General features: G+C 44.0%; 1 long non-coding RNA gene across 2 annotated transcripts; it reads right to left on the bottom strand.

Annotated features, from left to right (window-relative positions):
• Positions 1-35,392: 35,392 nt before the first annotated feature.
• On the bottom strand, positions 35,393-68,181 carry LOC132810132 (uncharacterized). 2 transcript variants are annotated; one of them, XR_009642737.1, is made up of 6 exons: positions 68,128-68,181; positions 67,394-67,500; positions 64,648-64,730; positions 61,432-61,518; positions 47,671-47,774; positions 35,393-35,860 (listed from the first exon to the last, which is right to left on the bottom strand). It is a non-coding gene; the product is annotated as an uncharacterized LOC132810132 (long non-coding RNA). The 2 variants fall into 2 exon arrangements; XR_009642738.1 differs by lacking the exons at positions 35,393-35,860; positions 47,671-47,774 and adding an exon at positions 57,154-57,194.
• Between the last annotated feature and the right edge of the window lie 3,908 nt (positions 68,182-72,089).

The raw sequence follows: 72,089 nt of genomic DNA, 5'->3' as shown, positions 1-72,089 counted from the left end.
GATGTGCAGGTCAGGTGAATTGGCCATGCTAAATTGCCCGTAGTGTTAGGTAAGGGGTAAATGTAGGGGTATGGGTGGGTTGCGCTTTGGCGGGTCAGTGTGGACTTGTTGGGCCGAAGGGCCTGTTTCCACACTGTAAGTAATCTAATCTAAGTAACAGCACTTTGTTTCTGAGGTACAGATCTCCAGTTCCTGCAGTTTATTGTTTTGTTATAGATCCTATGATTTGACTTGCGATCAACTGGGATAAAACTCCCCAACCATGGGAAAAAAACATAATTCTTTATACTTTGCAAAACACTTCTGTAAATAAGAAATGCAATTCAGCTAAGAAGATATACCATCTGCCGTGTCTCAAACCTGCTACTCATCTTTGAGAACGAATCTGTCAGAATTGTGTTTGTTCACTTCCTTTGAGATTACAGTCCACAAATGTCCCAGTTCCAGTTCCTGGGCCGGGCCCGGTTACCACATTGCAGTGGGGTGGGGAGCTTTGTGTCAGACTGAAGTTTTTGTTAAGAGCAACATTGCAGGTTGAAGTTGACGCTTTTGACTAATATTGCGTCATCAAACTTGGAGGAAATCCTTCCGAATGTATTGATTAACTGGACTGAGTCTGTTTACATGCAGTCCTGTTAGTAGTGCTGTAATTGTCTAAGTTAAGAATCACACAACACCAGGTTATAGTCCAACAGGTTTAATTGGAAGCACACTAGCTATCGGAGCGCCGCTCCTTCATCAGGTGATTGTGGAGGGCACAATTCTAAGGCACAGAATTTATAGCAAAAATTTACAGTGTAATGTACTGAAATTATACATTGAAAAATACCTTGATTGTCTGTTGAGTCTTTTAGCTGTTCGAATACCATGATTGACACATGAAAGAAATGAAACTATCACAAAACCTGGTTGTAAAAGTTGCATTCCTGACAGGGGCCCGCCCAATCACTCATTTTATTAATCACTGCACAGTCTCAACAAAGGAATGAAACTGGATGGACCACATGACATCTACTAATGCACTGGAAAATACAACCACACAATCAGCCCTCTTGACACTGCAACTTCTGCCTCACTGTGGGCCGACAGCAACAGAACTGTACTCCAGCGCAATCTGAAATCTTATGGCCTGGTATATCCCCCACTCCACCAATAACATCAAGCCAGGGGATCAATCCTTGTTCAATGGAGAATTCAGGTGGGCGTGTCAGGAACAGTGCTGAAAATGTGTTGCTGGTTAAAGCACAGCAGGTTAGGCAGCATCCAAGGAACAGGAAACAAGGAATAGTACCAGGCATAGCTAACATTGAAGTGCCAACCTTGTGCAGCTTCCAAACCTACATGCTAAACAGTGCAAGAAACACCAAATAGAACTAAATGATCCAACAACCAATGGATCAGATCTGAGCTCTGCAGTTCTGCCACACCTAGTCAGGAATGGTGATGGAAAATCAAACAACTCACTGCAGGAAGCATCACAGATATCCCCATCCTTACTGATGGAAGGGTCTTACATATTCATGCAACAGACAAGACAACAGCATTTGCAGCAATCTTCAGCGAGCAGTGCCAAATGGATGAGCTTTCTACATTGGTCCCTGACATCACAAATGTGAATCGAATTGTTTGAAAACTTAAATCAGATCAAGAAATGGACAAGTAGTGTAAAGGCTATGGGCCCTGCCAACATCGTGGCAAATAACACTGATGGCTGTGCTACAGAAATTGCTGCCCACCAAGACAAGTACTGCTTCAGCACTGGGATCGATCGACATTGTGGAACATTGCCTATGGATGTTCAACACAAAAAAACAGGGCAGTGCCAACTCAGCCAATTTCCCTCCATGCATTCACACTCGCTCAGCAGTGAAGTGGTGGAAGGTGTCATCAACAATGCTGTCAAGCAGCTGCTCAGCAATAGCCTTCTGTGACGCCCAGTTTGGGTTCTGCCAGGGCCACTCATATCCTGATCTTATTTCAGACATGATTCACAAACTGACAAACAGATGAATTCCGGAGGTGAGGCGAGGGTGATAGCCCAGTCCCATTCCAAGACCACTATCTGACCTCACCACATTCTCAGCTCATTTGCTGAAACTCTCATTCATTCATTTTGTTAACTCTAGATATGAATATCTAAACCCATTCCTGGCCAGCATCCCACATTCACCGTCCCGTTAATCTCAAGAACATTGAGAACTCTACGGCCCAAGTGCTCACTTGTACCAGAACTTGCTGATCCACCAAAAGGCTCCCAATTATAAGCAACAACCATTTACTTTCACACCCTTGATTTAATTCCTGGCTGTAATCATTCCTATCTCCCTGCACACACACCCCCTTTCATATCTTAATAACTCATTTTAGTTCAGATGTGCAACGATGTTTTTATTTTTGAGTTCACCTGTGTGACTGTTTCTATAGCTTCCAAGGCAGTACGGTCTGGAATTCCCACCCTAACCCTCTAAGATCTGCTTTCTCCCTTTAAGGTATTCCTGATAAACGGATTATTTGGCAATGGTTGTGATCACCTGACAGAATATTCTCCATCTCTGGTTCTTATGTCAAAAGTTCTCTAATATTTTTGTGAAATTAAAAACATGTTGATTTGTACAGACTTTTTCTACTCTTCACTATAGCTGAGTGAATAAACTGTTATGTCTCTTACCCAACCACGTTGTGGGAGCACCTTCATCATAAAAACTGCAAACGTACAAGGAAGTCAAACATTACACTCTCCACAGGCACCATGACTTTGGCATTGATCACTGGTGTCCGTGGAAGGAGAAATACACACGATGTTTCAGGGAGTGCAATATGAATTATAGGGAATGAAAATGGTGCAGAATTTGACTGTCAGAAATAGAAGGAAAATACACTCGCTTATTTGGAAAAAAAGAATTCTTGACTGTAAAAGATATTGTGGGAAAAAAAAACTTGATAATGAGCAGGATCTGGTCAGGAGCCGGGCAGCAGTGTACAATTCATTTACAAAAGGGTCTGTGAACGTAATAGTAAATTACTAAACAGAGCAAAAATACATTCATGAGAGACTGAGGAAGCTAGATAATGAACAAGTGGAAATCAAGGAGACCAGAGGGGAATCAGAGCCGTGTTCACTTTTATGATCCCACAGTCAGAGATGACTAGCACCGAAACAGACTCTTCCGTCCAACCGTCCATGCCAAGTGATACTCTAACCGAATCTATTCCCATTTACCAGCACTTGGCCATCCCTCTGAACTCTTCCTATTCAAATCCTATTTAAATATAACTATTTTAGTTGCCCTTTAGTTCCCTTTTGAATTTTCCCCTCTCACGTTAAACCTGTATCTTCTCGTTCTGGGCTCCACCAACTCAAAGTAAACACCTCGTCTATTTACGCTATCCATGCCCCTCCTGATTTTATAAACCTCTATAATATCACACCTCAGCCTATGACACTCCAGGGAAAATGGCCCCAGCTTATTATGCCTCTCCTTGCAACTCAAATCCTCCAACCCTGGCAACATCCTTGAAAATCAATTCTCAAACCTTTCACGTTTCAGTGCCTCCTTCTGATAAGAGGGAGACCAGAATTGCACACAATATTCCAAACGTGGCCTAACCAATGTCCTGTCCAGCTCCTTTACTCTATGCTCTCACCAATAAAGGGAAGCATACCAAATGCCTTCTTCACGTCCTATCTACCTGTGACTCTACTTTCAAGAAACTATGAACCTGCATTCCAACGTCTCTTTGTTCAGCAAGACTCTCCCAGGACTTACAATTTAGTGTCAGTCCTGCTCTGATTTGCTTTTCTAAAATGCAGCACCTCACATTTATCTAAATTAAACCCTATCTGCCACTCCCCAGCCCATTGTATTCTGAGACAACCTTTATCACTGACCACAATATCGACAATTTTGGTGTCACCTGCAAACTTACTAACTGTACCGCCTCTATCCGTATCCAAATCAATTAAATGAATAACGAAACAAATCCAGAAATAAAAAATCCATTTCTCTGGGTGTGAATGTGCTCTGTGTAAATCCTGCCCAATGACTCTCTATAAGGGAGAGCTGCACATACTCCCCTCTGAACTTTGCCTCCTACAAAGCTGGCGGCTGCACGTGTCCAGTGAATCGTTGCCCCGAATAAAGATGGCGGCGCTTACTCGGGTCAATCGCGAGATGAGGCATTTTCCTGTTTACTGCAAAAATGGGACGAAGTTTCAAATTTGTATTTTCCGATATGCACCAAATGTCTGTGAAATCTCTCAGCCCAGACCAGCACCATGTCTCTCCCCCCGCCTCCGGCTGTTTATTTCTTTCCTGACCGACAGCTCTCCGCCCACACATGCCGCACCGACCTCGAGCATGATCACGTCTAATCCCGCCCCTCATTCAGTCTGATTGGTCTGAGGAATAACTGCCCGGCCAGGTCCTCCAGCTCTGTCCCTGCCTTTCCATTGGTCCGCCGCTGACATCAATCCCCGGGGCCCATTGTTGGCTGGAGCATGCGCACTGCTTCGCGGCTTTTGTAGCTGTTCATTAGTTACAAGAGTGAGGGACAAAAGTTATAAATGACACGACACCATCTCAAAACCACCTGGTGAAGAAACAACAAAGCTAGTGCTCCCAGAAAAATGTGTTGACCAATGAGTTGGTGTTCTTGAATTTTAGTTTTGTCCATCCCAATCCAACACCAACACCGCCAAGTCACGAGTGAGGGAGGAATGTATAACATAAGAACTAGGAACAGGAGAAGGCCATCCTGCCCTTTGAGCTTGCGCTACTATTCAATAAGATCATGGCTGACCATTTCGTGGATGCAGAACCATTTACCCATGTTTTCAAATTGTCCCTTAATTAATTATTTATTTTTTTCAAAATCTAACTTAACTTTAAAAGCGTTTCCTGAACTAGCATCAACTACTTCCCTGGGCAATGAATTCCAGAGAGGTCAAGAAGTTCCTTCTCAATTCAGTCTTAAGTTTGCTGCCTCTAGTCTTGTGGTGATGCCCTCTTGTCCTTGCTTCACTTGCCAGTAGAAACAACTCTCTACTTCTATTTTATCCATTCCATTCATTATTTTATATGTTTCCATTCTTCTGAATTCCAACGAATATAATCCCAATCTACTCAGTCTCTGTTAAGCCAACCCCCTCAACTCCGGAATCAACCTGGTTAACCTCCTCTGCACCCCCTCTCGTGCCAGTACATCCTTTCTCAACTAAGGAGATAAAAACTACATGGAGTACTCCAGGCGTGGCCTCACCAGCACCCAAATACAGCTGGAACATAACCTCTGCTTTTAAACACAACCCCTTCAGCAAAGAAGGACAAAATCCATTTGCTTTCTGAATTGATTGTTGTACCTGGTGACCAACCTTCATGCAGAATGATACTCGGGTCCCTCTGTATAGCAAATGATGCAACTTTTTAACATTCAAGCAATTTTTTTTATGTTACTCCAACCAAAGAGTGTAACTTTACATTGGCAAACATTCTATTTCATTTAACAGACCATTACCCACTCACCCAATGTATATATGTTTCTCTGCAAAGTTTCACAGTCCTCCGCACACTGTGTTCTGCTAACCATCTTAGTGCCATATGCAAACTTCCACACCCTACGTATGGTCCCAAATCCAAATCATCTGCATAAATTGTAAATAATTGCAGTCCCAACACCGATCCCTAAGGCACACTACTTGTCACTGATTGCCAGCCAGAATAATATTCAGTTATCTCCACACTTTACTTCCTATTAGTCAACCAATCTACTATCCATGCTAATACTCTACCCCTAATACCATGCACCCTTATATCATGCAACAACCTCTTGTGCAGCATCTTGTTGATGGACTTTTGGAAATCCAGGTACACTGCATCCACTGGGTCCCCATTGTCCACCTTTCTCGAAATGTCTTCATAGAATTCCAAAAGATTTGTCAAGCATGACCTGCCATTCATGAATCCATGCTGTGTCTGTCCAATGGAACAATTTCTATCGAGATTCCCTGCTATTTCTTCCTTGATAATAGGTCCAAGCATCTTTCCCACGACAGGGAATAAAACCCACTTTTTGACCACCTCCTTTTTAAAAGTGTTTTGCTGCTTTCCAATCTGCTGGCACTGCCACAGAGTCCAGTGAATTTTGGAAAATTACTGCCAGTGCATTTGCTATTTTTCCTGGCATCTCTTTTAGTACCCTGAGATGCATTCCATCAGGGTCAGGAGACTTTTCTATCATTAGCTCAATTACCTCCAAACAGTCTTAAACTACCTGTTCCATAATAATGATAGTTTCCAAATCCTCACCTACCTTTGTCCCTTTGTTAATTACTGACAAGATATTAATATCCTCCACTGTGATATCCCATAATTAAATGTTCCTTCTCATTTTCCAGAGGACCAACATTTACTTTAGCCATTTTTTTCTGTTTTTTATATTATATATATATATATATATATAACAAACTTTGAATATTTATATAGACTATTGCTCTCTGTCTTTACAGTCTGTGCTAGTTTATTTTTCTCATGTTGTATCTTACTTTTCTTTATAGCTTTTTGTGACTTTCGGTTGACCTTTTAAAGGTTTTCAGTTCTAGTTTCATGCTGTTTTTGGCCACTTTGTATGCCTTCTCTTTCAATTTGATCACTTTCCTTGGATACCCATTGCTGAGTATGGCTTTTCTTACAGTCCTTCCTTTTCACTGGAATATACCTTTGCTGAGCACTTTATAAAATGTCTTTGAAAATCTTCCACTGCTCATCAACTTCCCACCATAAAGTTTTGTTTCCAGTCTACTTTATCCAGGTTCTCTCTCATTCTATTTTAGTTCCCCGTGTTCAAGCACAAGACCCAGGTATCAGATTTTATCTTCACACTCTCCATATGTATTCTAATTCAACCATACAGTGATCACTTCTTCCAAGAGGATCCCGAACTCTGCGGTGATTAATTATTCCTGTCTCATTGCACAGGGGCCAGATCTTGGATAGCTTGCTCCCTTGTTAGTTTTTATTTGACCAGTATGAAATGGAACTATCATGGATACAAGTAATGAACTCCTCAAGGCTACCCTGACTGAGCTGGTTCGACCAATCTTCATTTAGATTAAAATCACCCACGATAATAAGCGTCCCATTTTTACAGGCATTAATTATTTCTTTGTGTATTGCCCATCCCAATGTGATGTTATTATTTGGTGGCCGACACACTATGCCTATCAGTGACTTCCTTTTTAGAATTTTGAATGCATCATTCCTGTTCTTTTTTCCCTCATATACGGCAATAACAACAACTACTTGCATTATATGGAATCTTTCACAATGGCAAATCTCCTCAGGTGCTTCATGGATGATTAAAACATTGATTAAAGAGAATGATTTTAAAATACATCTTAAAGGAGAATAGAGAAGGTTAGGGAGGCTATTCCACATACTTCTGCTCTTGACAGCTCCAATTGTGGAGTGATGCATGTGGGGTGGGTTGGAAAGTGAACATGCAAAAGGGAAATGGAGGAGCGCAGGCAGTGTATAAGGTCTTAAGGACAGAGGAGGTTCCAGACTGAGTCTGTCTGTCACAGAGAGTATGGCTGTCTCATGGAGTTTGAAGCAATGCAATGGGTCTTTGCATGTCATGTTAGTCGAGGATAGTATAACAGTGGCTGAGAGAACTTTTGATGAGGACTCGTCTCCTAAGGTAGTGTGGGCTGAGGTTAGAAACAGGGGAGGAGAGGTCACATTGCTTGGAGTTTTTTATAGGCCTCCACAGAGTTGCAGGGTAGTGGAAGAGAGGATTAGCAAACTTCTTCTGGGTAGGGTGGTCATTATGGTGGACTTTAACTTCCCCAACATTGACTGGAAATGCTATAACTCTCGTACGTCAGATGGATCAGTTTTCATCCAGTGTGTACAGGAGGGTTTCTGGCCACAGTATGGTGAAGGGCCGACAAGAGGGGAGGCCACATTGGATCTGCTGCTTGGTAATGAACCAGTCCAGGTGTTTGATTTAGTTCTGGTGAGCACTTTGGAGAGAGTGACCATAATTCACATACGTTTAGTTTAGCGATGGAAAGAGATAGGTACATGCCACAGGGCAAGAGTTATCAATGGGCAAGGGAATTATAATGCGATTAGGCAGGAATTAGGATGCATGGAATGGGGTAGCAAAATGCAGGGAATGCAGACAATGGAAATATGGAGCTGGTTTAAGGAACAAATATTGCGTGTCCTTCATAGGTATATCCCTGTCAGGCAGGGAGGAAGTGGTAAGGTAAGGGAACCGGGGTTTACGACAGAAATTGCATCTCTTGTTACGAAGAAGGAGGAGGCTTATGTGTTGATGAGGCAAGATGGTTCAGATGGGGAGGTGGAGAGTTACAGATCAGCTGGGAAGGATTTAAAGAGAGTTAAGAAGAGCAAAGAGAGGACTCGAGCAGTCTTTAGCAAATAGAATCAAGGAGAACCCTATAACTTTCTATAGGTATGTGAGGAATAAAAGGATGATTAGGGTAGGAATAGGTCCAATTAAAGACAGAAGTGGGAAGTTGAGTGTGTACCCTGTGGAGATCAGAGAGGTGCTAAATAAATATTTCTCATCAATTTGCACTCAGGAGAAGGAGAATATTGTAGAAGAGAAGAGTGAGGTACGAGATATTAGACTAGAAAGGATCGAGATTAGTTCAAAACAGGTATTATCAATTCTAGAAGGAGTGAAAGTTTACACGTCCCCTGGGTTGGATGGGATTTATCAGAGGATTCTCTGGGAAGCTAGGGAAGAGATAGCAGAGCCTTTGGCTTTGATATTTGAGTCGTCATTGTCTACAGGTTTGGTTCCGGAGGACTGGAGAATTCCAAATGTTGTGCCTTTGTACAAGAAGGGCAGTAGAGATGACCCAGGTAATTATACACCAGTGAGCCTTACATGTGTTACATGAAAAGGTTTTGGAATGGATTATAAGAGATAAGATTTTTAATCATCTTGCAAACAACAGTTTTATTTTAGATAATCAACATGGTTTCGTCAAGGGCAGGTCGTGTCTCGCAAACCTCACTGAATTTTTTGAGGAGGTAACCAAGCATGTAGATGAGGGTAGGGTGGTTGATGTGGTATACATGGACTTCAGTAAAGCCTTTGATAAGGTTACATATGGTACGCTGTTGGAGAAAATGCAAAGGCATGGACTTGAGGGCGATTTCACAGTTTGGATTAGAAACTGGCTTTGTAAAAGAAGGCAGCGAGTGGTGATTGATGGAAAATATTTAACTGGAGTCCAGTTACTAGTGGTGTGCCACAAAGATCTGTTTTGGGACCACTGCTGTTGGTCATTTTTATAAATGACTTAGACGCATGCATAGGTGGATAGATTAGTAAATTTGCCGACGACACTAAAGTCGGTGGAGTAGAGGACAGTGTGGAAGAATGTTGCAGGTTGCAGGGGGATTTGGATAAATTGCAAAATTGGGCTGAGAAGTGGCAAATGGAGTTCAATGCAGTTAAATGTGAGGTGATGCACTTTGAGAAGAATAACAGAAAGGCAGAGTACTGGGTCAATGGAAAGATTCTCGGCAGCGTGAACGTGCAGAAGGATGTTGGAGTCCATGTACATGGATCCCTGAAAGTTGCCACCCGGGTGGATACAACTGTTAAGAAGGCATACGGCGTGTTAGGTTTTATTTGTAGAGGAATTGAGTTCCGGAGCCACAATATCATGCTGCAACTACACAAAACGCTGGTGCAGCCATACTTGGAATATTGTGTGCAGTTCTGGTGCCCATATTTCGGGAAGGACAGGAGGAATTGGAAAAGGTGAAGAGGAGATTAACCAGGATTTTGCCTAGTCTGGAGGGAAGGTCTTATGAGGAAAGGCTGAGAGACTTGAACTTGTTCTCCTTGGCAAGAAGGCGGCTAAGAGGGTATTTGATAGAAACATACAAGATGATCAGAGCTTAGATAGGGTAGGCAGTGGAAGTCTTTTTCTAGGATGATGACGTCAGAGTGCATGAGGGGGCAAAACTACAAATGTGGAGTGATAGATTCAAGACAGAGGTCAGAGGCAGGTTCTTTACTCAGAGAGTGGTAAGGGCGTGGAATGTACTACCTGCTAATGTAGACAACTCCGCCACATCAGTAAGATTAAAGCAATCCTCAGATAAGAACATGGGTGATTTTAGGATAGTGTAGGGTGACGAGCTGAGAACAGTTCACAGGTCGGTGCGACATCAAGGACTGAAGGGCCTGTTCTGCTCTATATTGTTCTATGACTATTGTGCTACAAGAGATTTCTGCTGTCTTAAACAGAGTGACAGATCTTGTATCGTGGGCATACGAAATGTCACTGATCTCTACCAAACATGTACGATGTAGAGTCAGGGCAATAATAAAATAATGCAACTGGAGGGGAACAGGTAACTCCATACAAAACCCTGCTCCTTCTCACCTATTTTCACCTCCAAATCCGAGGGAGTTCCAGAAAAACACCTCTGTATCCTACCACAACACTTTGCCCCACAATCGTGGTATCTGGCTGTTCACAATTAGAGTGGAACGGTCTGTACTGGGACCCATTGGGGCCCTGAAACACTTGGTAAAGACCAAAATCATCTAAGCATTGAGAGCCCCACCACATTGTATGCATTTTCTATTGTTTTACTCTGTTTCTGACTCCCCTTGTTTTTCCAAATGAACCTGTTCAAAGTTGTTATTTGACACACCTGCACTAGCTGTGAATTGAACCCAAGCCTCCTGCTCCAAGATTCGGGATATTTTCATCGCATCACAAAACATCGACTCTAACTTCCCCTGTCCCTGAATATTTCTGGTGCTTAGCTGCTGAGTCACGCCCGAATCAACTCTGCAAATAGGAGGGGCGGAACTGGAGGACCAAGCAGCAGCCGGTCCTCCAACCAGTGAGTGAGGAGTGGGGCCAAAACATTCTCGGGAGGGAACGCTTCAGGATTGGTCAGAAAGCAAACTGTTTTGCAGGATTCATCGTTCTCACTACATCGTGGAGGATTAAACCTCTCTCATGAATCAATGTGAGATTTTAAGGAATAGTTGAGAAGTAAATCTGATAACGTACATATTTTCAATCGATTTGCACAACTCGAGTAAGAAACTTCTTATCAAACTCCCAGAACGACTGGTAATTTAAATACCTGGCCGGTATGGTTAAGTTGGACTGAACAATCTACTTGCGTGCTAGACATCTATATGTCTCTATCTCGATAGAACAATTGTTAATGATGTGTATGTCACCCATGATTCTGTGCAGTTATGAATATTCTCTATAAACACCGATAACCTCAGACGCACGCGCAGTTTGGTTCCTATGTAGGACATGCGCAGTGTCACACTGATCAGGACAGAGAGAGACACGAAGCTGTTTTCTCCGGCAGCGGCTGCGATCGGCTTCAGAGAGCGGCGCTAGAGCAGGGGTGTGGGAGCCTCGCTGGGAGAACGGAGCGGAGAGAATTCACAAGTCCCGGATACAGGTTAAAAAAAACCCGAAAAAGCCCCTCCAGGCCCGGGGAAGGAGGTGGCGGTCTCTGATCAGGGAAGCGGCCCCGGGTTCATGGACTCCATTTGTTTGAGGGAAGAGGGAGCGCGGGCCTCAGGGCCGCCATTTTGAGAAGGTCAAGGTGCAGGAGGGCGGGGCTATCGGGGTCTGTAGAACAATCAGAGGAAAGGGAAGACCCATTGTTATTGATGAATTCCATGAACACAGCGTCACTGGGCGGTCCCGCAGGAATCTCCTCTCTCAGTCCCTGCTGTGATGTTTCACCCCAATCACAACCAGCAGCTCTCCTCCTCTCTCAGCTCCCCTTCTGTCCTTCCTGCAGCATCTGTCCCCTGGGGCATTGAGCTGCCTGTCCTGTCCCTCCCTCAGCTGTTGTTCTGTAATCCCTGTGATATCCCAGTCCCATCCTAGATTACTTCACTATAGACATGAAACATTTAATTCACATTCAATCATTTGCAATGGTGGGATTTGAACCTGTGTCCAGAGAACCTTTGTTGAGTTTCTGGATAAATTGCCTCACAATAATGCCACTAGGCTCTCACTTCATCTGCTCACAGGTTAGGCATCCCAGTGCAACAAGAATCAAAACCATTTCTTCCTGCAAAATTATTTGATCCTGATCTCTGGTGATATCCCTCTGTATCTCTCCATGTGGGATCCCTCACTGCGTGGGTCTAATTGCTGTCTCTGTCAGCATCTCTCATTCCTGCAGCTACTCCAGATCCTGAGCCAACAAAATTCTCCACTCCAGAGAGATGAGGCAGCACAGGCCAGATCTCTGTGGGCTCAGTGCCATTCTCCATGTGTAACCCTCACAGCATCAGTCTAATTTCCCATTCTGCTTATTTCTGTGTCTTCTGCAGGTACTCAATAGAGTTGCCAACTGCTGGTTGGGAAGATGGTTAGTCAGCCGCAGAAACAAAGGTCAGGGAGGTCGGGAGCCTTCAATAAATCCTGCCACCAGGTAAGATCATTCACAGTGCACAGAGCAGAGAGCAATGAGAGGGCTCCAAACATCAGCTAACAGGACATGACATAGATATAGTGCTGGAGGAGGAGGACAGTACAGTCACACCCCAGGCTCAAGCACCATCTTTACTTTAAGCTTTCTTGTACTGGGGCAGCATAGTGAGTTCCCATTTTTCAATCCAGGCATGTGCTGTCTTAGTGAGCATCAGGACAACAGAGGGAAAGCAGGCCTCCCATGAGAGGGTAGTAATGCTGCCTGGGATCTTTCTGTTCCCTATTCCTTCTCTGAAACTGTATCTATGGCTTGTCTTGTGGACCAGTGTCTTCAATCATTCTAACTTCTACAACAGTTCCTAACTCTGTCATCTCCTCACCTCTCACCAATTACTTCACATATTTGAAACCTCCAGTCCAGATGACCGTCCATATCGCTGTAACGTGCTTCAGTCTCTACAACACGCCTTGTCTCGATAGTCTCCTCCTCCAACAACTGGAGACATAGGGTCTGTTTCTGTGCGGCATGACTCTTCGGCCTAGGTTTACGAATTGGAATGCGTCGCGTTTGCCTGTGTTTGGCCCATATCCCTTCTAATCTTCTCCTCTCCATGTACCTGCCCAAGTGTCTTTTCCATATTGTAATTGTACTCGTTTTCACCATTTCCTCTGGCAGTCCATTCCGTCTATGCACCATCCTTTGTTGAATATATTGTTCTTCAGCTCCCTCTTTAAATTCTTACTCTGTCACCTCATGTTTATGCCTCTAGCTTTGGACTCACCTAGCCTGGGCAATTCACTTACTTAGGCCCTACATTGTTTCATAAACCTTTATAAGGTCACCCCGTGGCCTCCTCTGCCTGAGGGAAATATTGACGACAATGTTACAAATATCTCCAACTCATGTACTCAGTACTCTGGCCACTGAAGACAAGTGTGCCAAATGTTGCTTTCCCCACCCTGTCCCCCTGTGATGCCACTTCCAAAGAACAATGTAACTGCACCCCTTGGTCTCTCTCTGTTCGACAAACTGCCCAGGGCCCTACCATTAACTGTGTTAGTCCTCCGTGGTTTGTCTGAACTAAATTCAATACCCGAATTAAACTCTATCTTTCATTCCTTAACCCTCTGGCCCAGTTGATTACCATCCCCTTCGACAACTATATTCTGTGTACACTCTTCCACTAATCTTGGTATCAACAAACATAATAACAAGGACTCGTATATTTTCACTCAAAACGTTTATGTAAATGATGTACAACAGTGGTCCCAGCACCAATCCTTAACGCTCACTGTTGGTCAGAGGCCTCCAGTCTGAACAACAACCTTCTCCCACCACCCTCTGTCTCCAACTGTCATCCCATTGTGTATCCAGTTGGCTAGCTCTCCCTGATCCCTTGTGAGCCACACATACCAACCAATCTATCATGCTACACCTGACCAAGGGTTTGCTGAAGCCAAAAATGAAAGCAAGTGTGGTAAGCAAGTTTTTTTTATTAACCATCCTGTCTCTCCATGTTGCAAACTTAAAAGGATTATGTACCTGAACCCTGAGTTCTACAACATTCCCGAAGGTCCTACCATTAATTGTATAAGCCCTGCCCGTGTTTGTTGTACCAAATGCATTCCCTCACATTTATTCAGATTGAACTCCATCTACAGTTTTTCAGCCATTCACACATTTCATCAGCATCCCTTTGTAATCTCAGAAAACCTTCTTCACTGTCCACAATGCCACCCTCCGGTCTATCAGCCTGTCACACATAGCTCTCTATGGTACAAATATCTCTGCTAGGGGCCCTACAATGTCTTCACCAGCTTCCCACAATGTCCTGAGGTACATTTGATCAGGTCCTGGGGATTTATCTATCTTTGTGTTTTAAAATCTCCAGCACCTCCTTTTCTATAATGTGGACTCATTTCAAGACATTGGGTCATAGAGATGTATAGCACGGAAACAGATCCTTCAGACCAACTCCTGCATGACGTATCTAGTCACATTTGTCAGAATTTTGACAATATCCCTCTAAACCCTTCCTATTCATACACCCACCCACATGCCTTTTAAATGTATTTCTATCATCCTCCACTATTTCCTCTGACAGCTTATTCCATACACTCTGCAGGAACCAATTGTCCTTTAGGTCCCTTTAAAAAGTTCCTCTCACACTGTAAAGCTATGTCCTGTCGGTTGGGAAACCCTCAGCCTGGGGAAAAGACCTTGTCTATTGACCCTATCAATGATCATCATGATTTTAAAGTGAATTCAGCCCCAGCTTATTCAGCATTTCCCTGGAGCGCAAACCTACCAACTGTGACAACATCCTTAGTCATTTCTTCTGAACCCTTCCGTGTTCCACAACATCCTTCCGATGGCATTGAGACCAGAATGTCACACAGTATTCCAATAGTAGTTGGTCAAAACACTGTTGAATTCCCTGAGCTCCCCAGTGTTTATTCACAGTTAGTTCCAAAGTGAAATATTTGTTTTGGATCTTGTAATTCCACACATCGTTGGCTTCATTGATCATTGAGGATACCGGTTTTGTCCCTTGCTCTTCTTTTGCTCTTAATACACTTGTAGAATCTCTTTCAATTCTCCTTAGCTTTGGCAGAAAAAGTTATCTTATGTCGCCTTTTTGCATTCCTGATTTCAATGCTAAGTGGATTTCTACAGCCCTGATGCTCCTGAAGAGATTCCCTTGAGTCAGCCAGTTATATCTGACATGTGCCCCCTTTTTCCTGACCAGAGCCTCGAAACTCAGCCAGTGTTTTCTAACTCTATCAGCATTGAGCTGCACACTAACAGGAACATGCTGGCGCTGAACGCTCCTTTTATCTCGGTTTTAAGATATTCCGACTTGCGAGACTTCATTTTACCTGCAAGTGGCCTCCCCATATCTACTTTAAAAATTCCTGTCTAATACTATCTTGCTCCATTGTATAACTTGAGCTTGTGGACCAGATCTGTCCTTTTCCATTGCTATTTTCAACTAATACAATTGTGGTGACTTTCCAAAGGGCTCCCCCACTAACACCTCAGTCCCGTTCCCGACCTTGTTTCCCAAGGGGAGGTCAGGTTTAGCCCCATTCTCCAGTTGGGTCATTTACATAATGACGGGAGTTTTCAGAACACACTTAACAAATTCCTTCCATCCAAATGCTTAATTCAGTAGCAATCCCAGTCCAGGTTTGGAAAGGTTAAGATCCCCTATCATTACAACCCTATTATTCTAACAGATATCTGAGATCTCCTGGCATATTTGCTCCTCCATCTCCCATTGCCTATCGCTGTAGTATGACCGCAGTAAACTGATGACCAATTTCTATTTCTCAGTTCCACCAATATCGCTTAACTGGGCGATCCTGCATGAATACTCCCTCTAGGTACTGCTGGGATTTTTCCCACAATCAAAACCACCAGCTCTCCTCCTGTTTTGCCTCCTATTCTATCCTTCCTATAGACTCTGTCGTCTGGAACATTGAGCCGCTTGTCCTGTTGCTCCCTTAGCTGTGTTTCTGTAATATCTACAACATCCCAGTCCCATGTTCCCATCCATGCTCTGGGTCCATCTGCCTTATCTGTCCGGCCATTTGCATTGAAATAAATGCAGTTTAATCCATCAATTTTCCCTCATTGCCTGCTATGTTCTTGCCTGCCTTGTCTATTTATATTGCTCTCTTGAACATCTGTACCAACCTCAAATTTCTTTCTGGCCTTACAACTGTTATGGGTCCCACATTCCTGCCAGATGAGTTTAAATCCTCTCGAGCAGCTCCAGCAACTCTCCCCACCAGGATATGGGTCCCCCTCCTACTCCCAGTTCAGATGTCTTCCCCACCCTGTCTGCTTGTGCTGACACCTTCAGACATTCAGACATCCAGGGTCTTGTCCACTAAGGTCCATGTGTTCCTCAATATTCCAGGAGGACCTACAATTCATGATGGATATCGTTCACTTATTAAACTTCCAACAGTGATCAGAAGTAAACTCCATCTGCCAATATTCTGCTCAGTTTATCATCTGATCGATATCAGACTACAGCCTGAGACCATCCCCCTCACTGTGGACAGCACCCTAACTTTTCATGTCATCTGCAAACCGACTAATGATTCCTTCTCTTTTCACATGCGAGATATTAATGTACATAATAACCAGCAATGGTTCCTGTACAGATCCCTGTGGTATTCCCACTGGGCAAAGGCTTCCAATCGTGAAAGACACCCTCCACCAATTGTGGATCCAATTTTCCAACTTGCCTTGGATCCCATGGGCTCTTCCCTTTGGGACCAGCCTTCCATGTGGGACTTGTCAAAGACATTAATAAACTCCATGTAAACCACATCATCTGCACTGCCCTCATCTATGTCAGAGGACAATCCTCTACCAAATCCATACAGACAATCCCTAATGTATTCCTGTCCTTTGGAATGTTGATTCATTGTGTTCTCAGAATTGTTTCCAATAATTTCCCTTGCCCCTGCTGTTGGACTACCTGCTCTGTAGTTACCTGGCCTATCACTGCTACTCTTGAACAAAGGAACCACATTAGCGATCCTCCAGTCATTCAGCACTTCACATGTGGCCTGCAATCTGCTCCCTTCCCTGCCATTACAGCCTGGGATATACTTTATTGTTACTGGGAATTTCTCCACCTTTTTGCCCGTGAATACATTTAATGCCTCCTTCTCATTGATCTTAATATGTTCCAGAACCTTACCATCCCAACTGAAATCCCCGGCGACAATGTCTCTCCTGTGTGAATACAGCTGGGAAGTATTCATTGAAGACCTCACCTACTTCCTTTGGCTCCATGCACTGATTGTCCCTTTGGTTTCTAACAGGCCCCACTGCTTAGTTGGGGATCCTCTTACTCTAACTGTACTTATTAAATATCTTGTGCCTTACCCTTAACATTATCTGCTAAGGATAATTTGTGACCATTGTTTGCCCGTTCATATTTTTAAGGACCACCCCCCGCCCCCAGCTTTCTATCTAATGCCTTTGTTATCCATTATTGATAGCGTTACCCACCTTTTGTTCACCCTGTAACCACATCTCTCTGGTGTCTACATCACTTTCATCTCTGTGTCACAAATCCAGCTACCTTATTGAAGAGACTTTGTCTATGCAGAAAAGAAAACTTCTGTACTCTTTCCCACAAGTTCCTATCACAAACCAATTCGCTGATGTAGAGTTCCAATTAAACCTAATCCCACCCTGTTCCTTTCTGCTTGTCTTCAGCCACATCCCCATGCTGTTCCAATTTCTATTTGGATTTGGAAAATACTTTGCTGTGGGTATGTCGTGCAGACCAGGTGAGGATGGGCAGATGTCCTTCTCGATAGGACAAGTGTGTGGGTTTGTTGCAGTCAGCAATGGTGTCATACATTTTTATGGATTGTTAATTATAATATTTGATTTTATTGATTTCAAATTCCCCCATTTCAGACGGTGGGATTCAAACCTGTCTCCCCTTAACATTAGCTGAGGTTTTCGATACATGCCCTAGCAATAACACCACTAGGCCATCACTTCGCCTGCTCACAGGTTGCTCATTCCTGACCAGTTATAGCAGTGCATCATGAAGCTAAACCTATCCTCTTGTCACAATTGTTTGATCCTGACACCTTCCTGCACTCTGGTGCTATCACTCAGTATCTCTCCATGTGGTATCCCTTACTGTGTGGGTCTAATTGCTGCCTCTGTCAGCGTCTCTCACTCTTGCAGCTACTCCAGATCCTGAGCAAACAGAATTCTCCACTCCAGACAGCACAGGCCAGGGATGGAGACTGGGATTTTCCAGATCTCTGTAGGACTCAGTGCCATTCTACACATGTAACCTTCACTACATCAGTGTAACTTTCCATTCTGTCTATTTTTCTGTCTTCTGTAGGTACTCAGGAAGTTCCTGACTCGATAGACTTCCCAACTGCTGGGTGTCTGGTCCGTCACCACATTGAAGACGGTTGGTCAGCCAGAGAGACAAAGGGCAGGGAGATCTGGAGCCTTCAATAAATCCTGCAGTGAGGTAAGATCACTCACAGTGCACAGAGCAGGGAGCAATGGGAGGGCTGCAAACATCAGCTAACAGAACATGACACAGATACAGTGCTGGAGGGGAACACAGTACAGGCACACCTCTATCTCAATCACCACGCCTACTTTAACTTACATTGCACTGAGACAGCATAGAGAGTTCACAGTTATCAATCCAGGCCTGTGCTGTCTTAGTGAGCATCGGTACAACAGAGGGGAAAGCAGGCCTCCCGTGAGAGGGTGGGAATGCTGCCTGGGATCTTTCTGTTCTGTGTTCTCTCCAACACTGTACCTATGGTATGTCTTGTGGATCAGTGTCTTCAATAATTTTTAACTCCTATAACAGTTCCTATCTCTGTAACCTCCTTCTTTCCATATAGGCCCTCCACATATTTTATACGTACCGCATTCCAGCCTATCTCCCTAAGGCTATAGCTTGCTTCAGTGTCTACAACATGCCTTATCTCAGTATTCTCCTCCTCTTTAACTGTGTACAGGGCCATGCGGCATGAAAACAGGACCTTCCGTCCAAGTCATCAATGCTGACCATTTTTCCAAAACTGAACGAGTCACATTTGCCTGTGTTTGGCCCATGTCCCTTCAGACCTTCCCCTCTCCATGTACCTGCCTCAATTTCGTTTCCATTTTGCAATTGTTCTTGTGTCGTCCATGTGGCCCTGGCAGTGCATTCCGTCAATGCACCATCCTCTGTGGATAATGTTGCTCCTCAGCTCCTTCTTTAAATCTTTGCTCTCTCACGTCACGTTTATACCCTCCAGTTTTAGACTCATTTACCATTGGCTATTCACCATTCTTACTCCCTGCATGGTTTAATAAACCTTTATAAGGTCACCCCTTATAAGCCTCCTGTGTCCAAGGGAAATATTGAAGACAATGTTACAAATATCTGTAACTCATGTATCAAAGCGCTGGCCAATGATGGTAAGTGTACCAAATGCTGCTTTCCCCACCCTGTCCACCTATGATGCCACTTCCCAGGAACAATGTAACTGCACCCCTTGGTCTGTCTCTGTTTGACAACACTACCCAGGGCTGTACCATTAACTGTGTCAGTCCAAAACTCAATACCTGAATTAAAGTCCATATTTCATGCCTTGTTCCACTGACCCAGTTGGTCGATATCACCTTTGATAACCGTATTCACTGCCCACTATGCATTGACCAATAAATATAAGCATACCAAACCCCACCTTCACTAGTCTGCCTATCTATGACTGTACTTTCAAGAAACAATGAACCTGCACTCCATGGTCTCTATGTTCAGCAACATTCTCAAGGACTTTACCATTAAGTGTATAAGTCCTGCCCTGATTTGCCTTTCCAAACTCCAACAGCTTACATTTGTCTAAATTGAACCCAGTCTGCCATTCCTCGCCCCAATGGCCCATCTGGTCAAGATCCTGTTGTATTCTGAACTAACCTTCTTCATTGTCCACTACACCTCCAATTTTGGTGTCTTCTGTAAACCTACTGACCATATCTCATATTCACATCCAAGTCAATTATTTAAGGACCCAATATCCATTCCTGCAACACGCTGCTGCTCACAGGCCTCCAGTCCACAAATCAACCCTCTGCACCACCCTCTGCCTCCTACCTTCAAGCCAGTTTTGTATCCAAATGGCTAGTTCTCTCAACATTTCATGTTATCTAACCTTGCTAACCAGTCTGCTTTGTGGAACATCGTTCAGTGTCCATATAGACAACATTCACAATCTGCCTTCATCAATCATCTTTGTCACATCTTCAAAAAAAAACTCATTCAAGTTAGAGAGAGAATTTCCCACACACAAAGCCATGCTATCTATCCCTAACCATTCCTCGTCTTTCCAAATACATGTAAATTCTGTCCCTCAGAATCCATTCCAACAACTTGCCTGCCACTGACCTCAGGCTCACTGTTCTCTTGTTCCCTGGCCTTTCCTTACCACCTTTTTAAATAATGGCACATGCCTTCCAGCACCTCACCTGTCACCAATGACAATATAAATATCTCAGGGAGGGGCACTGCTATCACATTCCTAGCTTTCCACAAATGTCTGGGATACACCTTAACAGGTCCCAGGGATTTATCCACCTCGATATGATTCAACACATCCAGTACTACGTTCTCTGTAATATGGTCAGGAGCCAGGCAGCAGTGGACAATTCATTTACTGAAAGGTCTGTGAACATAATAGTAAAATACTAAACAGAGCAAAAATACACTCAGAGACTGAGGAAGCTAGATAGTGAACAAGTGGACATCAAGGTGCTCAGAGGCGAATCGGAGCAGTTTTATGATCCCACAGTCAGAGATGTCTAGCACCGAAACAGACTCTTCAGTACAACCCATCTATGCCAACCAAATATTCGAACCTAATCTATTCCCATTTGCCAGCACTTGGCCGGCATCCCTCTGAACCCTTCCTATTCAACTGCCTTTGAAATGTTACAATTTTTGTTGCCCTTTAGGTCCCTGTTGAATTTTCCCCTCTCACCCTTAACCTATATCCTCTAGTTCTGGGATCTACCACCCCAGTGTAAACACCTTGTCTATTTACGCTATCCATGCCCCTCACGATTATATAAATCTCTTCAAAATTACACCTCAGCCTATGACACTCCAGGGAAAATGGCCCCAGTCTATTGTGCCTCTCCCTGCAACTCAAATCCTCCAACCCTGGCAACATCCTTGAAAAATCAATTGTCAAACCTTTCAAGTTTCAGTGCCTCCTTCTGATAATAGGGAGACCAGAATTGCACACAATATTCCAAAAGTGGCCTAACCAATGTCCTGTTCAGCTCCTGTACTCAACGCTCTGACCAACAAAGGGAAGCATACCAAATGTCTTCTTCACTGTCTTATCGACCTGTGACTCTACTTTCAAGGAACTGTGAACCTGCATTCCAAGGTCTCTTTGTTCAGCAAGACTCTCCAAGACCTTACAATTCAGTGTGTGAGTCCTGCTCAGATTTGCTTTTCTAAAATGCAGCACCTCACATTTATCTAAATTAAACCCTATCTGCCACTCCCCAGCCCATTGGCCCATCTGATCAATATCCCATTGTATTCTGAGACAACCTTTATCACTGACCACAATACCAACAATTTTGGTGTCACCAGCAATCTTACTAACGGTACCGCCTCTATTCACATCCAAATCATTTAAACGAATGACGAAACAAATCCAGAGAAAAAAAATCCATTTCCCTGGGTGTGAATGTGCTCTGTGTAAACCCTGCCCAATGACTCTCTATCAGGGAGAGCTGCACATACTCCCCTCTGAACTTTGCCCCCTACAAAGATGGCGGCTGCACGTGTCCAGTGAATCGTTGCCCCGAATAAAGATGGCGGCACTGACTCGAGTCAATCGCGAAATGAGGCATTTTCCGGTTTACTGCAAAAACGAGACTGTAAGTTTCAAATTAGTATTTTCCGATGTGCACCAAATGTTCGCAAAATCTCTCAGCCCAGACCAACACCATTTCCCTCCCGTTTCCTGCTGTTTATTTCTTTCCCTCCCGACAGCTCTCCGCCCGCACAGCCGCGATGGTCACGTGGTATAATCAAGTTCCGCCTCTCATTCACTCTGATTGGTCGGAGGGCCAACCGCCTCGCCAGGTCCTCCAGCCCCGCCCCTGTACTTCCATTGGTCCACCGCTGACATCAATCATCCTGTGACCATTGTTGGCTGGAGCATGCGCACTGCTTCCTGGCTTTTGTTGCTTCTGCATAAGTTACAAGCGTGAGGGACAAAGTTAAAAACACACAACCACCTGATGAAGCAGCAGCAGCGCTAGTGCCTCCAAATAAACCTGTTGGACTATAACCTGGTGTTCTGTGAATTTTAATTTTGTCCATCCTAATCCAATACCAGCACCTCCAAGTCACCAGTGAGGGAGGAATGTATAACATAAGAACTAGGAACAGGAGAAGGCCATCCTGCCCTTTGAGCTTGCTCTGCCATTCAATAAGATCATGGCAGATCACTTCGTGGACACTGAACCATTTACACATGTTCTCACCGTATTCTTTAATTAATTATTTCTGTTTTGAAACAAAGCTACCTTAGCTTTAAAAACGTTTACTGAACAAACATCAACTACTTCCCTGGGCAATGAATTCCATTGAGGTTAAGAAGTTCCTTCTCAATTCAGTCCTAAATTTGCTGCCTCCAATCTTGAGGTGATGCCATCTTGTCCTAGATTCACCTGCCAGTGGAAACATCCTCTCTACTTCTATTTTATCCATTTCATTCATTATTTTGTATGTTTCCATTCTTCTGAATTCCAATGAATATAATCCCAATCTACTCCGTCTCTGTTAAGCCAACCCCCTCAACTCTGGAATCAACCTAGTTAATCTCCTCTGCACCCCCTCTCGTGCCAGTACATCCTTTCTCAACTAAGGAGATAACAACTACATGGAGTACTCCAGGTGTGGCCTCACCAGCACCCAATACAGCTGGAACATAACATCTGCTTTTAAGCACAATCCCTTCAGCATAGAAGGATAAAATTGCATTTGCCTTCAGAATTGATTGTTATACCTGGTGACCAACCTCATGCAGTAGGATACTCAGGTGCCTCTGCTTAGCAAAAATGCAACTTTTTAAAATTCAATTAATAATCTCTTTTTAATGTTACTCCAACCAAACAGTATGACATTACATTTATGAACATTATATTCCATATGACCGACCATTGCCCACTCACTCAATGTATCTATGTTCCTCTGCAAAGTTCCACAGTCCTGCGCACACTTTGTCCTGCTACTCATCATCGTGTCATAAGCAAACTTTAACACCCTAAATGTGGTCCCCAACTCCAAATCATCTGTATCAATTCTAAATAATCGCAGTCCCAACACTGATCCCTGAGGCACACAACCAGTCACTGATTGCCAGCCAGGATAATATGCATTTATCCCCACACTTTGCTTCCTGTTAGTCAACCAATCTTCTATCCATGCTAATACTATACCCCTAATGCCATATACCTTTATATTATGCAACAGCCTCTTGCACAGCACCTTTTTGAAGGCCTTTTGGAAATCCAGGTACACTGCATCCACTGGGTCCACATTGTCCAACTTCCTTGAAATGTCTTCATAGAATTCCAAAAGATTTTTCAAGCATGACCTGCCCTTCATGAACCCATGCTGTACCTGGCAATGGGACAATTTCTATCAAGTCCCTGCTATTTCTTCCTTGATAATAGATCAAAGCATCATTCCCACTATAGAGAAGACGCTGTCTGGGGTATAATTACCCATCTTTTGTCCACCTCCTTTTTAAAACAGTGGCGTCACTTTTGCTGCTTTCCAAACTGCTGGGACTGCCATGAAGTCCAGTGAATTTTGGAAAAATACTGTCAGTGCATTTGCTATTTCTCCTGGGATACATTCTGTCAGGGAAAAGAGAATTTTCTATTATTAGCTCAATTACCTCCAACAGTCCAACACTAGGTGTTCTGTAATAATGATAACTTCCATATCCTCACCTACCTTTGTGTCTTTGTTAATTACTGGCAAGATATTAGTATCCCCCACTGTGATGTCCCGGAACTAAATGCTCCTTCTCTTTTTCCAAAAGACCAACGTTTACTTTTGCCACTCTTTTCTCATTATTTATGTTTATAGAAACATTTGCTATCTGTCTTTATAGTCTGTGCTAGTTTATTTTTCTCATGTTCGAGCTTACATTTCTTTGTAACTCTTCTGTGGCTTTCTGTTGACCTTTAAAGTTTTCCCAGTTCTAGTTTCATGCTGGTTTTGGCCACTTTGTATGCCTTTCAATTTGATCACTTTCCTTAGATACCCATCGCAGAGAACACCTTTTCTTACAGTCCTTCCATTTCACTGGAATATACCTTTGCTGAGGACTTTGGAAAATGTCTTTGAAAATCTTCCACTGCTCATCAACTGTCCCACCATAAAATCTTTGTTTCCAGTCTACGTTATCAAGGTTCTCCCTCATTCTATTGTAGTTCCCCATGTCCAAGCACAGGACCCAGAAATTATATTTTATCTTCACACTCTCCATATGTATTAAATTCAACCATACAGTGATCACTTCTTCCGAGAGGATCCCTAACTCTGAGGTCACTAATTATTCCTGTCTCATTTCAGAGGGTCAGATCTTGGATAGCTTGCTCCCTTGTAGATCCACTTCATACTGTTCAAGTAAAATATCACAGATACACTTAATGAACTCCTCATAGCTACCCTGACTAAGCTGGTTTGACCAAAATACATGTACATTAAAATCACCCATGATCATAACCGTACCATTTTTACAGGCATTAGTTATTTCTTTGTTTATTGCCCATCCCAATATGATATTATTATTTGGTGGCCTATACACTGCGCCTATCAATGACTTTCTTGGTTGAATTTTGAATGCATCATTCCTGTTTTTCCTAATGTATGGCAAAAACAACAACTACTCGCATTGTATGGAATCTTTCACAATGGCAAATCTCCTCAGGTACTTCATGGATGATCAAAACATTGATTAAGCAGAATGATTTCCAAAAAAATCTTAAAGGAGGATAGAATAGGTTAGGGAGACGATTTGACAGACTTCTGCCCTTGACACTTCCAATTGTGGAGTGATGCAGATGGGGCAGGTTGGAAAGGGAACATGCAAAGGGAAAACGGAGGAGTGCAGGCAGTGTATAAGGTCTTAAGGACAGAGGAGGTTCCAGACTGAGTCTGTCTGTGATAGAGAGTATGGCTGCCTCATGGAGTTTGAAGCTCTGCAATGGGTGCATGCAAGTCATGTTAGTCGAGGATAGTATAACGGTGGCTGAGATAGCTTTTCATGAGGACTTGTCTCCTGAGGTAGTGTGGGCTGAGGTTAGAAACAGAAGGGGAGAGGTCACACTGCTTGGAGATTTTTTTATAGGCCTCCACAGAGTTCTAGGGAAGTGGAAGAGAGGATTAGCAAAATTATTCTGGGTAAGAGCAAAAGTACCAGGGTGGGCATTGTCTATAAACCTCAGGCACATGCGCAGTTTGGTTCCTATGTAGCGCATGCGCAGTCACATTGATCAGGACAGGGAGAGACATGGAGCTGCTTTCTCCAGCAGCGGCTGCGATCGGCTTCAGAGAGCGGCGTTCAGAGGCGGGGTGTGGGAGCCTCGCTGGGAGAAAGGAGCGGAGAGAATTCACAAGTGCGGGATACAGGTTTAAAAAAAACAAAAAAGCCCCTCCAGGCCCGGGGAAGGAGGTGGCGGTCTCTGATCAGGGAAGCGGCCCAGGGTCACGGCAGCCATTTGTTTGAGGGAAGAGGGAGCGCGGGCCTCAGGGTCGCCATTTTGAGAAGGTCAAGGTGCAGGAGGGCGGGGCTCTCGGGGTCTGTAGAACAATCAGAGGAAAGGGAAGCCCCATTGTTATTGATGAATTCCATGAACACAGCGTCACTGGGCGGTCCCGCAGGAATCTCCTCTCTCAGTCCCTGCTGTGATGTTTCACCCCAATCAGAACCAGCAGCTCTCCTCCTCTCTCAGCTCCCCTTCTGTCCTTCCTGCAGCATCTGTCCCCTGGGGCATTGAGCTGCCTGTCCTGTCCCTCCCTCAGCTGCTGTTCTGTAATCCCTGTGATATCCCAGCCCCATCTTAGGTTACTTCACTAAAGACATGAAACATTTAATTCACATTCAATCATTTACAATGGTGAGATTTGAACCTGTGTCCAGAGAACATTTGCTGAGTTTCCGGATAAATTGTCTCACAATAATGCCACTAGGCCATCACTTCACCTTCTCACAAGTTGGGCATCCCAGCACAAGTGTTTGATCCTGTACTCTGGTGATATCACTCAGTGTCGCTCCATGGGCATGGATAGGATAAGTAGGCAAAGTCTTTTCCCTGGCGCTGGGGAGTCCAGAACTAGAGGGCATAGATTTAGGGTGAGAGGGGAAAGGTATAAAAGAGACCCAAGGGGCAGAGAGTGGTATGTGTATGGAATAAGCTGCCAGATGATGTGGTGGAGGCTGGTACAATTGCAACATTTAAGAGGCATTTGGATGGATATATGAATAGGAAGGGTTTGGAGGGATATGGGGCGGGTGCTGGCAGGTGGGCCTAGATTGAGTAGGAATATCTGGTCGGTATGGACGGGTTGGACCGAAGGGTCAGTTTCCATGCTGTACATCTCTATGACTCTATGTGGTATCCCTCATTGTGTGGTTCTAATTGCTGCCCCTGTCACCATCTCACTCTTGCAGCTACTCCAAATCCTGAGCCAACAGAATTCTCCACTCTAGAGAGATGAGGCAGCACAGGCCAGGATTGGAGACTGGGTTTTTCCAGATCTATGTGGGGCTCAGTGCCATTCTACATGTGTAACCCTCACAGCATCAGTCTAATTTCCCATTCTGCCTATTTCTGTGTCTTCTACAGGTACCCAGGGAGTTCCTGACTCAATAGACTTGACAACTGCTGGTCGGGAAGATGATTGGTCAGCCAGAGAGACAAAGGTCAGGGAGGTCGGGAGCCTTGAATAAATTCTGCCGCCAGATAAGATCACTCGGCGCACAGAGAAGAGAGCAATGAGAGGGCTCTATACATCAGCTAACAGGACATGAGATAGATATAATAGAACATAGAACATAGAAGGATACAGCGCAGTACAGGCCCTTCGGCCCTCGATGTTGCGCCGACCGAGTCCTACCTAACCTATACTAGCCCAATAACTTCCAAATGCCTATCCAATGCCCGCTTAAATGAACATAAAGAAGGAGAGTTCACCACTGATACGGGCAGGGCATTCCATGAACTCACAACCCGCTGTGTGAAGAATCTACCCCTAACATCTGTCCTATACCTACCACCCCTTAATTTAAAGCTATGTCCCCTAGTAACACCTGACTCCATTAGCGGTAAAAGGTTCTTAGTATCTACCCTATCTAAACCCCTAATCATCTTATACACTTCTATCAGATCTCCCCTAAACCTTCTCTTCTCCAATGAGAACAGCCCCAAGTGCCTCAGCCTTTCCTCATACGATCTTCCTACCATTCCAGGCAACATCCTGGTAAACCTACTCTGCACTCGTTCTAAAGCTTCCACATCCTTCCTATAGTATGGCGACCAAAACTGCACACAATACTCCAGATGAGGCCTCACCAGAGTCTTATACAACTGCAACATGACCTCAGGACTCCGGAACTCAATTCCTCTGCCAATAAAGCCCAGTACACCATATGCCTTCCTCACAGCACTATTTACCTGGGTGGCAACTTTCAGAGATCTGTGTACATAGACACCAAGATCCCTCTGCTCATCCACACTACCAAGTAGCCTACCATTAGCCCAGTAATCCATCATCTTGTTATTCCTACCAAAGTGAACGACTTCGCACTTAGCTACATTGAATTCCATTTGCCACATTTCCGCCCAGCTCTGCAACTTATCTATATCCCGCTGTAACCTACCACTTCCTTCCTCACTATCCACAACTCCACCGACTTTCGTGTCATCCGCAAACTTGCTTACCCAGCTTTCAAGTCCTTCCTCTAGATCATTTATAAAGATAACAAAAAGCAATGGTCCCAAAACAGATCCTTGTGGTACACCGCTAGTAACTGCGCTCCAAGATGAACATAATCCATCAACTACTACCCTCTGTCTCCTTCCAGCCAGCCAATTCCTAATCCAAACCTCTAATGTATCCTCAATGCCATACCTCCGAAGTTTTAGCATTAGCCTACCATGGGGAACCTTATCGAACGCCTTACTAAAATCCATATACACAACATCTACTGCTTTACCCTCATCCACTTCCTTAGTCACCTTCTCAAAGAACTCAATAAGGTTTGTGAGGCACGACCTGCCCTTCACAAAACCATGCTGGCTATCCCTGATCACGTTATTCCTACCCAGATGTTCATAAATCTTATCCCTTACCATTCTCTCTAAGACTTTGCCCACCACTGAAGTCAGACTCACTGGCCTATAGTTACTAGGGCTATCCCTACTCCCTTTCTTGAACAATGGGACCACATTCGCTATCCTCCAGTCCTCTGGTACTATTCCCGTTGACAATGACGACATAAAAATCCAGGCCAATGGCTCTGCTATCTCCTCCCTAGCTTCCCATAGGATCCTGGGGTAAATGCCATCAGGCCCAGGAGACTTATCTATATTCATCCTTTCCAATATTCCCAAAACCTCTTCCCTGCATATTTCCAGGGCATCCATTCTAATTATTTGTGATTCCATATTCACATCAGCAACAGTGTCCTGTTCCTGAGTGAATACTGATGAAAAGTACTGATTTAATGTCTCTCCAATCTCCTCCGCCTCCACACACAACTTCCCACTACTATCCTTGACTGGACCGATACCTACCCTAGTCATCCTTTTATTCTTGACATACCTATAGAAAGCCTTTGGGTTTTCCCTAATCATACCAGCTAAAGACTTTTCATGTCCCCTTCTCGCTTTTCTTAGCTCCCTCTTTAGCTCCTTCCTGGCTACCTTATAACTCTCAATCGCCCCTACTGAACCTTCACGCCTCATCTTTACATATGCCGCCTTCTTCCCTTTCACAAGGGACTCCAATTCCTTACTAAACCACGGCTGCCTCACAAGGCCCTTTACACCATGCCTGACTGGTACATACCTATCGAGGACACGCAGTAGCTGCTCCTTGAACAATCCCCACATCTCATTAGTGTTCTTCTCTTGAAGCCTGTTTTTCCAATCCACACAACCTAAGTCATGCCTCACTGCATCATAATTTCCCTGCCCCCAGCTATAGCTCTTGCCCTGCGGCGCACGATTATCCCTCTCCATCACTAAAGTAAAAGTCACCGAGTTGTGGTCACTGTCCCCGAAGTGCTCACCTACCTCCAAGTCTAACACCTGGCCTGGTTCATTACCTAGAACCAAATCCAATATAGCCTCCCCTCTTGTTGGCCTGTCGACATATTGTGTCAGGAAACCCTCCTGCACACATTGTACAAACACCGACCCATCTAATGAACTCGAGCTATAGCTCTCCCAGTCAATATCTGGGAAGTTAAAGTCCCCCATAACAACCACCCTGCTACCTTCACTCTTTTCATGAATCATCCTCGCAATATTATCCTCTACTTCTCTAGGACTATTAGGAGGCCTGTAGAAAACACCTAACAGGGTGACCTCACCTTTCCTATTTCTAACCTCAGCCCAAACTACCTCAGATGGCAAGTCCTCTTCCATCGTCCATTCCACTGCTGTGATACTGTCTTTGACAAGTAATGCCACGCCTCCCCCTTTTTTACCCCCATGTCTGATCCTACTAAAACATTTGAACCCTGGAACGTGCAACAGCCATTCTTGTCCCTGTTCTACCCACGTCTCTGTAATGGCCACAACATCGAAGTCCCAGGTACCAACCCACGCTGCAAGTTCACCTACCTTATTCCTTATACTTCTGGCATTGAAGTATACACACTGCAATCCTCCTTTCTGGTTACAGGCACCCTCCTTAGAGATCGCTGCATTATTCCTAACCTCCCTACACTCAAGGTCCTGTACCCTAAAGCTACAGTCCTGGTTCCCATGCCCCCGCGGAGTTAGTTTAAACCCTCCCAAAGAGCACTAGCAAACCTCCCCCCAAGGACACTGGTGCCCCTCAGGTTCAGGTGTAGCCCATCCTTTTTATAGAGGTCCCACCTTCCCCAGAAAGGACCCCAGTTGTCCAGAAACCGGAATCCCTCCCTCCTGCACCATCCCTGTTGCCACGCATTTAACTGCTCTCTCTCCCTATTCCTTGACTCTCTATCACGTGGCATGGGTAACAAACCAGACTACAACTCTGTTTGTTCTAACTCTGAGCTTCCAACCTAGCTCCCTGTAAGCCTGTCTGACATCCTCACCCTTCTTCCTACCTATATCGTTGGTGCCAACGTGGACCACGATCTGGGGCTGCTCCCCCTCCCCCTTAAGGACCCGGAAAACACGATCAGCGACATCACGTACCCTTGCACCTGGGAGGCAACATACCAAACGTGAGTCCCTGTCGCCCCCACAAAACCGTCTGTCTGTACCCCTCACTATCGAGTCCCCAAGAACTATTGCTCTACCTTTCTCCACCCTACCCTTCTGAGCAACGGGGCCAGGCTCCGTGCCAGAGGCCTGAACCTCGTTGCTTGCCCCTGGTAAGTCATCCCCCCCACAAGTATCCAAAACGGTATACTTGTTCTTGAGGGGAATGACCGCAGGGGGTCCCTGCACTGGCTTCCTCCTCCCACTCCCCCTCACTGTCACCCATCTATCTTGAACTTTCGGAGTAACTACTTGCCTAAAGCTCCGATCTATGACCTCCTCTGCCTCCCGAATGATCCGCAGTTCATCCAACTCCAGCTCCAGTTCCCTAACACGGGTTTGGAGGAGCTGGAGATGGGTGCACTTCTTGCAAGTGTAATCAGCAGGGACGCTAATGGCTTCCCTCACCTCATACATGTTGCAAGAGGAACATTGCCCTCTCTGCACTGCCATCCCTCTAAAAGTAAGCTTTCCTTAAAAAAAACAACAAAAACCAACTAAATCTAAAGAAACAAACAAGGAAAATGCAGCACTTACCCGCTAGTCACAATTGGTCTTATTATTAGGTTAGAGGAGGTGGAAGGGTGGGAGGCACTACTCGTGTAGTGCCTCGGGTGACTCGCCTACGCCTTTAAATAAGGGGAGAAAAAAAAACCTTACCCAGGTAACCTAGCGCGCCTTCCGGGTCTGCTACCGCTTTTTTTTTAAAAGGAAAACTTTAAATTTACAACTATTAAATAAGCGACCAAACTTACCCACCAATCGTCACTTACTTTGTGTAAAATTATTACTTTCAGAGCAATATAATTTCCATGTTAAATTGTTTTACTTTTATTGTGTGCAAGAAAACAATGTAGGTACATCCATTTGTTCTTTAGTTCAACTAACACTAAATTTTAATTTATTGGAAACACTACACTCGGGTGAAAAGAACGATTCTTCAGATCAAATCTCATATTAAATGGCTGTTTCTATTTTTCAAATCCTATGACCTCCAAAACAATATTTATTTAATTTCATAAGAAGAAAAGAAAACTGCTTTTGAAATGTTGAGATAGTTTCTTTTTCTTCCAACATGAGTTGTCAGTGAACAATAATCCCACAATTATCAGTCATTTGGTACAAAATGACTTCTGGGACCAAATGTCATTAACTCGACCTTTCCTTCACAATAATACTCACTTTCCTGGCCTAATTATTTCTTCATAATTCTGACATAAATGTCTAAACATTTATCATCGTAAAAATTGCATTAATTAAATAGACATGACTCTACAAAAAAAATCAACTGTTGCTGAGTGTTTTTTAATGATTAAAGCCGCCTTTTACATTTTACTTTTCAGTTTATATGTATTAATGAATATACAATCAACATCAGAGCAAAGTGCATTCAAAATATTAAGTCAATTTATCTATCAGGATTTTAGAAACAATTATCAATTACAGAAATTACACAACACTTTAGCTTAGAATTTGTAACAAGCATGTGATTGTCGCCTTGCCCATTATGGTTGGGAACGTTATGAAGGAATCTTGTGCAGCTCTGTTACGGTGTCTGCTACCACACCAGTAGGCACAGTTTCAATTCCCACCTTGTACAGAATTCTGATTCGAAAATATCTAAGAATCAATTGAATTGCCTTTCAAATTAATATTATCGATATGCTTCCATCTGTTGTTCATTCCAATAATCACAGTATTTGTTATTTACTTTCTTCAGGTCACTAATAACAGAATGTATCTAATTCCACTCAATCAATATTCCTTGGAAAATATTTGAGAATGTTGCAATCATAAAGATGAAATATACATAGTAATTATATTCATTGATTTTGTTTTGTTCTGAAAAGCTTAGTTCGGACAACACATAGAACTTGATTCTCCAGTGCTACAAATATTAGAAGATAATATTGTTCTTCAGTAAAATAAACAAATGCCACTTGCTATTATTTATCAATTTTTAGTTATTGATCTGTTTGTGAATTGTGTGAAATGTTTAGTTTTCCACTCACCTATTTATGTTGAATGCAAGATTGAAATGCTGTGAAAATATCAGGGTGTGTTCATTTGAAAATTGACTTTACATATTTCTCACTTACCTCATTTATTGCATGATGTCTTAAGTGTGTTTTGCTCAGCAATTCTAGTAAATATTTAAAAATGTCTAATCTTAAAAAAGATCCTTCACACCCAAATATCAGTCTGTTCCTAATTCATGTAAATACATCAATTTTATTGAAATCAATGTGAACACAAAACACTGCACATAAAGCAACACAAAGTTCCTTATCACCACCTGATTACTGAGTAAATACCTTATTGTTCCTGAGACTAATAACAACAGTAAGCATTTGTCTACCAATCCCTGCAGTAAGTGCAATTGATATCTTATATTTCAGTCCAGTCGTCAACGATGATTTATATTGTTTAAACCAATAATTCGACTTTATCCTGGACATTGACTTGAATACAAGAACATTGGGAACAAAAGTTTTGTCATTGTAACAATGTTTAAGCTTTTTGTTGTGTGCAACACACAATTCAAATTATAACCATTTTTGTTGAAAATTCAACAAACGCTTCATTTCAAATTCGTGAAATTCCTACATTTTTGCAAAAAGGTATGTTTCATATTAAAGGACTGTTTTTACAAATCATGTGTGCTACAAAATGATTATTGCTTTCATTTCATTGTAAGAAAAGAACAGCTTTGATCACGTCGATTGTTTTTTGCCGTTTCTATTCCGACATTATTCATCAGTGTACAATAATGACAAAATTATTAAGATTGCTTGATATATCATGTGTTGTTGACTACATTGTTCAATTTCCTGGTTACTTTCATAATCTACTAATTCTCTTCCTAATTTTTACACAAATGTTTAAACATTCATCATAATATTAATCATATAAATCAATGTAACACTTCTCTACAAGGAGTTCAGTGGATGGAAATTCGCAATTCTTGTAGAATGTATATTTTTGTGCTAAAAAAGAAGTTGTTCAATAATCACTGCATGGCTCATTGTTTTCTTCAGTCCATAAAACTAGGTCCTATTCCTCAGGTTACTGATCTTAATAAATATTCAATCAACATCACAGCAAAGTGCTTTTGAAATATTGAATCATTTTAATTCTTCACGTCCAACACTAATTATCAAGACATTGTCATTACAATAATGGCACATTTCTTAAGAAAGCCTTTTGAACAATAATAGTAAGATCCACATTTAAATTTAATCCATTGTTTCTTGGTACTAATACTACAGTGTGAAAATGCATTTATTTTGCAGGTCACCTATCCCACAATAGAACCAATGACTTCCCATCCAACATCATTGCAAATATCTGATGTTTGCTCATTAGAATGATCAGCCTTAATCTCAGCCTTAAAATACAGGAAACTGTAATTACTTTTCACTGAATTAATTCCAGTTCATTTCCAGACATCGCTCAGCCCCATAGCAAAATGAGGTTTCTCGTTATTACTTAATACATTGATAGACTTTGATGATTTAATTGTTGTTGTTATCTAATAATTTTTAATATTCATTCAATCCAGTATATTGTGCAAATGTGGAATTACGGCACAGTACTTGAACTACTGTAAAGATTTTGCAGTGTACAATGTCACAATCATTGTTAATATCAATTTTTATTTTACCTGTGGAAACATAGTTGAATTCATTTAATTATATGTCACTTCAATGCTAAGATTTATCATGTTTGGAATCACAATAAGACTTAAGGATTTTTCATGCAACAAAATCAAATGATAAAGAATTAACATCTCTTTATTGTTTCATTCAAAAATAACAATACATTTTGGATTTTTGTAAGTTATATATTTTTGGAAAGAAGGAATGTTGTCTTCAGTCGAATGCTCGCATGGAATCACTAATTCACAGTATCTGCTGTTTATTCTCTTCGAATTTTCAAGAAAATAAATTAACTAGTTCTGCTGTTTCTAAATTCGTGGATCATATTTGAGAATGTTGTGGTCTTAAAGGTGAAAAGGCGAAGTGATCGTAAGTGATCAGTTTTTTTTTGTTCAAAAGAGCTTGATTCAAACATTTCGAACACATACATTGTCATTCTGCAGTATTTCAAACGTGGAAAACAAGTCGCTTTCTTCATTTGTAAAATAAATATATGTCACTTCCAATTATTCATTAGTCAGCTAATTACCTACGTTTGTTATTAAAAATTGCAATTCATCTAAATATTGTTATGACCTTTGATCAAATTAAATTTCTAACTAATGTTTAGTCATGATTTTTTTTTGTTTTCCATTCACCTATTCATATTGAATGTAAATTTGACATGCTTTGACAATATCGGAGTGTGTTCATTTGAAATATGTCTTTGCATATGTATCAGTGATTTTACTTATTGCATATGGTTGCACGGTGGCTCAGTGGTTAGCATTGCTGCCTCACAGCACCAGAGATCTCAGTTTGATTCCATTCTCAGATGACTGTCTGTGTGGAATTTGGAAGTTTTAAAACTGTTATATTCAGACATTTTAATTTATTTTCTTTAATTTTATTTGCTGTGCAAAAAATTTCAAAAACATCTTAAAACCAAAATTTACAAACCTTGTGTTACAGATAAATGTTAAATAAAATCCATCAAACCATCCCTCACTGAAAACTGATGTGGAAGTGCAATCTCCTGGAGAATCCCTGCCCACTCCTTCCTACCCGGGCTCCATGGCTATATACAGACCTGGGAGTTAGCAGCAGGAGGCCATTCAGCCTTTCAATCCTGCTCCACCATCCAATGGGAAACAGCTGACCATCCAGCTCAGTCTCCTGTTCCTGCTGGGTTCCAATCCCCTTTCATGACTTTACCTCGAAGAACTATATCTCAGTCCTCCTTTGGTTTCACTGCCTTTTGTTCCAGTGACGTTGCTGTGTTACTGTGTGGGTGTAGGCAGGGGTAATGTGATGGTGCTGCCTCCTGGAGGATGCACTCAGCGTCCCTCATCATCCTGCAGTAACATCAACTGGGTTTCAGCAACTAGAGATAGAACCCATTTCCAGGATATGGGCATCACTGGCTCAGCCAGCATTTATTCCCCATCTCTAGTTACCCTTGAGAAGATGGTAGTGAGCTGCTGTCTTGTGCCATTCACAGTCCATTTGGCGCAGATAGACCAACAATGCTGTGTGGAGAGTGTGCAGGATTTTGGCCGAGTGATTCTCCATCTGTGGTTCTTCAAATGCTGGTTAACTTAATCACAATCTGCACGTGATTTTTAGATTTCAGTCTGCAAACCTTCACCATGTAGCACCCTGTATAAAGGAATATGTACAGGTTAGAAATTCAGAGCAGACAATTCTAGTTTCTGTGGAATATCTTTTTCCCCTTTCTTCCCCCAAAGCTGTAACCCTCCAGCCCACTTACTCTCCCACCATTCTGACTCTGCTACCCCGTAACGTACACGCTCCCCATTCTCATGGAGTTACTGATAAACAGATCCATGCCACCACTTCCCGTCCCTGGTTCGACTCTGCACCCTTTCTGGGTTCACTTCCTTTCCCTTCAGTTGCTGCAAGTCAATAATGTAACAGCAGAATGAAACAAAAGGAAACAGAAAGGGAGGTGGCAGATCCTGGACAGAAGAGGGTCGTTCAGTCTGGGAGAATGGGTCAGATCCTTCTTTGTTTCCCATTAGTTGATTCCCACCATTACAATGAATTGGGGATGGAGAGTGGTCCTACGTGGGAGTGGTGACACTTTGACCCCCCAACAGATCAATAATTTAAGTAGACGCATTCCTCCTCCAGCCAGTGTGAAAAACCTTCCACAAAGCATACTTACCCAAAGCACATGTTCCAAAACCCGCCCACATTCTGTACATGTACAGTGCGGAGTTTCCCCACACACGTGTGGTCCCTGCCACAGGACTGTGGGAGTTGTAGCTCCCATGAAGCCACTGGAGTCCTGTCTCTAGAAAGTGAATGATAAGTATAGACTGGAGGGTGTTGTGTATACGATCCCCATTCAGACAGACAGGACCTGTGGGCTGTCACTGGGTTTTACTGAGACACCTGCTTCCACAACCTGATTTTCTGATGTAAGGAATATAGATTCAGCCAACTGGAAGGTGGAGAGGTTCATAGGAGGAGCAGGTTTTAAGCAGAGGTAGCTCAATGGTTAGCACTGCTGACTCACAGCATCAGGGACCTGGATTTGATTCCAGCCTTAGGAGACTGTGTGGAGTTTTCACGTTCTCCCCGTGTCTGTGTGGGTTTCCTCTGGGTGCTCCAGTTTCATCCCACAGTCCAAAGATGTGCAGGTTAAGTGAATCGGCTATGCAACATTGCCCATAGTGTCCATGCATGTGCAGGTTAAACCATTAACCATGGGAAATACAGGGAATGGGTGAGTCTGAATGGGATGTTCATTATAGGATTGGTGTGGACTCCATGGACGAATACCCTGTTTCTGCACTGTAGGGATTCTATTCTATTCTCATGAAGAAGAATGTACCTATCTCAATGTGCTGTGAATCTGTGGAATTCCCTCTTCAAAATGTGGTGGATGCCAGGACAATGAGCAGATTTAATGAAGAGATACAGATGTTGAATTTGCAATGAGATGAAGGGTGAGAGAGAGCAGGTGGGAAAACCCAGCTGGGACCGAGGTGAGCTCAATCATCACCGTATTAAATGGTGGAGCTAGTTCGAAGGGCTGCATTGCCTCTCCTGTGCCCAGTGCTCATCTTCTTACGGTAATAACTGGAAAGCTGAATCCAAAACTCACCACCTTCACCAAAGGAGATTTTGGAAAAAGCAGGCTAGTCAGGTGGATTAGCGTTCCAAACTTAGATAGTGAGGAAGCGTGTAGGAGATAATGATTTTGCAATTTTAAACTGAGGTGTGTTAAAAATCACACAACACCAGGTTATAGTCCAACAGGTGTAATTGGATTATGATGAAGGAATCTAGTGTGCTTCCAATTAACCTGAGGGACTATAACCTGGTGTTGTGTGATTTTTAACACACCTCAGTTTAAAACTGCAAAATCATTTTCTCCCACATGCTTCCTCTCTATCTAATACAAAGGTATAAGAATGGGAGCCATACATCGGACAGGCGGGGAGTTACCTGATGCTGCCTAGAGGTGTTTTGCATGTACACTATCCAGGTAACTGCCATGTCTCATCAATAAAGACTCAAAGAAGACCTCTCAGAGTTCTGCTAATGTAGTTATTGCTATCCAGCAGGGTTCAGGAATATGAGTACACCGCAGTCAGTCTTCACAACGGAGAATACGAAGAACATGCCTGTTATTGATAAGGAAACTGAGGAAGGTGAGGACAATGAAACAACTATTATCACGAGAGAGTTGGAGCTGGGCAAGCTAATGGAGCTAAAGGTAGACAAGTCTCTTTGCCCTGATGGAATACATCCCAGTTTGCTACCAGAGATAGTGGGAGAAATAGTAAATAGACTTGGAGTCAGAGCCCTACAGCAGAGACAGGCCCTTTGGCCCAAACTGACCAGAATGTCCATCCACACTAACCCCATTTCCCTGCACTTGGCCCACCTGCTTCTGACCCTTTGCTATCCATGTATTTATCCAAATGTCTTTTATATGTTGTCAATGTACCCACCTCAACCACTTCCACTGGCAGCTCAGTCCATATACATACCACCCTCTGGTGAAACAAGTGCCTCTCAGGTTCCCTTTCATAATTTCTCCTCTAACCTTAAACTGATGCCCTCCACTCCTTCATTCCCTGGGAAAGAGACTGAGTGCATTCACCTTACCCAAGCCTCTCATGGTCTTATACACTTCCAGAAAAGATCCCCCCTCTGTTTCCTCTGCGCTAAACAAAAAAAAAATCCTCGCTTGTCCAACGTCTCCCTATAACTCAGACCCCTGAGCTCTGGCAAAAATGCTTGTAAATTTCTTCTGCACTTTTTACAGTTTAATAACTGAAACCTACACTGCATCCATCACATTGCCAGTGTTTCCCCACAGCACTGGAACCGACGTGACAACGCCAATGGATTACAAGCCATGATCGATAATTAACTCCTTAATAACAATCCCGTTTTCATAGCATTTTCCATGGTGCAGGTATCCTTGTGTCTTTCTGGTTGCATGGTCAATTAAAAACTTGTCCTCATACAAAACAAATCTGTAGCTTAATTGTTCCTGGGAAATGTGCCATGTTGTTTCAGACTTTTAAAAACAAATGAAATCTCTCTCCACAGTCACCACGCTAACATGGACTTGGCTCAGTATTTTTTCCAGTCACACTGAGATTTGAAATATTCGCCCACGGACAGAATACACACTTTTCCTTCCACATGAAAAGGCCAATGAATATTCAGACCAGCACGCATCAAGTAACTATCAGATCTGAACATGAAGTTCAATTTGAATTTCTCATCCACAAATCCACCCTTACAGTACCCTACAACAAAGAAAACAAGTCACCACCGTTAACACAGGATGGAAATTCATAAGACAATTATAGTATTAAATTTTAGTTTCTTTGTTTCCCCCAAAGCTTTGAATCTGTCTCACAATTTCTCTCTTCTGTGAACTGAAATCCAAACCAATCTCCTCACTCCTTTCCTCTACACCCAGTTCTCACACTCTCTCCTCTCTTTGAATTCAGCTTCCTAGCTCCTGCCTGCAGAGGAAGAACCAAAAAAAGGGGCAGCACGATGGCACTGCTGTCCCACAGCACTAGGGTCCCAGGTTCCATTCCAGCCTCGGGCTCATTCTCTCTGTGTCTGCGTGGGTTTCCTCTGGGTGCTCCGGTTTCCTCCCACAATCCGAAGACTGACAGTGCAGGTCAGGTGAATTAGCCATGGTGTTAGGTGCTTTAGTCAGAGGGAAATGAGTCTGTTTGGTTGCTCTTCGGGGGGTCGGTGTGGACTGGTTGGGCCGAAGGGCCTTTTTCCACACTGTAGGAAATCTAATCAAATCAATGAGTCTGACTCAGAGCCTCCCGGGTGTTGATGAATCCTCCCCCTACCTCCCAGGGTTTCCTTCCTGGTCAGACCCACATTGATGTTTTCCCCCCAGTCTGGAACCGCTTAATTATTTCCCCCACTCCGACCTCTAATGAGAACCATCCTGCACACACTGGCCAAATCATATCTGGTTGAACTAAAATGAAACAGATTAGAACTCTATTTACAGGCCTACCCTTGTCCCTTTCCATAACATTCCTGAATCTTCATCCACAAGAGTTCTGATAACTTTCTGCAAAATGCTTTCCCATTGATACTTTGACCACTCGTCAGGATACCAGGGGAGGGGCCATTCCCCTGGGTCCTGTTTTCAGAGGGAGGAAGTTGGCAATGACAAATTAACCCCACACACCCACAGCCTCCCTGGCACTGACCCATACTGCACATATGCCAACAATTAGCCAGCACCGCGCCTGTGCACTGGTCTCCCCTCTTACAGCACACGCTCCAGATCACACAGGAGCCTGGGTGATTGACAGCAGCTGCTGCCCAATAGGGTGAAGGGGCGGGGCTGCAGGACTGGGACAATGGGATTGTAAACAATGAATGAATGTGGAGGACACTGGGGGATGGACAGGTCAGTGAGGGACAGGAGCAGTGCAGCAGCAGGAGGGGATCCTGTACAAACTGTGCAATGGGAGAGGCTGACAGGAGAGAAACTACAGGAAGGTTCTGTTTGGAGGCTCAGGCAGGGACAGCTGGGAGACAGTATGGCCTGGTGGCTTGGGCAGGTTTACTAATCAGCCTTTTCAAAGATGCTGTTACTCAACTCTGACCCCAATCCTCCTGGTCCAGAGGCAAGGACACTACCACCATTTCCTGGTGGGCTAGTGGAAAGAAGGGAAGATGTTCTCAATCTCACTCACATGGAAACTCTATGAGCTCCTCCCACTTACTGTCTACGGTGGGGATGGAGGAGACAGAGCAGATGGGAAGGGGCAGGGATATAGGGACTGCCTTTCTAATGGAACTTACCGGTGTTGGTGATATTAACAAGCCTCGATACACAGTCACCAACACAAAGCTGGTGTATGGGAACTTTATCCAGAATATTAACACCTATAGGTGGGCGACGCTGACCCCAATGTAGAGTTAAGTCCTGGATATTAATAACAGCTTTGTGCGTGGAAGACTCAGTTTTCTGAAGAAGTAACAGAGAGGAAAGATGAGGGCAGAGCGGTGGACATGATCTACATGGACTTCAGTAAGGCGGGCGACAAGGTTCCTCATGGGAGACTGGTCAGCAAGGTTAGATCTCAGAATACAGGACAACTAGCCATTTGAACACAGAATTGGCTCAAAGTTAGAAGACAGAGGGCGGTAGCAGATTGTTGCTTTTCAGATTGGAGGCCTGTGACCAGTGCAGCGCCACAAGGATTGGTGCTGGATCCATTCCTTTTCGTCATTTATATCAATGATTTGGATGTGAACATAAGATTTGTAGCTTTCCACATGACACCAAAACTGGAGGTGCAGTGGACAGTGAAAAAGATTACCTCAGAGTACAATGGGATCTTGATCAGATGGGCGGATGGGCTGAGGAGTGGCAGATTGAATTTCATTTACATAATTATGTGGTGCTGCATTTTGGAAAAACACATTTTAGCAGGTCTGATACACTTAATGGTAAGGTCCTGGGGAACGTTGCTAAACAAAGAGACTTTGGAGTGCTGGTTAATAGTTCCTTGAAAGTAGAATCGCAGGTAGATAGGTTAGAGAAGAAGGCAGTTAGTCTGCTTTCCTTTATTTGATGGCATTCCAAAATTGGCTGAGACAACAGAAACATGATCTCCCAATTGCTATACTCAGTGCACTGCTCAATAACAGGTGGCATACCAAACCCTACCTTCACTGACCTGGCTACCTTTAACCCCACTTTCAAGGAACTATCAATCCACACTCTAAGTTCTACTCGTTTGTCAACATTTCCCAGGAACTTGCCATTATGAGGTTGAGTTCTATCCTGGTAACGTCTTTCTGAAATCAGGAAGAATACAACTGAATGCAGTATTCTAAAGTTGACCTCACCGATGCCCTATACAGCTACAACATGACCTCCTAACTCCTATACTCAGTAACAGAATCCCTACAGTGTTGAAAGAGGCCATTCGGCCCATGAGACCTAACCAACCATCAAACAGTTTCCATGTTTCCGAGGATTTCCCACAGCTATTCCACATCTTTGGATTGTGGGAGGAAACCAGAGCACCTAGAGGATGCCCACGCAGACACACAGAGGGAGAATGTGCAAACACCACACAGAAAGTGGAATCGAACCAGAGTCCCTTTACTAATCAATGCCCTAACCAAGAAAGGTCAGCGTGCCAAATACCACGTTCAACACCTGATCTCCCTGAAACTCTACTTTGCAGAAACTATGCAGTTGTTCTGAGCCCTTCAGAGAGATTGCAGGGGACGGGGAGAAAACAGGAACAGGGTTGATCTACAGATCTATGGAATAACGCTCCATCCCGCCTCTTCCGCTCTGTTGCCCCCTGTCTGACCACCCCCACCGTGTCCGCCTCCTCAGACCAACTGCCTCCCTTTGTCCACCTCCCGAACCGTACTCCCCTGTCTCCCCCTACCCCCCCACCTCCCCCCGGATGTTCCCCACCCTCCTTGTCCCCTAGTTCTGGACTCCACACCACAGGAAAAGACCTTGTCTATTTACCCTACCCATGCCCCTCCTGATTTTATAAATCTCTATAAGGTCACCCATCAGCCTCTGACGCTCCAGGGAAAAAGTCTATTCAGCCTCTTCCTGTAGCTCAAATCCTCCAACCCTGGTAACTTCCTTGCAGTTCTTTTCTGACCCCTTTCCGTTTGGAGAATATCGTTTTGATAGGAAGGAGAACAGAGTTGCTTGGAATATTCCAAAAGTTGCCTAACCAATGTCCTGTGCAGCCGCAATATGACCTCCCGACCCCTATACACAGTGCTCTGACCAATAAAGGAAAACATACCAAAACCGAAGCAACTGCAGATGCTGTAAACCATAAAGACAGAAAAGGTTTCTGGAAAAACTTAACAGACCTGTAGCATCTGTGAAGAGAAATTCGAGTTAACGTTTTTGCGAAAAGGTGACCAGACCCGAAACTTTAGCTGATTTTTCTTGACGGATGCTGCATGACCTGCTGAGCATTTCCAACATGTGTGAAAGTTTAAAGGGAGTTGTGTCAGGCTGGTTTCTTGTGAAGGTGGTGGTAGGTGACTTCAACATACTCTCCTGGCAGATGGTAAAAGCAGAAACAATCACAACGTTCAAGAGGCATTTGGGCAGACACATAAGCAGGCTAGGGTTGGCAGGGATATGGACCATGTACAAGCAGGTGGAATTAGTTTGGAATAGCATCGTGATCCACACAGACATAGTGGGCCAAGTATTCGGGTGCTGTACTATTCTGTTTTATGGGACTAGAATATTTTTTAGAAAAAAAAAATTGATGAGGGCAGAGTGGTGGACATGATCTACATGGACTTTAAGAACACATTCGGCAAGGTTCCCCATGGTAGACTAGTTAGCAAGGTTAGATCTCATGGAATACAGGGAGAACTAGCCATTTGGAGACAGAACTGACTCAAAGGTAGAAGGCAGAGTGTGGTGGTGGAGGGTTGCTTTCAGACTGACCAGTGGAGTGTCACAAGGATCGGTGCTGGGTCCACTCCTTTTCATCATTTATATAAACGATTGGGATGTGAACATAGGAGGTATTGGTAATTTTGCACATGACACCAAAATTGGAGGTGTATTGGAGAGTGAAAAAGGTGACCTCAGAGTACTCCAGGACCTTAATCTGATGGGCAAATGGGCTGAGGAGTGGCAGATGAAGTTTAATTTAGAAAAATGTGAGGTGCTGCATTTTGGAAACGCAAATCTTAGCAGGTCTTATACACTTAATGGTAAGGTCCTCTGAGCATTGCGGAACAAAGAGACCTTGGAGTGCAGGTTCAGAGCTCCTTGAAAGTGGAGTCACAGGTGAAGATAGTGAAGAAGGCTTTTAGTATGCTTTCCTTTAATAGTCAGAGCATTGAGGATAGGAGTTGGGAGATCATACTGAGTCTGAAAAGGACATTAGTTAGGCCACTTTTGTAATATTCCGTGCAATTCCGGTCTTCTTCCTATCAAAACAATATTGTGAAACTTGAAAGACGTCAGAAAAGGATTGGAGGATTTGAGATACACGGAAAGGTTGAATAGGCTGCTTTTCCTGGAGCGTCAAAGGCTGAGGGGTGACCTTATAAGAGGTTTATAAAATCAGGAGGGGCAGGGATAAGGTAAATAGACAAGGTCTTCTCCCCTCAATGTTGTGGGAGGGGGTGATGAGTAGGGGGGAGAAAAAACAGAGGGGGGAGGGAGACACAGTTATTTTATAGATCTACATCTCAACCACATTCCTGCTTTCTCCCCATCCCCTTTAATCCCTCTGAAGGGCTCAGAACAATTGCATAGTTCCACGGAAGTAAAGTTTCACGGAGATCAGGTGCTGAAGGTTGCGTTTGCGACACTGACCTGTATTGGTAAGTGCAGTGATCAACAAAAGGAACCGGGTTCGATTCCACTCTGTGTGGTGTTTGCACATTCTCCCTCTGTATATTTGTGTGGGCTTCCATTCTGTGTCTGTTTCCATTCCAGACACCTCTATGACTCTGTTTTGCGAAACGTGAAGGGTTTCAGAAAATATCTCCAAGGTTATTGTTCGGATTGTGGAGTTAAAGGGAGAGGCTGAATAGTCAGAGTATAGAGATGTCCAGCATGGAAACAGACCTTTTGGTCCAACCCGTCCATGCCGACCAGATATCCAAACCCTATCTAGTCCCACTTACCAGCACCCGGCCCATATCCCTCCAAACCCTTCCTATTCATATACCCATCCAAATGCCTCTTAAATATTGCAATTGTACCAGCCTCCACCACTTCCTCTGGCAGCTCATTCCATACACATACCAGAATAGGCTGAGACTTTTTCCCTGGAGCATCAGAGACTGAGGGATTACCTTATGAAGGAGCACAGACAGGATGAACAGTCAAGATCTTTGTTTCCATCCAGTGTCAGGGAGTTCAAAACTAGAGAACATTAGGTTTAAGGTGAGAGGGGAAAGAGTGAAAAGGGATCTGAAGGGCAAACATTTCACTCGGAGGTTGCTGTGTGTCTGGAATGAGCTGCCACAGGAGTAATGAATGCATGGAGGGTTACAACATTTAAAAGGCATCTGGAGGGGCACATGAATAGAAAGTGTTCAGAGTGATATAGGCCAACTCTCCCAAATGGGACTGGATCAGTGTAGAATATCTGATTGATATGGATGAGTTAGACTGAAGGGTCTGTTTCCTTGCTGTAAAACTCTATGACCCTAAGTGCCTCAGCAAAATGGTGGAAATCTTCCATAAAAACAAAAAGTACTGGAGATCCTCAGAAGGTCAGGCAGCATTTGAATTGATGACAGATGTAGGAAACACTGCAGAAGCTTTTAGATGACCACAACAGGCATGTGTGCTTGATGACTGGTATGGATAAGATGGGGGCATTGTGTTCAACAGTTTTGTACCAGAGACTCTGACCCCATTTTATTCTGTATTTCTCTGTGACTCCCTCTTTTCGGAAGCAGGCAGGATGGGAAGCAGTAGAGGATGTAAATGATGTGTGACCTTCCTAGTGAGAGGATTCGAGTACAGGAGCAGGGATCCCTTTCTGGAAGGGCCCTGGTGAGACCACACCTGGAGTACTGTATACACCTTGGTTCCCCTTTCCCAAGGAAGGCTCTCCCGGTCATTGAGAGACAGTAAAGGAGGGTCACCAGACTGAGCCCTGGGATGTGGAGATAGTTAAGGGCTGCAGATGCTGGAAGTCAGAGTCTATACGATGTGGGCCTGGGGAAGTGCAGCAGGTCAGGCAGTATCAGAGGAGCAGGAAGATTGATGTTGTGTGTCGGGACCCTTTGTCAGTCCTGATGAATAGTCCTGACCCGAAACATAAACTTTCCAGCCCCATCGTATTCATGCTGGTCATCAAGCACCTATTTATTCTAGCCCCACGTTCTGGCACTCAGCGTGTAACCGATATTGTAGTGTTCTGTGTGATCATCTCAACACTTCTTCAAGGCTGCAATGTTTCCTGCTTCTGTCACCATTTCAGATTATGCCAGACCTGCTGAGGATATCCAGCAGGTTTTGTTTTTATTGTAGATTTCCACCATTTTGCTGAAGCACTTGGAGACAGATTTTATTGACTCTGATTCCTGGGATGACAGGACTGATGGATGAAGAGGGACTCAATCCTCATTTAATCCTCCTTTCCTTTGGCTTTCTGAGCTGCTGACTACATCACTAATATTCTACCTCCTGTTCCCTGACCCGAATCTGACCCATCTAAGCCTACACTTTAGTTCCCATTGCCCTGCCAGACTAGTTACAACCTCACCAAGGGAAATGCAAAAGCCCCCACCAGAATTGTCTCAACCCTACCCAGGGGTAACCTGTCAGGGTGGTATAAGTCCCACCTAACCCGAAACAGTCCCAGTCCCTGAACAATCTAAACCCTTCTCTGCTACACCATTTCCCCAGCCACACATCCAGCTGATCTGCCCTCTTTTTCCCTCTCTCACTAGCACATGGTACTGGGAGCAAGTCTCGCATTATTACATTTCAGGAACTACATTTTACTGTATCCCTGATCTCTCTGTATCCATCTTTCAGGCTCGGATCCCTTGTTTAGCGATGTCGTTGGTATCTGTGTGTTCTACAACCACTAGCTTTACCCTGCACACACCATCCTGGATTCATGTCTTTGGCCACAGAAGTGCCCACCCTAACCCTGACCATTGAATCCCCAGTCACTATAGCCGTGTTTCCTCTCTTTCCTCCCATACTGTGCAGCATAGCTATCTGTGGTGTCATGAACCTAGCTGTTGCTGATTTCTCCTGAGAGACCACCCCACCTGGTCCCCCCAAACAGAATCCGAAGTGCTATACAGCATCTGTTTGACAAAGGGAATAACCACTGAGGACTCCTGCACTCCCTTCCTGAGCCTTTTACTTGATCTGATGCTCACCCATTCCCTTTCTGCCTGTGTAACCCTCACCTGCAGTGTGACTAACTCACTAAACGTGCTGTCAATAACATGCTCAGTATTACAGATGCTCCACAGTGAGTCCACTCACAGCTCCAGGTCTGAAAAGCAGTTTCCCAGTAGCTGCAGATGGGAACCCTTCCTGCACACACAGCCGTCAGGGACACTGAAAGCGTCCGTTATTTCCCACATTGTACAAGAGGAGCACACCACGGGTCTGAGGGCTCCTGTCACAACATCGCTCTAGATTCATCTCATTACTCCCATTGAGAGAATTTAAATGAGTGAACATTTCACTTCAAACATGTCCATTATAATTAAAAGTACACCTTTACTTAAGCTGATATATCATACTTTAAAAACTTAAATACTCCGCAGGTGTCACTTACAAACTGGCTGTTCCCATTGGGACCAGGTGAGTTTCTGAACGGCCAGAACTAAAACTGAGTTTTAGTTTCACCTTCTCCTTGTCTCACTTCACTCTATTTTCATCTAACTCCAAAACACATTCATTGGGCCAAGCAGCCCTCACAGTGCAGCCCTGTTATTTTCATTGTCTGCTCACACCTACACTGCCCTCAACCTCTTGTCCTGTTCCAATGCGTCTCAATGGGAGCTCAGGAACAGCATCTAATCTTTCAGTTCAGCCCATTGTAACCCGAGTCAACAAGGACTTCAGCAGTTTCTGAATGAACAGATAGTTGTCAGAATCTGGAACGTTCAATCTGAAATGTTGTTGGAATTTGAGTCCATAAGGAATTTTAATGGGAAGTTTGCAGGGAATTGGAAGTAGAGAGTATACAGGTTAACATCATGGAGTGGATGATTGGGACTAAATCTGACAGTTCCTGCAAAGAGACGAGGTGTAATTTGGATAAATCTGTGCTCTCTCTTAAGACAATATCTCCTTCCACAGCTGCAGGGCCAAGAATTGAACACAAACCCCAAGGGTGATCCAACCATGAACTTGAAGATCTTCCTGCTATTTGCTTGACAAAAATATTGGAGATATTTTCCCACAGACCGAACAGACAAACCTTTCTCCTTCCACAGTTAAATGCCAATGGTATTCAGATCCTGATGACTCAGCTGACTGTAGAAAATGGTTTTTGAGATTCCAGTCTCAATTATTCTCAATATCCTATAAAAAGAATTCACAAAACAAAGATCGCAGTCAGTGCAAGATAAATAGTAAAGGCACACACTTCTCTTGGTATGTTTGATGTGTAAATGCTCCTCTTCAAATCACCCCTCCCCCACCCAGGAAGAGGACATGTCCGAGCGCCTCGCTGTACCTTAGCACCAAATAAAGATGGTGGCCAAAACCCAGGACCTCTCACTGCCCGAGGCCCAAGCCATCTTCCCTTTTGCTGCAAATGTGGGACCAAGAGTTTCTAATTCAGACTAACGACCTGCACAGAGTGTAAGTAGACCCTCCCAGTCTACACTGAAACATTTCATCCGGTTTCTGCTGCCGCCCTCCCCTTTCCCGTTTCCTCCCTCTGCAAACATCAAGGGTTTAAAGCCTGGTTGAAGATTTGTAGCTCGGGTGTCCGTTGTTGTGGTTCTATTCGCCGAGCTGGACGTTTTTGCTGCAAACGTTTCGTTCCCTGGCTAGGGAACATCATCAGTGCTATTGGAGCCTCCTGCGAAGCGCTGCTTTGATGTTTCTTCCGGTATTTATAGTGGTTTGTTCTTGCCGCTTCCGGGTGTCAGTTTCAGCTGTAGTAGTTTGTATGTGGGGTCCAGGTCGATGTGTCTGTTGATGTCCATCAACAGACACATCGACCTGGACCCCACATTCAAAATACTACAGCTGAAACTGACACCCGGACGCGGCAAGAACAAACCACTAAAAATACCGGAAGAAACATCAAAGCAGCGCTTCACAGGAGGCTCCAATAGCACTGATGATGTTCCCTAGCCAGGGAACGAAACGTTTGCAGCAAAAACTTCCAGCTCGGCGAACAGAACCACAACAAACACCAAGGGCCATTCCGGGTCCCATGACCCTTCCTCAGAACCGACGGTAACTGGGAACATTAGAATCCCTACAGCGTGGAAACAGGCCCTTCGGCCCAACAATTCCACACCCACCCTCCGAATTTTATCCCACCAGACCCATTTCCCTTCTCTGTTACTCTCCATTTTCCCGGACTAATGCACATCCCTGAACACTACGGGAAATGTAGCTAGATCAATTCACCCAACCTGCACATCTTTGGACTACATGAGATAGGGGTTAAAGAGTAAATAAGAGGTGGGGACAGGGACCAAAGAGAGACAGGAACATTTGGAAAGACAAAGGAGTGCATAACGATCCGGATGGGAGGGTGGAAAACTGTTAATGGAGGAGACTGGAACCTGGTAGCATCTCAGTGGAGGGGGTGGAAATGGCGGCTGATGATCTACATTCTGCTGCAAAACAGACCCTGAGCTTCCAGTTGCCTGTTACTTTAACACACGAGTCTGTTCCCTGGCCAACATCTCTGTCTCATGCTTATTGCAGTGTTCCAGTGAAGCTTGATGCAAGCTGGCAGAACACTCCAGAACATATCAAATGGCTTCCGATTTCAAGTACTGCAATTTCCCCTCCCATGTGGTCAATAATACTCTCCAGTGTATCTCCTCCACCTCCCACACCAATTCATTTGAATTCCATGCCTCCAACTACAACAAGGATGGAATTGCCATAGTCCTCACTTTCCACCCAGATACAATGCATCATCCTTTCCCATCTCCAGCACCTGCAATCAGACTCCACCACCAGAGATATATTTTCCCTCCGAATCCCTTTCAGCTTCCATAGAGACCATTCCCTCTGTGACTTCCTCATTAGATCAATGTTCCCCACCAACCCATCTTCCACCTCCCAGCACCTTCACTTTCCACTGCAAGAGGTGTAAAACCTGTGCCCACACCTTCCCCTCACCTCTGTCCAAGGGACCACAGGATCCTCCCACATTCGGCAGAGATTTCCCTGCCCACCCAAACACCTCACCTATTGTGTCCGTTGCTCTCGATGTGGTCTCCTCTACACAAGTCAGGACGCCAACTTGTGGAATACTTCAGGGGACATTTCTGGGACACATGCACCAACCAATCCCATCACCCTGAGGCTGACTACTTCAGCAACACTCCCTCCGCCGCCACGCTATCAAGGGCATACAAGTCCTGGGTGTCCTCCACCCCCAAATCCGAGCCACCCGACGCCTAGAGGAAGAACACCTCATCTTCCATCTTGGGACCTTTCAACCACACAAGCATCAACGTTTCCTCATCTCCCCTCCACCACCTTACTACAGATTTAACCCTCCAACTCGGCACCACCCTTTTGAACTGTCCCACCTGTCCATCATCCTTTCCAATTATCCATTTCACCCTTTCACCATTACCCCACCATCTGCAACCACCTATTGCCTCCCTAGCTCCCTTCCCCCAACCCCAACACCCCTCCCTACTTATCTCTCAGCCCTCTTCCCCCACCACCTACATTTCTGATCAAGTGCTTATATGCCCAATATGTTGATTCTCCTGTTCTCCTGACCTGCTGTGCTTTTCCAGCACCACAGTTGAACGCAAGCTGGAAAAACAACACCTCATCTCCCACTTGGGAACCGTGAAATCCTCTGGCTTCAACATCGAATTCAATAATTTTAGGTCCTGAACTCTCCCACGACTTAGTTTATTTGCCCCCTATCCGACATACCAGGCCTTGTTATTTCATAGCCTGCCATTACACACGACCTATGGTTTAGCCACTAAAAGTCCTCATAAACAGCTTTTAACCCTCCCCCAGCTAGCTTGTTATCGACTCCTTTGTCCAACTGTTCCAATCTCTCTCTTTGGACTCTATCCCCTCCTATCATTTACACCCTAACCCCTACCTTCTGCATATAAACCGACATCGCTTTCGCAGTAACATCAGTACCTGAGGGAGGGTCACCAGATCCAAAATGCGAACTGATTTCTCTTCACAGATGCTGCCAGATCTGCTGAGCTTTTCCAGTACCTTCTGGTTGTTGTGTGTGATTTACAGCATCCGCAATTCTTTTGGCTCTAATTTACCCGGAGTATCTATTTCAGGTCTAGCAGACTGAAACAATGTTTATCAATCTTCCCAGTCCATACTAACTGCATCTCTCTCCCAGTCCCTTCACACTCACTGAGTCCCCCCAATACAGTGACACTGCGCCTGCAAAGCTCATGGTCATGTGTTGGTCCACTAGACCCACCCCTCACTCACTCCCATTGGCTGGAGGATCACACCAACTCTCCAATTGGTCTGAAGCTGTGTCAATCAGCCAGGCCCCATTGTGACATGAGTGTTGGGATCCTCCCAGGTGCATCGGAGGCTGAGGGGTGACCAAATAGACATTTATAAAATCATGGGGGGCATTGATGGGATAAATAGACAAGGTCTTTTCCCTGGGGTGGGGGAGTCCAGAACAAGAGGGTATAGGTTTAAGATGAGAGGGGAAGGATTTAAAAGGGATCCGAGAGACAATTTCTTTCACACTGAGGTTGGTGGCTGGATGGAATCTTCTGTTGGGAAGTGGAGGAGGTTGGTACAATTATACCATTTGGCCTCTGGATGGGTATATGACTAGGAAGGGTGTAGACGGATATGTGCCAAGTGTTGGCAAATGGGACTAGTTTAGTTTGGGATATCTGGTAGGCATAGACCCGTTTAACCAAAAGGTTTGTTTTCATGCTGTACATCTCTACGGCTTTGCCCTGTGATGAGCTTCATCATTCAGTGAACGGGGTAGTATCACTGAGCACAGGGGCCATATCCTTCTCAACCTTGCCTAATCACATATCCAATCAGATGCCTTTTAAATGTTGCATTGTACCAGCCTCCACACTTTCTCTGGCAGCTCATTCCATACACATACCACGTTCAGCCTGAAAATAATGCCCCTTACATCCCTTTTAAATCCATTCCCTCACACCTTAAAAGCCTGTGCTCTCTGGTTTTGGACCCACCTAACGTGGGGAAAAGATCCTGGCTGTTCACCCTTACCATGTCCCTCACGAGTGTATCAATCACGGAGGTCACCTTTCAGCATCCGATGCTCCAGGGGAAACAGCCCCTTCCAATTCAGCCTCTCCCTATATCTCAAACTCTCAACCATGGCAACATCGCTGTGCGCTTTTCCTGAAGCCTTTCAAGTTTCACAACATCATCCCTATCGTGAGGAAACCAGAACTGAAAGCAGAATTCGAGAAGTAGCAGAATCAATGCCCTGTACAGCCACAAAAAAATGTCGCAACTCCTATACTCAATGCACTGACCAATAAAGGCAGGTGCTCCAAACACCTTCTTCACTACCCTGCCCAAGATTCCACTTTCAAGCAACTGTGAACCTTCACTCCAAGGTCTCTTTGTTCAGCAACACTCCCCAGGACCTCCCAATTAAGTGAACAAGTCCTGCCCTGGTTTGCTTTTCCAAAATGCAGAATATCATATTTATCTACATTAAACCCATCTGCCACTCCTTAGCCCATTTGATTGAAGTCCCATTGTACTGAGGTAACCTTCTTCACTGTCCATTACACCTCCAATTTTGGTGTCTACTGTAAACTTACTAACCATACCTCATATATTCACATAGAAATCACTGATATAATTGACAATAAGCAGTGGACCCAGCACCCATCCTGACAGCATGTTTCTCACACAGGCCTCCAGTCCGAAAAGCAACCCTCTACTACTACCAAAAGAGAAAATGCTGGAAAATCTCAGCAGGTCCAGCAGGACCTGTAAGGAGAGAAAAGAGCTGACATTGAGTCTAGCTGACCCTTTGTCAAAGCTGAGCGGTGCATGGCCCTGAGTGTGGCTTTTAGGGTGCTGCGAGAACAACAGTTGGAAAAATGTTGTACATCGTGCAAGTATCTATAATCCTGGAGGCTGCATGCAGGATGGAATCTGAACTGAAATCCACGTGGACTAAGTCAGAGGAGAAGACAGTCACTGAGGAAGGAAATATGGCTGTGGAAGCGAGTCTTATAAATAACATGTCCAACACTGAGAGAAAAGAAAAGCAGTGGAGGTGGACAGGGGGGAGAGAGACAAATGAAAATCCTGTCGGAGAACACAGCAATACTTTTTCAGGGTAGGCATTCCTGGAAGAGAGGTGGCAGTGGGTTAAACACTGGATAAAAGGAAATTACTGCGCATGCTGGAATCTGAAACCAAAAGAGAAAATGCTGGAAAATCTCAGCAGGTCTGGCAGCATCTGTAAGGGGAGAAAAGAGCTGACGTTTCGAGTCTAACTGACCCTTTGTCAAAACTGATTACAGGTATTTGCACGATATACAACATTTTTCCAACTGCTGTTCCATTCACTACTACCCTGGCTGCTTAGCAAGGTTAGAGCTCATGGAATACAGGGAGAACTAGTCATTTGGATACAGAACTGGCAGAAAGGCAGAAGACAGAGGGTGGCGGTGGAGAGTTGTTTTACAGACTGGAAGCCTGGTGACCAGTGGAATACTACAAGGATCAGTGCTGGGTCCACTTCTTTTGTCATTGACATAAATGATTTGGATAAGATGGAAGGTATAGTCAGCAAGTTTGCAGATGACACAAAAATTGAAAGTGTAGTGGACAACAAAGAAGGTTACCTCCGAATACGACAGGATCTTGATCAGTTGGGCCAATGGGCTGACAAGTGGCAGATGAAGTTTAATTTAGGTAATTGTGAGGTGCTGCATTTTGGGAAAGCAAATCTTAGCAGGACTGATACACTTAATGGTAAGGTCCTGAGGAGTGTTGCTGCACAAAGAGACTTTGGAGTGCAGGGTCATGGCTCCTTGAAAGTGAAGTCGTAGGTAGAGAGGATAATGAAGGAGGTGTTTGGTATGCTTTCCTTTATTGGTCAGAGTAATGAGTACAGAGTTGGGAGGTTATGTTGCGACTGGACAGAACATTGGACATTCCAAAAAGCCACTTTTGGAATATTGCGTGCAAATCTGGTCTCATTCCTATCGGAAAAATGTTGTGAAATTGAAAGGGTTCAGAAAAGATTTACAAGGATGTTGCCAGAGTTGGAGGATTTGACCTATAGGGAGAGGTTGACCAGGCTGCGGCTGTTTTCCCTGAAGCGTTGGGGGCTGAAGGGTGCCCTTATAGACGTATATAAAATCATGAGGGGTGTGGATAGGACAAATAGATAAAGTCCTTTCCCTTGGGTGGGGGAATTCCAGAACGAGAGGGCATAGGTTTAGGGTGAGAGGGGAAAGATATGAAAGAGACCAGAGAGGCAACGTTTTCATGTAGAGGGTGCTGTGTGCATGGAATCAGCTGCCAGAAGATGTGGTGAAGGCTGGTACAATTGTAACAATGATAATCCATCTAGATGGCTATATGATTAGGAAGGTTTGGAAGGATATGGGCTGGGTGCTAGCAGGTTGGACTAGATGGGTTAGGGTAAGTGGTTGGCATGGACGGTATGGGCTGAAGGGTCTGTTTCCATGTTATACATCTCTATGATTCTATGACATTCTAGACAATTCTGTATCCAAATAGCAAGTTCTCCCTGTAGTCTACAGTGTCTAACTTGCTAACCAGTCTGTTATGTAGAACCTTGTGTCTTCCTGAAGTCCAAGTTAGTGACTTCCATGTACAAAGCCTTGCTACCTCTCCCTAATCATTTCTTGCCTTTCCAATTACAGGTAAATCATGTCCCTGAGAATCCCTTCCAACAACTTCTCTGCCACTGACTTCAGGCTCACCGGTCTATTGTTCCCTGGCCTTTCCTTCACACCTTTCTCAAATTATGGCGCCCATCTTCCAGCACCCCCCTGTGACTATCAATGACACAAATATCTCAGCGAGGGGTCCAGCAAACGCTTCCCTAGCTTCCCACAAAGTTCTGGGTTACACCTGAGCAGGTCCCAGGGATTTATCCACCTTGCTACCGTTTAAGATATCCAGTACCACCTCCTCTGTAATATGGACACTTGTCACGTTATCACTATTTATTTCTCCAAACACTCTCACTGCCACATCCTCTTTTAGTAAAAGAATCTCTCCCATCTCCTGCGGTTCCACAGACAACCTTGATGATTTTTGTGGGTACCTATTCTCTGCCTGGTTACTTGTTTGTCCTTAGTGTATTTGTAGAATCGCTTTGGATTCTCCTTAAACCTATTTCCTAAAACTATTTCATGCCTCCTGGTTTCCCTCGAGTATACTCCTACTGCCCCTACTGCTGTGCAGAGGGAGCTGGGTGTCCTTGTGCATGAATCACAGGAAGTTGGTTTGCAGGTACAGCAGGTAATTAAGGCAGTGAAGGGAATATTGTCCTTCATTGCCAGAGGGATGGTTATGCTGCAGCTGTACAGGGTGCTGGGGAGGCCACACCTGGAGTACTCTGTACATTAGCAAGGATGTACTGGCACTGGAGGGAGAACAGAGGAGGGTCACTAGTTTGAGTTGGGAGTTGTGAGGGTTGGTGTATGTGGAGAGATTGAGAAAAATGGTTCTATACTCATTGTAATTTAGAAGAATGGGAGGTTGGATACGAATGAGGGGAGTAGATAAGATAGAAGCAGGGAGGCTATTCTTCACTGGGGGCAGGTCAAACTACAGAGCATAACCTCAAAATAAGGGGGAGCAGATTTAGGACTGAGTTCAGGAGGAGCTTCTTCAGCTAAAGGGTTGTGAATCTGTGGAATTCCCTGCCGAGTGCAGCATTTGACGTGATCTTCTTGAATGCCTTTAAGGCAAAAGGTAGATTTGGGAAAATGAGAGGAATTCAGGGTTATGGTGGGAGAGCAGGAAAGTGGAGCTGAGGCCATGAAAAGATCAGCCCTGATCTTATTGAATGGCAGAGCAGGCTAGAGGGGCCAGGTGGCCTACTCTTGCTTCTCTTCCTTATGTTCTTATGTTGCCACTTTCCAGCCATCCCTTTCCCTGGGAATAACATCCCAAAAACAAATTTTGAAAGTTCTTGCCTTGTGCCATCAAAATTGGCCTTTGTCCAATTTAGAAACTTAACCATTAGACCTGGTCTATTATTTTCTGTAACTATTTTAAAACGAGTAGAATTATCAGAGAATCCCGACAGTGTGGAATGAGACCATTCTGCCCATCACATTGATACTGACCCTCAGAACCACCTAACCTTCACCTGTAACGTTGCATGTCCCCGAACCATCCAACCTGCACATCCCTAAACACTGTGGGCAATTCAGCCTAGATAATCCACGCAACCTGCACATCCCTGAACACTGTGGGTAATTCAGCCTGGATAATCCAACCTACCCTGCACATCTTTGGACAATGGGAGGAAACCAGAGCACCTGGACGAAACCCACGCAGTTAACCCCAATAAGGTGGATCATCCTTTTCTTATTTCCCAGTTCCACCCAAATAACTTCACTGGACGTACGCCCAGGAATATCCTCCCTAAGCACAACCATAATGCTACTCCTAATCAAAAACTCCACTCCTCCTCTCTTGTTCCCCCTTTCTATCCTTGCTATAGCATCTATACCTCAGAACATTAAGCTGCCAGTCCTACCCATCCCAGAGCCACCTTTCTGTAATACCCATGATATCCCAATCCCATGTTCAAAACCATACCCTCAGCTCATCTGCCTTCCCTGTCAGGCCTCTTGCATTGAAATGAATGTAGTGTAAGTGTTCAGTCCCACCTCGTTCTGTGCCTTGCCCTTGCCTGCCTTGACTATTTGACCTCTGAACTGTACCAGCCTCAGACATACCTCTTTTCTCACGATCTGTTTGGGATCACACCCACTCCCTCATTGGTTTAATGCCTCCTGAGTAGCACTAACAAATCTCCGTGCCTGGATATTAGACACCGTCCAAATCAGGTACAATCCATCCTTATGCAGGTGAACTCTACTCAAGAGGAGATGATCCAAAAATGTGAATCCTTTTCCCCTGCTTCAGCTCCTTAGCCATTCATCCAGCACCTCCTCCTCTGTAATATGGACAATGATCAAGGTGTCACCATTTATTTACCCACATTCTATATACCTCATGTACTTATTCATAGTAAACACTGATGCAAAATATTTGTTTCCCTATCCCGCCCATCGCCTGAAGCTCCACACAATGGCTGCCTTGTTGATCTTTGAGGGTCTCTGTTTTCTCCCTAGTTAGCCTTTTGTTCTTAATATATTTATAAAAGCCCTTTGGATTTTTATCCTTCACCCTATTTTCCAAATCTATCTCACATCCCCTTTTTGCCTCCTAATTTCCCTCTTAATTATACTCCTACTGCCTTTGTACTCCAAAGGATATTTTGGATTGGAATAAATGCAAAATATTACATCTTGATAAAACAAACGAGGGCAGGACTTACACTCATTAAAATTCGGGCCTCAAGTAGTGATATGGAACAAAGAGTCTGAGGGCTTCCCGTCATTGAGGTTTGTGTTACATGTAGACAGGGTGGTTATGAAGGTGGTCAGCACGTACCTTCGTTGCTCAGACCTTTGACAATAGGAATTGGGACATTATGTTGAGGTTGTACAGGATGTTGGGGAATTCTCTTCTGGAATACTGTGCCCAGTTCTGGTTGTGCTGTTATAGGACAGATATTATTAAATCGGCGCGGGTTCAGAAGAGATTTACCAGCATGTTGCCATGAATGGAGGGATTGAATTATAAGGAGAGGCTGGATAGGCTGGGAATTTTTTCACTGGAGTGCAGGAGGTTGAGGTTATGAAAGGTTTATAAAATCACAAAGAGTTTAGATAGTGTGGATGGACGGTGGAGAGGGGGGATTCAAAACTCGTGTGCATTCATTTTGGGAAGTGATGAGAAAGGTTTGAGAAAATACATTAACGATTTTTTTTAAAATTACACAGGTGGAATGAACTTCCAGAGGAAGTGGTAGCTGTAAATACAATTACAATATTTAAAAGACATTCAGAGAAGTACATAAATAGGAAATATCTGGATGGATGTGGACCAAGCAGAGGCAGGTACAATTAGTTCAGTTTGGAATTATGGTCGGCATGGACTGGTTGGCCCACAGGGCCTGTTTCCTTGCTGTATAACATTATGACTCTAATTCTCACTAACTCTAAATTCCTCCATCCTCAACTCTCCCGATCACTGTCACCTCATCCAGCTTTAAAACTCTTCTTTATTTATATAATACCTCTCTAGCCACAGAACACTCCGTATCTCATGTCCTCCAGTTTCTCAAATCTCTGTGATATGTGCCTTTCTTTAGTCCCAGCCTTGAGGATGCCCTCATTCACTCCGATTGGTTGGAGGACAAACTGGTACGACCTGGTCCTCCAGTACTGCCCTCTGCCCCCTATTGGCCTGCGCTGACATCAATTATCCGGGGCCCATTGTGAAGTGAGTGGTTGGCTCCTGCCTCTCTCTGCCCTGGGATGAGCTTCAACAATCACAGTCAATGGGGCAGTATCACAGAGCACAGGGGCTGGGGGCTATTCAGCCCATTGGGGATGTATCCTCTCCCTCTGGAGATGCTGCAAATCTGTCCCAATTCCCTTCCCATTTGCCCATAGCCCCCCAAATCTTCCCTTAAAATGTAAAATTCCAAATCTGTTTATGAATAACTGCTGAGTCTGTCCAGCTGCCATTCAGACTGTTCCAGATGCTCAGAACATACTGAATAAAATAATGTTCACATAATCACATATTACTTGCCAATTACCTGAAAATAGTTACGAAAATTGTGACATTGTTAACAATTCCCCTCTCTCTGCAGATTAAATATCCTCGAAACAAATTTGCAGTTGGTCAAAATCACTGCTTAACTTTCTCAGCTCCAAGAACAATTATCTGTGCTTCTGCTAGCTCTCCACAAAAGAGGAATACACCTTATTTTCATTTATTAGTGTCATAGAGATGTACAGCACAGAAACAGACCTTTGGTCCAATTTGTCCATGCCAACCAGGAATCCTCAACAACTGGAGCCCCATTTGCCAGTACTTGGTCTGTATCATTTGAAACTCTTCCTATTCATGTACCCAATTGATGCCTTTCAAATGTTGTAATTGTATCAGCCTCCACTACATCATCTGGCAGCTCAGTCCACACACACACACACCACACACAGCTTGAAAACTTTGCCCCTTAGATCCGTTTTAAATCTTTGCCCTCTCAACTTAAGCCCATGTGATCTTGTTTTGAACCCACCTAACCTGGGGGGGAAAGACCCTGGCTGTTCACCTTATCCATGCCCCTCATGCTTTTATAAATCTCCATGAAGTCACCTTTCAGTCTTTGACTCTCCAGGGAAATTAACCCTGGCCTATTCAGCCTCTCCCTGTAGCCCAAATCCTCCAATCCTAGCAAAGTCTTTGTAAATCTTGTCTGAACTCTTTCAAGATTCACAACATCCTTTCCAGAATAGGGAAGTTTGAACTTAAAACATAATTCCTGAAATGGCGTAATCAATGTCCTGTCCAGCCTCAATTTGACGCCCCAGCTTCTGTACTCAATGCATTGACCAATAAATATAAGCATACCAAACACTACCTTCACTAGTCTGCCTATCTATGACTGTACTTTCAAGGAACAATGAACCTGCTCTCCATGGTCTCTATGTTCCGCAACATTCCCAAGGACTTTACCATTAAGTGTATAAGTCCTGCTCTGATTTGCCTTTCCAAAATCCAACAGCTTACATTTGTCTAAATTGAACCCAGTCTGCCATTCCTCGCCCCAATGGCCCATCTGGTCAAGATGCTGTTGCCTTCTGAACTAACCTTCTTCACTGTCCACTACACCTCCAATTTTGGTGTCTTCTGTAAACCCACTGACCATATCTCATATATTCACATCCAAGTCAATTATTTAAGGACCCAATATCCATTTCTGCAGCACATTGCTGCTCACAGACCTCCAGTCCGCAAAGCAACCCTCCATCACCACCCTCTGCCTCCTACCTTCAAGCCAGTTTTGTATCCAAATGGCAAGTTCTCCCAACATTTCATGTTATCTAACCCTGCTAACCAGTCTGCTTTGTGGAACATCGTTCAGTGTCCATATAGACAACATCCAGTCTGCCTTCATCACTCATCTTTGTCACATCTTCAAAAAAACTCAATCAAGTTAGAAAGAGAGAATTTCCCACACACAAAGCCATGTTAACTATCCCTAATCAATCCTGGTCTTTCCAAATACATGTAAATCTTGTCCTTCAGAATCCCTTCCAACAACTTACCTACCACTGATGTTAGGTTGATTGTTCTCTTGTTCCCTAGCCTTTCCTTACCACTTTTTTAAATAATGGCACCCATCTTCCAGCACCTCACCTGTCACAAACAATGATATAAATACCTCAGGGAGGGGCACTGCCATCACCTTCCTAACTTTCCACAAATTTCTGGGATACACCTGATCAGGTCCCAGGGATTTATCCACCTTGCTACTGGTTAAGACATCCAGTACTTCCTCCTCTATAATATAGACACTTTTCATGTTATCACTATTTATTTCTCCAAACTCTCTAGAATAGAATAGCATGGTATTTCTCCCACCTCCTGTTGTTCCATAGATGGCCTTGTTGATCTTTAAGGGGTCCTATTCTCTGTCTGGTTTTTATTTTATCCTTAATGTATTTGTAGAATCTCTTTGGATTCTCCTTCAACTATTTCCTAGAGATATTTCAAGTCCTCTCTTTGCTCTCCTGATTACCCTCGAGTACATTCCTGTAAAAACGTGATCCTGTACTCCCAAGTCCTCCGCCTCTGCCATAGCTGCTCCCAGGAGAAGCAATTCCACTCCAGAACATCCCAGAAAGGTTTCCTCTTTCAAGGACCACATTTCCCTCCCACTTGATCAACAATGCACTCCAACGCATATCCTCCACTTCCTGTACCTCTGCCCTCCCCCCACCCCTCCAACCACAATAAGAATATAATGTTGTTGTGATTCTGTTCGCCGAGCTGGGAGTTTTTGTTGCAAACGTTTCGTCCCCTTTCTAGGTGACATCCTCAGTGCTTGGGAGCCTCCTGTGAAGCGCTTCTGTCATGTTTCCTTTGGCGTTTATAGTGGCGTGTCTCTGCTGCTTCTGGATGTCAGTTGCTGTCTGCTGCAATGGCCGGTATATTGGGTCCAGGTCGATGTGTTTGTTGATAGAATCAGTGGATGAGTGCCATGCCTCTAGGAATTCCCCGGAGGAATTGTCTTTAGGACCCAATATACCAGCCACTGCAGCGGACAGCAACTGACAACCGGAAGCGGCAGAGACAAGCCACTATAAATGCCGAAGGAAACATGACAGAAGTGCTTCACAGGAGGCTCCCAAGCACTGAGGATGTCACCTAGAAAGGGGACGAAACGTTTGCAACAAAAACTCCCAGCTCGGCGAACAGAACCACAACAACGAGCACCCGAGCTACAAATCTTCTCCCAAACTTTGAATAAGAATATAATCCCCCGGTCCTCACCGGCCACCCAATAATCTCCATTAACCTCTGCTATGTCTGCTACCTACAGTCAGACCCCACCACCAGGGATGTATTTCCCTCCCCAGCGCTTTCTATATGCCGCAGAGACCATGGGATCTTTGGTGCTGATGTGATGCCCCACAGATACCTCAGTCACTCACCCCTGCCAAATGGCCTAGTGAGATTATCACTAGATGGATAATCCAGATAACGTTCTGGGGTCCAGGGTTTGGATCCAGTCACAGCAGGCAGTTGAATGTGAATTCAATAAAAATTTGGAATTAAGATTCTATTAAAGACCATGAATCCATTGTTGATTATTGTAAAAAAAACCTCATCAGATTTGCTAATATCCTTCAGGGAAGGAATCTTCCATCCTTACCTGGTCTGGCCTACATGTGACTCCAGACCCACAGCAATGTGGTTGACTCTTTACTGCCCTTTGGGCCCAGTCAGTGACACCCTCATCCTGTGAATGAATAACAAAGAAGGTCAAGTCTTGTACACAACCATACTATTCTTACAGATAAGTGATCTCTTAGCAAATTTACTTCTCAACTCCCTGCTGACTATTGGGGAAGGGGGGGGGGGGGGCAATAGTACCATCCCAATAAGGAGATCATCCCTTTCTTATTCCTCAGTTCCACCTGTATAACCTGCCTGGATGTATTCCCAGGAATACTCTCTTGAAGCCCAGCTGTAAAGTTATCCCTAATCAAAAATACCTCTGCTCCTGCTCTGTTGCCCCCTTTCTATCTTTGCTATAGCATCTATACCCTGGAACATGAAGCTGCTGGTCCTATCCATCATTAAGTCATGCCTCTGTAATTGCTGTAATATCCCAGTGCCATGTTCAAAACCATACCCTGAGCTCCTCTGCCTGACCTATCGGGCCTCCTGCATTGAAATAAATGCAGTGTAACTGCTCATTCTGTGCCTCGCCCTGGTCTACCTTGACTGTTTGACGTCTGACTTAGCTCTTCCCTCACTCTCTCTCTCTGGGTTTACCCACATTCCTTCACTGGCTTAATGCCTCCTGAATAGCACTAGCAACTGTTCCCTTCCAGTGCCAGTACAATCCATCCTTCTGATGGAGGTCAATTCTACACCACAAGAGATTCCAATGAACCAACAATGTGAACTCTTCTATTCCTATGTCATTGATACCAATAAACAACAGCCTCCCCTCAAAATGGTTATTCTCCCCTTTAAGAATATTCTGCTCCCTCTCTGAGACATCCTTATACAAAAATTACACATTCGAATAATAAACCTTACACTCATCAGGTCATCATAAAAGGATTACATGACACATTGAGGGTTTGGGGAGACCTTTTGAGAGAATGCGATGATTCAAAGGAGAATTTTAAGCAGCAAATGGGATTGATCTGGAACACAATACTCACACACACACACACAATGCAAATATCCAGATCCTGATGTATTGAGTAATGCAGAGTTTGGCAGAATATTTACTGAGATTACCATCTGAATGTCCACCTGTAATACCCTGCAATACAAGTTTATAAAATCTGTCACTATCAGTTCAAGTGAGAAACTCACACCATTCCCTCCTCGTGGCCCAGGATTACTGTACATATTACCCCTTGAGGACATCAGCAGTCAATTCAAGGGGAAATCTGTGGGTTTCTAGGAGATTCCGCCCTGGGATCTCATGTGACTGAACACAGCAGTTCTTTGGCACATTGGAGAAAATGATCCAAGCGTCAGTGAGATTTGGGAAACAGGAATTACTTTCTTTTCTTTCATTCCGTGCTGCCGCTCTGCCTCATCAATGACATGGGTGTGAAAGGCAACGATGGGCAAGTTGTCTCCATCCTGACCAATGGGTAGGAAGATCCTCTCAATCACTCCAAAGTGTATCCCGAAAAAGATAGAAACTCTGTCTGCTTCCCACTGCGCAGTGCTCCCAGTAAATATTTGGAAGAATGGGAAGGGGGGATATCTCCTAGAAAAGGCATAACTGTTAAGGTCGAAGAGGATTATGAAAAGAGAGAGATGCACAGGAGAAGGGGGCAACAAGTTGCCAGATGGGGATTAACTTGTGAAAATGGGAAGTTGCTCATTTTGTAAGAGATAATAAAAGAACAAAGTACTATTTAAATGGTAGAACGCTGCACAACAAAGGGACCAGGGGTAATTGTTCAGGAAACACAGAAAGCTACCACACAGTTACAACAGGGAATCAGGAAGGGGAATGGAATGTTTTGTTTCAAAGGTTTTCAGTATGAGAGTTTGGAGTATATTCCTGAGAGTAACGTGTGGAAGTGCTGGTGAGACCACCATATCTGCAGTATGGAGAGCAGTTTTGGTCCCTTTAGATAAGGAAATGTGTCACTTTATTGGAGGCATTTCAGGGAAGAATCAATGAGATGATCCCTGGTTTGGAGGGATTATCTTTTAAATAAAGGCTGAAAAGGTTGGGACTCTACTCACTGGATTTTGGAGAAAGAGAGGTGATCTCACTGAGACAGATGGGATTCTTAAGGGGTTTGACAGAATAAATACAGAGAGGATGTGTCTGAGGGTAAATACTGGGAGGGGAGTCTGAAACCAGATTCTGAGTCACGGAATCAAGGGTTCTGTTTTGGATTCAAGTTTAAGGCGACACAGACACGGGTAAGGGGTTTCAGTAGCAATGGAGCTGGGGTGAGGTGGAGAAAAGCAACGTTTAAGAGATTGGAATTCCTGGTGTTTGTGATTGTGTGGATGTCTGACCAGAAGGTCACCTTGGGGTCAGATATAACAGCAATATTGTGAAGAGAGTCATCCTGCCTCAGAGTTCACAGTAGGAGGGAGGGGCTCAGCAGAAAGGTAAAGGTAAGGCAATGGGTTTAACCGTGACAATGTTTCATTGGAGGAAATTGCACCTAATCGAGTAGTGGGAGGGTGGTAAGCAGTTTGATAACTGAGTAACAGTGGAGCAATGGAGAGGGATGATGGGGAGGGAGAGCTGGGCATTGTCAGTGTACATGTCAAACCTAACAGTGTTTTTGGATGAAATCACCTCCTGGTACTATGTAGGTGAGATACAGGAGAGACCAAGGATAAATCGTTGAGGGACACCAAATGCAAGGAATTCAGAAAGGAAAGGGAGAGTGGAGATGGAGCAGGACTTTCCAATAACGGTGAGGTCAAATATTAGTTTTTCACAGAATGGGAGAGAAGGACATAACGAAAAATGTCCAACAAACAGAACAAGGAACAGTATCTATGAATTGGCGAGGGGGAGTGATGAGGAGGCAGCGGAGGAAAGAGAGTTGGCAAGTGAGTTTAGCGAGATGAGGATAAAGGGTCAAGTTGAGCTCTGATAAGGCTTGACCCGAGACTGGAGAAAGAAGTAAGTTTAGGACAAAAATCAGGAACACCATGTGAGGCAGTTTGGCTCGGCGGGCTAGTGGGAGGGAGGGAAGCAGCAGAGGCAGCTGATCGGATTATCTCAGTCTTAGTGACAGAGAAACTCCATGTGCTCCTTGCTCTTGTTGTTGGAGAGAAGGATGGAGGAGACAGGATGATGGACAGTGTTTTACAAAGTAACAAAACCAGGGTTAGTGATATTTAAAATGAGTGAACAGACCTAATGTATTTAACTTTTATCCAAAATATTAAAACAAACGACTGAAGTCCTGGTTCGAATCCCATCTTGGCAGATGTTGGAATCTGAATTCAAGAAAAAATAACTGGAATTAGGAATCTCCTGATCTCCATGGAACCATTGTCAATGGTGAAAAAAAACTCCTGCCAACCTGACAGTTGCCCAGCCAGCTACTCACTGTATTAATCACTGCAAAGTCTCAACAAAGGAATGGAACTGGGTGGCCCACTCGGTATCTAACAAGGCACCAGAAAATACAACCACAGAATCAGCCCGCTCGATGGTGCAATGTCCTCCAGACTAACATCTGGAATTTGGTGCCAAAATATGCAGAGCTGTCTCACAGACCAATCAAGGAACAGCCTGACATACTCATACTCACGGAATCAAATCTTACAGACAATGACCAGATACCACCATCACCATCCCTAGATATCGAGAGTGTGTTGCTGGAAAAGCACAACAGTCAGGCAGCATCCGAGGAGAAGGAGAATCGATGTTTCGAGCCTAAGCCCTTCATCAGCCTGACCTGCTGTGCTTTTCCAGCACCACACTCTCGACTCTGATCTCCAGCATCTGCAGTCTTCACTTTCTCCTGAAATCTCTGGACATGTCCTGTCCCACCAGCAGGACAGACCAGGCAGAGGTGGTGGCACAGACAGGGAGGATTTGCCCTGGGAGTGCTCAGCATTGACTCCGGACACCAGGAAATCTCATGGCTCCTGCTGATTACCACGTACCGTCCTCCCTTGGCTGATGAATCACTTCTCCTTCATGTTGAACAACATTTGGAGGAAGCACTGAGGCAATGAAATGGTGTCAAACGTACTCTGGGTACAGGATTTCAATGTCCACAATCGAGACTAGCTCTGCAACAGAATTACTGACTGAGCTGGTCAGGTCCTAAAGGATATAGCTGCTCAACTGAGTCTGCAGTGGGTGGTGAGGGAACCAACAAGAGGGAAAAACATACTAGATCTCATTGTTATGAATTGATCAACTGCAGATACATCTGTCCATGACAGTATCTGCGAGAGCGACCATCACACATTCCTTTTGCAGACAAAGTCTTGCCTTAAAGTTGAGAAAAACCTCCATTGTGTTGAGTGGCACTATCACCGTTCTAAATGGGACAGACTTTGAAGAGATGTAGGATCTCAAACTGGATCTCTCTGAGGCACTGTGGGATATCAACAGCAGCAAAACTGTACTCCAGCACAATTTGTAATCTCGTGGGTTTGTAAGTCCGGCTATCACCCATCACAATAGACAGTAAAGGAGGGCATGCCATGAGCAACACCAGGCATACCTAAAAATGAAGGGCCAAACTGGTGAAGCTACCAAACAGGACCATCTGCATTTCAAACAGCATCAGCAGCAAGCAACAGAGCTAAATGATCCCACAACTAATGGATCAGATCAGAGCTCTGCAGTTCTGCCACACCCAGTTGTGAATGGTAATGGACAATTAAACAACTCATTGCAGGAAGCACCACAGATATCCCCACCCTTACTGATAGAAAGGTCTCACACATCCATGCAAAAGATAAGATGACAGCATTTGCAGCAATTTTCAGCCAGATGCAAAGTGGGATGATCCATCTCGGCCTTCTCCAGTGTTTCCTAACATCACAGATGTGAGCTTTAAGCCAGTTCAATTTAGTTTGAATAATACCGAGAAATGGTTAAGTAGTGTAAAGGCTGTGGGTCCTGCCAATATTCTGGCAATAATACTGATAGCTTGTGCTCCAGAACTTGCCACCCACCAAACCACGTACCGCTCCAGTACTGGCATCTACTGACAATGTGGAACATTGCCCAGGCATGTACAACACAAAAACACAGGGCAAATCCAACTCAGGAAATTTCCCTCTGTCAGTCCACACTCGATCAGCAGTAAAGTGATGGAAGATGTTATCAACAGGGCTACCAAGCAGCAGCTGCTCAGCAACAGCCGGCTGAGTGACTCTCATTTTAGGCTCCACCAGGGAAACTCAGTTCCCGATATGTTACCGCCTGATTCACAACCTGACAACCAGCTGAATCCCAGAGGCGAGGTGAGAGTGACAGCTCAGTTCCACTCCAACACCACTATTTCTAGCTGATTCCACCCTCACCTCAGCTCATATACTTAAACTCTCATCCATTGTGTGTTATCTCCAGACTTAATTATCCAAACACACTCCTGGCCAGCCTCCCAAATTCAACCTTCCTGTAATCTCAAGGAAAAATTGCAAACTCTATTGCCCATGTGCTCACTTCTTCCCAAACATGTTCATCTGTCAAAAGGATCCTATTCATAAGCAGCAACAATTTAAAATTCTCATTCTTGATTTGATTCCTGGCTGTGATTATCCCTAGCTCCCTGCACCACACATCCTTTGAGACCTCGACAACTCATTTTCTTTGAGACTCCCAACAACTTGGTAACTCATTACTTCAACTGTGTGGCTGATTCTACAGTTGCCAAAGCACCATGATCTGGAATTTGCAGACAAAACCTCACAGGTCTGCTTCCCACCGTTAAGACATCCCTCAAAATCTGCTTTTTGGCAATTGTTTTGGACACCTGACCAAATATCTCTATATCTGGCCTTATATCTAAAGTTCTCAATCGTATTTTTGTGAAATTATAAGCATGATGATAAAACAACAAACTATTTTTGATTTGGACATTATCTTCAAATCATCACTGTTGCTGTAATGAATAATCTGTAATGTCTCTTACCCAACCACATTGTGGGAGCACCTTCACCACACAAACTGCAGCTGTACAAGAAAGTCAAACATCACCCTCTCCCCAGGCAACAGGGCTTTGGCATTAATCACTGGGATCTGTGGAAGGAGAAATACACATGATGTTTCAGGGAATGCAAAACGGGTTACAGGGAATGAAAATGGTGCAGAATTTGATAGTCAGAAATGGAAGGAAAATACACTTGCTTATTGGAAAAAGGAATTCTTGTCAAAAATATTCAAGAAAAAAGTAATCTAATGATAGAGCAACACATGGTCAGGGGCTGGGCCACAGTGAAAAACTCATTTACAAATGGTCTATAAAAGTAATAATACAGTATTAAACAGACCAAACATACCCCCATGGTTGGAGACTGAGGAAGCTAGACATTGACAAAGTGGTCCTGAGGGAGCCCAGAGGTGAATCAGAGCAGGATTGGCTGCTGTCATCACAATGTCTCTGTACCAGAGACAGGCTGCACATGCGCCTGGCTGCACCTTGCCCCCTACAAAGATGGCGGCCGCGCACGTGTCCAGTGAATCGTCCCGAATAAAGATGGCGGCGCTCACTCAGGCCTGACGCTGAGGCCATTCCTCATTTTCAGCAAACACGGGGCTGGGACGTTCAAACTTGTGTTTTCCGACGTGCACAGCTTGTTTGTAAAACCTCTCCGCTCATAACAACACAGTTTTTTCTCCAGTTTCCCTGTTTATTTCTTTCCTTACCCTATTCTTCCTCTCCATAACTTCCCGAGCATTTATTACAGCGACTCTGCGCCGCGCGCGAGGGTGATCACATGGTTCACAATAGCTCCGCCCTTCATTCACTTTGATTGGTTGGAGGACCGACATCCAGCTCTACCCACTGTCCTTTCATTGGTCCGGTGCTGACATCAATCACCCGGGGTCACTGTTGGTTGGAGCATGCGCAGTGTGTCCTGCTTTTGCCAATATGTTGGGTCATGTTTTCTGCGGATAACAATGAGCTCTGCAGTAGATTTCCTTTACTCATGGAGGGCATTGCCTTCCTACTCATGACTGTATAGCTGTGATTGATGAATCAATGCCATCTGAATCAGTACATAAACACCCCATTTTCACAACATCTGAGATCTTTAGCACATTGTATCACACTCTTCTTTGGAGACAAGGAAATCATGAAACGGAGCCTCAGGGAATCGGAGCAGGAGGAGGCAATTCGTCCCTTTCAGCTTGTTCCCCCATTCTGTCAGATCATGGCTGGCCAACCCAGACCTCAACATCTCTTTTATGCTTGATCCGCATAGCCCTCAACTGCTCAATATTTCAAAAATCTATCTCCCCTTTTTAAAAATTATTTAAGATAGAATCATAGATTCCCTACTGTGTGGAAACAGGCCCTTCAGCCCAACAAGCCAGAACAACCCTCCAAAGAGTAACCCAACCATTCCCCTCCCACATTTAACTTTCACAATTGTTTGTGTGAGAAAATTCTTGCCATTCACTGAGAGAAAAAAAATCTTTAATTTTTCTAAAATGAATGTTCCCTTGTGCAATGTCCCCTAGTTTAAGACTTCATTGGTGCAAGAAGATCTAGTCAACATCCACCCTGTCAAGCTCCTCAGAATCTTGTTTCCATAAGATCACCCCTGCTTATCTATTGATAGGTCAACCCTTTCGTCCACGAAACAGCTAAGTGAATCTTTTTTGAATGGTCTCCGATGTTGGTTTATCCTTTATTAAATATGGGAGCTAACATTGGATACAGCACTGCAAGTTAGGACTCAGCAACAGTCAGCGTGGTTAACCAATCCTCAATCCATGCTAATACATTACACTGATACCATGAGCTCCTAAATTGTGCAATTAACTTTTATGTAGCATATTATCACATGCATTTTTAAAATCCAAATACAGAACATCATTGGATTGCCCTTTATCAGCCCTGCTTGTTATCTCCTCAATGAACTGTCGCAACTTTGTCAAATATAGTTTCTCTTTCACAAAACCCAGTCGACCATGTTTGATGATAGGCTTTCCTAACTGTCCTGCAATTTCTTACTTTAATATTAGACTCTGTGGATTCTTTCAGTAGATTTGCTAAGTGTGATTCCCCTCTCTTAAATCCATGCAGACTCTGTCCAATCCAGTCACTGTTCAGTGAGAAACTTGACTATGTTTCAATATAGTAGTAAAAAATGAGGTCTGCAGATGAAGGGCTTATGCTCGAAACGTCGAATTCTCTATTCCTGAGATGCTGCCTGGCCTGCTGTGCTTTGACCAGCAACACATTTGCAGCTGTGTTTCAATATAGTTAGTAAATGTATCTATTTATCTTTAAAAATCAATTACTTATAAAATGCTGGACCCATGCAATACCAATGAATTCGTGTCTCTGAATTTGGGTTATAATGTTTTTTTTCTGTTAATTCCTTTTCGTACTGTGTTAGGCAGACAGCACCAAGTGATCACTCTTAATTGTGGGTAACTTTGAAAATAATATATATTAAAAATGACATCCCAAAATGCTGCCTCATTATTGTGCAAGGAGGATTTTATTCAATAGTTTGCTGATAAAATTGAACAGCTTTTTGCTGCAATTTGGCCAGACTACAAGTTACACCAAAGTATCAGTGACTCACGTTTAGAGTGTTCCCAGATATCGCACAGCTGCAGTATTTTGGTTTGCACTCACCTATATGTTGTTCTCACTTGTTTCTTTGTGAAAGATTACAAAATTAACTTGGATGAATGAAGTTATGATTTCTTTAACCAATGTTTGGAGAAAAATAAGTCAATATTTCAAGTGCTGATAAAGTAAAATAAACTGATATTCAATAGAAAGTGTTTAAGATTGATAGATTCTTGTTGCCTCGAGGAATTAAGGGCTACGGGAAAACGCTGGTAAGTGGAGTTGAAATGCCCATCAGCCATGATTGAATGGCGGAGTGGACCCGATGGGCCGAATGGCCTTACTTCCACTCCTATGTCTATGGTCTTATGGTCTAAGATGGATATGGAACAAATGCTGGCAAATGGGACTAGATTAATTTAGGATATCTGGTCAGCATGGGCAAGTTGGACTGAAGGGTCTGATTTTTGTATTGTACAACTGTGACTTCATTCTCTCAATTATTCAAGAAGTTGAATACTTCGAGGAGGAAAAGGAGAATTTCTGCCGAGAATGCCCTTGAAATGCTGACTGAGGTTTATCAAACTCACATTGTTTCATCACCTTTTCCTCTGGGCTCTTCAATGAACAAACTTGTTTTGTTCTCTGAATAACTATGGATCATGTGATTTGTTTTGCACAAAATATTTCGTTAGGATCGAGTGAACTATTAAGAAGTGTTCATGTTTAAAGTTTAGGCAGCTTGATTGTGAATCTCCTCTTGGCCTGAACACCACTTTCCTGCCAGCCCTCCTTAACTCTTCAACCCATTACTGATTAAAAGTCTGTGTGTCTCTTATTTAAATTTACTTCATGTCCCAGAATCCACAGTGTTCTGAGATAGGGAAATCCCCAGGTTCCCCATCCTCTGAGAGAAGTAATTCCTCCAACTTTCCCTTCATTGTAAACTTAGGACGACTCGTTGTAGATTGAATCATCTTCTCTGTCTCTACTTGGTCAATCCCTTGACCATTTTATAGACCCTCAATGATACCACCTCTCATTCTTAGGCTGCAATGAATATGAATGTAAATAGTGGTTGTCGTTCAGCTTGTAGCATTTTGATAACTGTGGCAGAGGATGTTTGTTCAAAACTGAGCTCGACAGTTAATGCTTTTCAAATAAGAAATAGTTGACGAGATTAAGTACATTAATATGTTGGCGTTTTGTTTTTAGGAAGACTTACTGTTGGGAAGATTTGGTTAAGGGAATATTGCAGTCAAAGCTGTGGAAGATTAACCTCCACCCATGTGTGAGGTAGTACACTGTGGTCAAAAGAATAAAGAGACCACTTCCTCTTTGGAAATATGTCCTTAAATAGAGCAGAGGGATCTGGAGATAGCAATGAGTCACTGGCAGCAAATGGCACCAGTTTGTGAGGTTAAATAGAAAAGTAGATCATGGGTTTATTTCTGGGACGACAGAATGGAAATGTGTTCGATATGTGTAGAACCATGGACAGATCACCCTTGGAGCACTGCAAGCAGTTCCGATCTTCATATTGTAATATGGATGTAGAGGCAGTAGGGAAGATAAAGAAAATTACTGGAATTATATTCAAACTGAATTTGAATTCATCAAGTAAGATTGGGCAGTCTTGTCTCATTGTAAAAGAGTGACATGGTCCAGTTATGTTTGATTGGGTAGACATGGAAAAGATGTTTCTGCTTGCGAATGACAGAATCCACTGGATCTGTGGATATAATTGTAATCACTATTAAATCTAACAGGGAATTTGCAGAGGGCGACAAAGTCTTGACCAAAAAGGTGTTTGAATGTGGAACTTACTTCATCAGGAATAATTGAAGCAAACAACAGATGAATTCAAGGAGGAGCTTGGAATACAAGAAATCAAAGAAAACTATGTTGATGGGTTTAGGTTGGGAAGGAAGCCTGTGTAAATCACAGATACTGAGAACCTGTTTTTGTGTCCTGAAACTATGCATCTGTGTTGTTCTGTGACATTTCTATAGGAGCAGCAGCGGCAGCAGTAAACAAGACAGCTCACCCTTACCATTCTTGGAGAAAAGCAGAACCT

The sequence above is a fragment of the Hemiscyllium ocellatum genome, unplaced genomic scaffold (genome assembly GCF_020745735.1).
Source record: "Hemiscyllium ocellatum isolate sHemOce1 unplaced genomic scaffold, sHemOce1.pat.X.cur. scaffold_152_pat_ctg1, whole genome shotgun sequence".
NCBI lineage: Eukaryota > Metazoa > Chordata > Chondrichthyes > Orectolobiformes > Hemiscylliidae > Hemiscyllium > Hemiscyllium ocellatum.
Note: the sequence above shows the minus strand (reverse complement) of the source record. Positions and strands in the feature narration are given on the sequence as shown.